The sequence below is a fragment of the Bufo bufo genome, chromosome 1, assembly GCF_905171765.1.
Source record: "Bufo bufo chromosome 1, aBufBuf1.1, whole genome shotgun sequence".
Lineage (NCBI taxonomy): Eukaryota > Metazoa > Chordata > Amphibia > Anura > Bufonidae > Bufo > Bufo bufo.
The window spans coordinates 395,350,720-395,422,808 of record NC_053389.1 but is presented as its reverse complement, the minus strand read 5'-3'; the positions used below and the strand labels follow the sequence as shown (position 1 = coordinate 395,422,808).

The window sequence follows — 72,089 nt, the reverse complement described above, 5'->3', positions numbered from 1 at the left end:
CCAGAGAGGACCGACCCCTGAACCTGTCAACTAAACCTGAATGTACGTAAGAAAGGCCGCGGTGGTTAGCCGGGCATTGCCTAGTTCGAGTACGGGAGAACATGCCGCTTGGACTAAATACTTACGCAGCTAAGCCTTCAAGGCCTGCACCGGACACCATCTGCTGTCCGTGGGAAAGTATCTGACCGCCACTGATTCCCCCGGCCGTGACGTCTTGGACGAGGCCAAGGTGAGGACATAGATGGACCCGCGCCGGATAAGCTGACCTTTCCGCAAGCACCCAGCCAGCGTATTGGTGCCCATGAGCTCGCCTGACCTGAGGAATCCATGGAAGGCCAGGTACAAGGCTGTTTCTACCAGAGCGCTAACCTGCGGCCCGAACGGTTTACCCTGCAGTTTGTCTGTCACGGCCTGAACAAGCTACCGGTAAATGGCTGACGCACATGTCGTTTCACAACAGACATCTTGCGCAAACCCTTCAACGCCGCTTTGATCGGGTGGGCGGAGAAGAGTGACGGTAGGTCCGGATGTAGCATGTACCAATGGTGCTGAATACCTGCCATGTATAGTTAACAATGCTATAGGACAGGTTTAATTGAGAGTGGCAAAACCCTGACGAGCCCAATAGGTGAGTGATAGGCCCCCGGAGAAGCCATGCGTGAGAGACTCAGATGGCGGAGTCATATGTGTAACCTAAAACGGAGAAGCCATGCGTGAGAGACTCTAATGGCGGAGTCATATGTGTAACCTAAAACGGAGAAGCCATGCGTGAGAGACTCTAATGGCGGAGTCATATGTGTAACCTAAAACGGAGAAGCCATGCGTGAGAGATTCTAATAGCGGAGTCATATGTGTAAACCTAAAACGGAGAAGCCATGCGTGAGAGACTCTAATGGCGGAGTCGTATGTGTAAAACTAACACGGAGAAGCCATGCGTGAGGGCCTCTAATGGCGGAGTCATATGTGTAACCTAAAACGGAGAAGCCATGCGTGAGAGATTCTAATGGCGGAGTCATATGTGCAAACCTAAAACGGAGAAGCCATGCGTGAGAGACTCTAATGGCGGAGTCGTATGTGTAAAACTAAAACGGAGAAGCCATGCGTGAGAGACTCTAATGGCGGAGTCATATGTGTAACCTAAAACGGAGAAGCCATGCGTGAGAGACTCTAATGGCGGAGTCATATGTGTAACCTAAAACGGAGAAGCCATGCGTGAGAGACTCAAAAATTATTATTATTTTTTATTTTTATTTTTTAAACTATAAACCACTTAAGCAGCTCCCGTATGGGCACAGCTCTGAGTACGAGCATGAAGAGCATGGTATAACGCAGATCACCTGCACCGACTAACTAACATCCTGTACCTAAATAACCCCCTTGGAACCTTATGTACGGCCGGCAGCAGGAAGCCAGCCACCGCCTATGATCTGCTCCCTCTGACCGAGCCTAGTACGCCTTCCCCTGATCCCTGCCTACCTAACGGCACGGCGGCCCGTGCCAGACTTTATTGAAGATGAGGAGCCTTTACCCCCCAGCCTGACTCACCTGGCGGCCATAACAGCCACAAACCCCACAGTATCGCAAAGTAGCCAACCACCTGTGGACCTGAATAAACAAGGACAGACATGTGAGTGAGCGAACCCCGGCTGAGTGACCCTTCACCCACGCAACCGCTCCCTAGCTAACCACCGGCTTGTCGCGGCTGTGCCCGAAACCGACCCACTGACTCCCGATGTACCGTATGGGCTATGGGCGGCCATCCCCCTTCCTTGAACCCACTTTTATTTAATACTTTAAAAATTTCTTTTTTTTTTTTTTTTTTTTTTTAACTGACGCCTGCCTTAGTGCCTAGCCACTGGTGCTGAGCAAGGAGCCCAGTACCTGGACTGCAGTACCAGCATGGCCTGTAGGTGTCGCCCTCTCTCAGACCAGGACCTGCTAGAGCGCCGAAGGGCAGTGAGCCGCACTATGGAGCCGATGGCCGGCATGACCGATGCGCTGCGCGCGATGGTATGAGAGCGGGAGTGTGACTCGCCGCAACGGAGCCACAGGTGAGGAGGCTGTTGTACAGTTTAGCCTGGGGGACGCTGCATGTGGGAGCGGGGTGCCTGGAGCGGATCGGAAGTGCGGGCAGTCACAGGTGCGGCTGGGGACCGGCGGGCACGCCCGGCAGCATGACATGACATAAATAACGAGACGGGTGTGTAGCCACCCGGCCTACCTATTCTCCGCAGCGATGAGACCGACGCCACCGACCGCACGAACTAACAACGAGACACGCGACCTCTCTGGAAGGACAGCCAACCCACGAGCCGATTCGAAAGCATTCAAACCGACAAGTGGGGGCAGGAGAGCCAGGTTTAAATAATTAAAGCCCCGCCTCCCCTCACACAAACACGGCACTCTTAATTGCCTACCACTTATACTGTGGCTAGGAGGTGGGGCTATTCGCCCATTGGATGATTATGTTATTGAATTTCTTTGCTGCTGTGTGGTTCAGTAAAGAAAGGGTTAAGCAATAGGAGCCTCTGTGTCTTGACATAAAATTACATTTGTGTGCATGAGCCCTTAATTGAGAAAATGACAAGAGTGTGCTAAGCTGTCATCAAAGCAAAAGGGGTCTAAGTTTGAACAATATAAAATACAGTATACAATATTCTGGTTTAACATGTTTTTGTATACCAAATGTATTTTTTTCGAGGGTCACTCCTTTTTATTTTTCTGGTACACTGTGTCCTGAAGAAGCTCCTGTCGTCATTATAGAAAGTGATTTACAGCTTCCAGAATCTATTCATGACTGTTAGGCTACATTCACACGTCCGTGGTGTGTTGCGGACCCGCAAATTGCGGGTCCGCAACACACCAGCCCGTCACCCCCATAGAAATGCCTATTCTTGTCCGCAAGCTGCGGACAAGAATAGGACATGCTCTATCTTTTTGCGGAGCTGCGGACCCAAAATCGGGGCCGCGCTCCGCAATTGCGGCTGCAGACAGCACACTGTGTGCTGTCCGCATCCATTCCGTCCCCATAGAGAATGAATGGGTCCGCACCCTTTCCGCAAAATTGCGGAACGGATGCGGACACATTTTGCGGACGTGTGAATGGAGCCTTATATGGAAGGACTTGCTTTATCTATCTTAGTTATCTGCTTATTTTTCTTAACCACTTCACCCCTGGAGGGTTTTTTTGTTTTTGCATTTTTGTCTTCTCACTCCCTGCAGTAAAACTGGCTTGTTTCATTCTCCAGGTCAGTACAATTATGGCAAGACCACATTTGTATATTTTTTCTTGCCCCAGACCCCTATAACTTTTTTTTGTAGTTATGTTTAAAGGTTCATTTTTTTTTTTTGCAGGGAGATCTGTACTTTTCATTAATACCATTTTGGGTGTTGTGACACAGTGAAGGGTATGGTCTGGGAGGACAGGTATTTTCCTCCCAGTGTGTGCTGCTGGGCTGATTTGCAGCCAGGTGGGGTCAAACACCGGACTGGATTTTAAGTGCCGTTTCGGGTTTTGACAACACCTAGCTATTTTTTTTTTTATAAATTTATTTTTCATTCTTTTCATAATACCAAACAATATAAAATTAAACAGTACAAAATCTGAGTTCATCAGTACACAGTCTCCAAAACATGCGTTATGGTATATTATATGACAAAATAAGCACAAACAAGGCAGAAAAATTACATTTTACTCAGAGCTCTCACTGTTCATCCACTGTTTTGCTCCCCCCACCACCACCACCCTATGATGTTTGTCCTGGTGAACTCCATCAACAAGCCCCCTGAGGGGTTCAAATTTTTTTTATCTCTCTCTCTCTCCTCCCCTACCCCCCGATCAGACAACAAAACTGCCCAAGAAAGCCTAATTGTAGTACTAGTTGCATACTCCTCAAACCTCTCTATCTTTACCACTAGATTTTTCCACTCAGTAATATTGGGTGCTCTTTTAGAGCCCCATTCTCTTGCGATGATGACTCTCGCCGCCATAAGTCCATTTTTACAAGTCCATGGGATATTGCCCAACACAGCCACTTCCGGTTTATATTGAAGGGACATATCAGACTCTGTACTTAAAACACGATAAATCTCTCTCCAATATGATTGTACATTTGGGCATTCCCATATCATGTGCATAAAATCTGCAGCCTTTTTTCTACATTTTCAACAGTTTGATTCTCGTTCTTTATAGATCTTACTTAGCAGTAATGGGGTCATGTATGTTCTATGGATAATATTAAAATGGATTATCCTAAAGTTACTGGAAATCCTTATTTTTTTGTGTTTTTATATATATTTCACCATTCTAATGTGTTCAGTCCTATATCCTTCGCCCATTTTTCCTCACTATTAAACTTTACTACCTTACTCAACCCCTTCCTTTTTATCCTATAAACTTAAGAGGTAGACACCCTAGTTGTCGTATAATGATAACAAAACTCTATAAATTCATGTTTTGTTGTGATAAAATATTCCCGATTTTGTGTCGCTTCAAATGCATGTTTTAGCTGGTGATACCTAAACCGACTCATTAAGTCTAAGTTTATTCCAGGGCATAATTCTTCTAGTGCTCTTATTTCCCCTTTCTTAACTAACTGTGATACATAAATAATACCATACTTTTCCCAATATTTATATCCTGTGATTAATTGAAAATCTCTAATTTTACTATTACACCACAGAGGTGAGTAATGTGAAGTGTTAACGATTCCCGGGTTTCCTTTTATGTTTCCCCAGGCCAAATCCATCATTCGGCATATTGGACATTTTTTCCCTTTACTTTTAATAAAACCCGTCTCCAATATACTGAATATATTATATTTTGGCCCATTAAAGACCCTTTCTAAATATTCTATTATTTTCCTCAGATTTTAACCACTGGATTTGTGAGGCTAAATAGTATCACTGAAAGAAGGGAACTGATAACCCTCCATCCTCTTCTGCTAACCAGAGATATTTTTGTTTTAATCTCACCCTTTTTTCCCCCCAGATTAGGTCATTCAGCAGCCGTTCCAGATGGCTGAAGAAACGATCCTCTATCCAAACTGGACAGGCCGCCAAAATATACAAAATCTGGGGGAGTAGCACCATTTTTATTAATGCTATTCTATCAGCCTGTCCTATTGATAACTTCTGCCAGACACTAATTTTATTTTTACATCTAGTCAGCAAAGGGAAAACATTCAGTCTTGTGAACTCTAGGATATTTGTGCTCAGCTTTACACCCAGATATTCCAAAGATTCCGTTGATTTTAGTATCCTAATTTCTAGGGGTGTCTGTGGGGTTAACTGATCTAACGGTAATAATACTGATTTGGCCCAATTGATTTTATATCCCGAAAATTCACTAAACTTATTTATTAATTCCATAAGATGGGACAGCTGGGATGTTGGGTTCTCCAAGGAGACCAAGATGTCATCCCCATACATGCTGATCTTATCCGAGATCCCTTTCATACCAAAACCTTTAATCCCTTCATCCGATCTAATTTTGGCTGCCAATGGTTCGATAAATAAGGCAAACAGTAAGGGGGAAAGAGGACATCCCTGTCTTGTTCCTCTGAACAACTTTATTTGTTCCGACCATACTCCATTAATATTGATTCTAGCTTTGGGATGGTTATATAGAATTTGCACCCACTTAATAAAGTATTGGCCCAGATTCATCCTATGCATAATTTTCCAGAGGTATTCCCACTCCACCCTGTCAAACGCCTTCTCAGCGTCTAATGACAGGATGGAGCGGGAGCCTCCACCCTTCTCAACCTGCATGTTCAAAAAGGCTCTACATATACTGGACTGTACTAATCTCTTGGGCATAAACCCAGTCTAATCTGGATGTATTAACCTGTCAATGACTCCCTTTAATCTATTAGCAAATCTTTTAGCACAAATTTTATAATCTGTATTTAAAAGAGAGATCGGGCGATAAGCACCCATCTCTCTTGGATCCTTACCCTTTTTTTGAATTAATGTAATTACAGCTTCGGATAAAGAGAGGGAGTTCACCGGTCTGATAAGTATTAAGGCTAAGTGTTGCCGTATTTGTGTGAGGGGAGGCTCCCTCTCACAGCATATAAGGCTCACCCCCATAGCCCACGTCGCGCGGCTCGTTTGCTTTTCCGGCGAGGTTACTTCCGGGTCGGCACTTCGGCACGCTCGCAGACGTCACGAGGCTATTTCGTGATCGGAGTCTCAGCGACAGCTCCGTTTTCTTCAGGACTTAAGGTGATAAGGTTGTGGGGTGGAGGGGGCGTTAGACGCCGGTACTTGCCAGAGCATGCCGCAGTCTGCATACATGTGCGCGGCGGTCACGGGCCGCATCACTTACCCGGCAGCCGGTCAGTCAGCCGGCGCGGCTACAATAGCATCCGTGCGCATGGTAGGGGGCGTGTCTCTTGTGTCTGGGGCATGCGCCGCCGCCACGGGTGCCTCGCTGGGCGGCTTTTGAGTGCGGTACTCGCTTACGGGCAGCTCATGGTCCCTCAGGGGGGGCCGCAGTTGTGGTGGTCCTTGGCAGGGCAGTCTGGCGGTACACGTCAGTGCCCTCAGTCCAGGTCTTCAGGGCACGTCGCCTGGTCCGGCTCTTGGACTTTGGGCATTGAGGCTACGAGGCGGGTGGTCATTGCAGACAGCAGCCCATACTGCACTGCATTGTGGTTTCTCATTGGCACACGTAGTGGTTTTGGGTGGCCTCGGCCAGTGCCAGTTAAGCACATAGTGGTGGCACATCTAAATACATGGCTCATAACAGTTTTTGCCTATCTGGGTTTGAGGTGGTAACCGCAGCATCTTTTTCAGGTCAGTAGGATCATCGTCCCACAGCGCATACTGCCACTACGTATCCCCTGGTACTTTATTTCCAGCAGGTAAAAGGAAAAAAATGAAAAAAAAAAAAAAATGGGGGGGGGAAGGGGTAGTAGTAGAGGTCATGCAATGTGTTGAGTTCCTTTCTCCCCTTTTTCCCTTTAACTAGCAGCGGTAGGGCATTTCCGCATTGGTTCAGGTAAGGTGACACGGAATCCGTCTTTGGGTAGGGGGTTTGGTGTCACCGTCTAGTAACACGGGGGTGTGGCACATCTTATGCAGGGTATTCTACTCCTGGAAAAAAAGAAAAAACAAGGGGGAAGATATATATTTCTTTTCACCCATTGCCTTGACCGGGGGTACTAAAGGTCTTGTCTCGGCAGCCCTTGTGTCGTGTGTTGCGGGTACTGACGTTCGTGGTCTGTCACCAGTGCAGATGCTCGTGGCTTGTCACCAATAGGCAGGTGCGGCCTCTCACTGGTGCAGGCACGAGGTCCGTTATGTCTAACAGACGATCAAGGCCTGTGGCAATTTCAGGCGCCTATAGTCACAGACGCTCAAACCCGTTACGACTGCAGTCGCCCAGAAGTCTGTCACGACTACAGACGCTCAATAGTCTGCCACGACTACAGACGCTCAATAGTCTGTCACGACTACAGACGCTCAATAGTCTGTCACGACTACAGACGCTCAATAGTCTGTCACGACTACAGACGCTCAATAGTCTGTCACGACTACAGACGCTCAATAGTCTGTCACGACTACAGACGCTCAATAGTCTGTCACGACTACAGACGCTCAATAGTCTGTCACGACTACAGACGCTCAATAGTCTGTCACGACTACAGACGCTCGACAGTCTGTCACGACTACAGACGCTCAATAGTCTGTCACGACTACAGACGCTCAATAGTCTGTCACGACTACAGACGCTCAATAGTCTGTCACGACTACAGACGCTCAATAGTCTGTCACGACTACAGACGCTCGATAGTCTGTCACGACTACAGACGCTCAATAGTCTGTTACGGCCACAGGTCACCAGGTAGTTATACACCTGGGGGTGGACCGTGGGCAGCTCAACAGGTTCAGGAGTACGATGCCCGTTCCACTGGGCAGCACTGCATCACGTTAGCAGGTTCAGACATCGCGGGTCCGGTGACACTGGTGGCGGGAGCACGAGAGTCGGTATCCATAGGTAACCACAGTTTCTTTTAGTCAGGATGTCTCAGCAGTCTCACGTGGAAGAGAGTGTCGCATCGCATAGCAATGAAGATACCCAATCCGAAAGAGAGGCGGTTCCAGCTCTCAGATCCTGGACTGTACCGAGGCTCACGGCAGAACTGTTAAGGAAAGGGATTCATTTTCCGGCAACTGCTAGGAAAGCGGAACTTTACAGGCTGCTGTTCTCAGAACCCCCTGCTTCAGGGGAGGACTCGGTGGCCACGGACACGATAAAAAATTCCTTGTCACAATTGCACGCTGTAGTCAGTACAATGGCGTCCTCTGTGTCCCGCTTTCAGACCAGACTGGAGGCAATGGAAAATACGGCCTCTACTTCAAACACGGTTGGCCCGAATACGGCCGTGCAGTTACTCACCCAGTCTTCTGTGGTTGGCTCCCAGGTCAACCCTCTTAACATAGCACCATGTCATTTCATTCCCGCCAATGTGCGTCAAGACATATTAGATGGTAAGGACGTTAACTTAGCCTCCTTGCTCGTAGCCACGCACGAAACGCCGGATAGCAAGACCATAGCGTGTGGGGAGGTTTCAGTGATCCTGAAGTCCAGAGATGTCAGGCTTAACAGGAAGCTCACCGTAGCAGAGTTTGTACTAGCATTTAGCTTGTTTAGGGATGTAGTTTGTTCAGTGAGTCCTAATAGGAGAGAGGAGCTGGATCTGTATTTATACAAGGTTGTGGATTTAGCCAACAAATACGGCGGTACGGCATTTTATGAATACCACAGATCGTTTTCAGCTAAAGCTGCAGCTGCGCACAGGCAGTTTCAGCATACCATTGACTGGTCTATAGTCGATACCGAGCTGTTTTGCCGGCATTTTGCAGGGCTCAAAGCCCCGGCATGTAGTAGCTGCGGCTCTTACGCACATGCCACAGATTGGTGTACTAGTGCCAGGCCAGAACGAGCACAAGCTAGCTACACTCCCCAACCTCCGTTTGCCAGGCTTACGACAGGCACAGATAAGTTAGGGCGGCCAATTAAATATCTTGGGAAAACACAGATATGTAACAACTTTAACACTACCGGTTGTTACTTTAATCATTGTAGGCTGCTGCACTTGTGTACCCTTTGTTTCAGGGCTCATTCTGTCACCGTGTGCCCCCAGAAAGGGCAACATTCAGCGTGACTAAGCGTGGTAGATACGGATTTGCTGGCCATATTTTTGCTAGATCATCCAGATCAGAGTTGGGTCCAGTTTCTGATCGATGGTCTGCGGCATGGCTTCCACACCGGCTTGGTGGCGCTGCCGCAGGTTACATATGAATGCAAAAACTTGTTGTCGGCCGTCCGGGACCCGGTCTCCATTTCACACTTACTATCTGTCGAGTTAGAGAAGGGATATTTGATAGGGCCAATGGCACAGTCCCCATATGATTGTTGGAGGGTCAACCCCATTGGTGTTGTCACAGGGAAATTTTCCAATAAAAAAGGGTAATTTATGATTTGTCAGCTCCTCATTCACTCTCCATTCCAAGTTTGAACTCACTGATACCCTCTGAGGAAGTTTCTATGAAGTATTCTTCCATAGATGAGGCCATACAGGTCATTCTGTCACTAGGCGAGGGAGCTTGGTTGTCAAAAGCCGACATCACGGATGCTTTTAAGTTGTTACCCCTTAAACCCCAGCTGTGGCAGTGGCATGGCATTAAGTGGCAAGGGCAGTATTATTTTGCGAACAAACTGACTTTTGGCGCTAAATCGAGTCCCTGGTTATTTGATCAGTTTGCCCAAGGCTTGCATTGGGTACTAGTGAATATTTTTCGAGCACATCACGTAATCCACTACCTGGACGATTTCCTGTTAATCGAGCCACCCACACAGGTGCCACGAGATCTCACGGTGTTGAGAGGAGTGTTTGAAGACCTTAAAGTCCCCGTAGCCCCCAATAAAGTGGAGGGTCCAGGTAATGTCATTACTTTTCTAGGCATTCGCTTGGACACAGTTAGCATGCAAGCTAGTCTGCCTCACGACAAGTTAACCAGGATCAGAGAAGTAGTACACAAACTTGCACGTGTTAGAGTCACCACTAAAACAGATCTCCAGAGTCTACTTGGTATGTTGAACTTTGCAATGAGAATAATACCACAAGGTAGATCTTTCATATCCAGGTTGCTGAAGCTTCTACCCTTAGCCCCGGGTCAGGATAGCGCAGTTAGGTTAGATCAGGATGCTTTAGCAGATCTCATGATGTGGGATGAATTTTTGGCACAGTGGAACGGAGTGTCGTTCTTTGTCCCCTCTGTGTCCAGTCATTCCCCGATCGTCCATACAGACGCAGCTTCTTCGACCGGCTTTGCGGCCATTTACAAGAAACATTGGATGGCCAGTCCTTGGCCGCCTGAAGTTTTAGCTATTCCAGGTTTTCTACAGTCATCCACCCTGTTTGAGATATATCCGGTAGTGGCAGCAGCTCACACGTGGGGCAGTCTGTGGGGTAACCAGACCGTGTTGTTTTTGACAGATAATGCAGCACTGGTGGACATTATGATGAAGGGCAGGTCTGGGTCCAGAGAAATCATGGCGTTTCTGAGGAAGTTTGTGTGGTTGTCGTTGCAGCATAGGTTCAATTTTGTTTGCATGCATATTCAAGGACAGAGGAATCTCGCTGCAGACGCGCTGTCCAGGCTTAATGTTCCTTTCTTTTTACAGGTTTCCCCAGGGGCAGATCCACTACCAACTACGATCCCGCAGCACAACCTACTAGTCATGCAGTAGCTCCACTACTACTCACCGCCAGATCCCTGGTGGAACAGTCCCTCTCCGTAAATACGTTGAAAGTGTACAAGACAGCATGGGCATTGTTTAGCAAATTCAGAGTCTCACATCCACCACTAGACATGGGACACATAACCTACCTAATGGCTTTTATTGGGTTTTGCCACTCAAATTTGAAGTTAGCTTACAACACAATCAAGCTATATCTAGCAGGTATCCAGCATCACTTTTATCTGGCTCACCCGGAGCAGCCTTCTTTGTTTTCTGCCTATCCCATTAAGGCTATGTTACGGGGTATACAGAAAACCACCTTTCAGAAAACCACTGGCCGTCAGCCATTCACAGGTCCCATGTTTAGGGCAGTCTCTGACATGCTACGTAACCGCCCCTTTGGTCTAGAGACTAGTAGTCTAGTGGAAACGGCGTTATACCTGTCATTTTTCGGTTTCCTGAGGCCCGGGGAATTTACGTGCACAGCCACTTCCACAAAGTTTCTCCGGAAGAAATATCTAATTCCAGATAGTTCAGGTTTCTTGCTTAATTTAGAGCAGTCTAAAGCCGCTCGCCCGGGGGAGATGGTACGTATCAGGTATTTTCCCACCGGTGACCAGTGGTGTCCAGTCGTAGTCCTAAACCAGTGGTTACTCCATATACATACATCGTTACCAGATTCGCCGTTGCTGCCTCACAACGGCGCTTCTCTCAGCATTCAGGTTTTCCTGAAGTACGTTAGGGCACTACTTGTCAATATCAATGTTAACCCAGCTAGCATCACGGGTCACTCGTTTCGTATCGGCGCCGCCTCAGCCGCTTCCAAGAACGGTGTCCCGGTCCATGTCATCAGGAAACTAGGGAGGTGGAAGTCCTCGTCATACCTTGCGTACATCCCAGACCCATGTCATGAAATGTCTGTTGCTTTTCGTAATTTGTTGGCATGATACGTTGTTTCATTAAAGCACTAACTACACTAACGTTTGTACTTTTTGGCCTCTTTAGGCTACTTTTACGACAGCAGTTATGGCATAATTCTACTGCTTATTATGGTTAGGGGGTCGTGGTAGGGCTTGCGTTCTGATAGCCTATCCGAACACAAGTATTAAGGCTAAGTGTTGCCGTATTTGTGTGAGGGGAGGCTCCCTCTCACAGCATATAAGGCTCACCCCCATAGCCCACGTCGCGCGGCTCGTTTGCTTTTCACCCACCCACCCATTCCCCCTTTTTCAATTATCAGACTACTAAGGTGGCCCTCTTTAGGCTACTTTTACGACAGCAGTTATGGCATAATTCTACTGCTTATTATGGTTAGGGGGTCGTGGTAGGGCTTGCGTTCTGATAGCCTATCCAAACACAAATCTTATTTAAAAAACGCTCACTCCCAGAGGACAATTGCTGTCCCTCTCCCGGGCGCAGCGTGCGGGACAAGGTGCAAAAATCCATATATCTGCACCACTCCTAGGTCCAAACACGGACGCCTATCCGTCCATTTCGCCATCCCCATCCACACTTTTCCCAGACATTACGACCTTCCGTCCAGCCACTCGACAAAGCAAGGCAGGGGCAGACCCCAAAATCTCTTCTCACCGATCCACCGCCACCATCCGCTGACTAAAGACACGAGACCGGATCATCAAACCGAGAGAGCAGGAGCCAGCAGGAGGCCAAGGGAGAACACCAGCACAGGACAGGATGTGGAGCAGCAGACAGGGAAGGAACGCCGACGCAGGGTCGAAGGCGAGGCAGCGAAATTGAGTCAGCGTTCACATCGCCAGGATCTGGGCAGGAGGAGGGTGGTGGGAGGGGTCGCAGCACGCCTACGCAGTTACATCATGCCGCATCGAACTCTGGACACGTAGCTGTCCTTAAAAGACGGCTGGGCTCAGCAGCAAAGTGTCTCTGTTTTGGGATCTGAGGCATGGTGCTGTGCTAGATTTGTCCTGTGTGTGAATAAACACAGAAGTTTTGTTTTACAAACTGGTTTTTAGCCTCTGTTCTGTGTCCACTTACCCTGCCTACTAGAGCGAATCCCCACAGTGTGTGACTTTTCGATCAGTTTTTTTTGGGGAAGTGAAGCGACCGAAAAGCAGCAAATCAGACATTTTGACTTTTTTTCTGTTTGCTATATGGGATAAATATTTTTTATATTTTAATAGTATGGGAAATTTGCACACGCAGTGATGCCCATGATGTTTATTTTTTTTTTGTGTATATTTTGAGGAAAGGGGGCAATTTCAATTTTATTTATTTTAATCTTTTTGAAAGTTCCCATAGGGAACTTGGACATGCAATCATTAAATTGCTTATCTCATAGACCCCAATGTATTAGCATTTGTATCTGAGAATAACGCTATGTTCCTGTGGAGCCTTGCGGCAGCTTTGGATCATTCAGGAGGACAGAGGCTGCCACACACACTATCCAGCTCCCCTGATCCACGCTAGAGGGAGCTGTTGCACGCGCAGGAGCATGTGCTCCCGGTTTTTGAGCTCCCAGATGCCGTGGTCACATCTGAGGGGATAAATGTGCGTGACTAACATTTAAAACAGCAGGGACCCGGCGGCTATGGCGCGCATGAGCAGGTGCTGTCTTCAAAGACCTGTCCTGAGCCATACATGTACGGCATTGGGCGGGAAGAGGTTAAATCTCCACTTTCTCCTATTCAGGGATGACATTTTGGCTTTGGAACCAATTATTAGTTTTCCATAGAGTTATATACTCAAGTCACAATGGTCATCCCAGAACCAATTAATATTGTAACTTGAGCGATCCATGTATAATATTTTACTGTAGACTATACAATGTCTTTTGGTGGTTTCAGGAAACTAGTTTTGAAAAAACACTGCATTTTAATGTAGATTTTAGGGGTGTTTTTAAATTGTTTTTTTGAGAAACCAGATGTTGGCAGGGGAAAAATGGTGTATGCCCTATTTTCCAATGGGTTTTTCTATGAGACTTGAAAAACAGAAAATGTAACAAATTTATAAAAAAAAAGTAGCTGCCTCAGCAAAAAGCCTGTTTAGTGCTTATGCACGAAGGATGCCAGATCATGTGACTAAAGTACTTAGTCTCTCCAGACAATGTTAGCAAAAACATTCCTCCATTTATTAACACTTGGGCCCCTTTCACATGAGCGAGTTTTACGTGCGGGTGCAATGCGTGACGTGAACGCATTGCACCCGCACTGAATCTTGACCCATTCATTTCAATGCGTCTGAGTACATGAGCATTGTTTTTCACGCATCAGTTCTGCGTTGTGTGAAAAACGCAGCATGTTCTATATTCTGCGTTTTTCACGCAGCCCTGGCCCCATAGAAGTGAATAGGCTGCATGAAAAACGCATTGCATCCGCAAGCAAGTGCGGGTGCGATGCGTTTTTCACTGATGGTTGCTAAGAGATGTTGTATATAAACCTTCAGTTTATTATCACGCGCGTGAAAAACGCATCAAAACGTATTGCGCCCACGCGAAAAAAAACTAACAACTGAACGCAATCGCAGACAAAACTGACTGAACTTGCTTGCAAAATGGTGCGAGTTTCACTGAATGCACCCAGGGCCAATCCGTCACGCTCGTGTGAAAGGGACCTTAGGCTACTTTCACACTAGCGTTTTTTTGCGGATCAGTCATGGCTCTGCAAAAACGCTTCTGTTACATTAATACAACCGCATGCGTCCGTCATGAACGGATCCGGTTGCATTAGGTCTTCTATAGCCGGGACAGAGCAGTCTGGAACACCATTGAAAGTCAATGGGGACGGATCAGTTTTCTATTGTGTCAGAGAAAACAGATCCGTCCCAATTAACTTGCATTGTGTACCAGGACGGATCCGTTTGGCTCCGCTTTGTCAGGCGGATAGCAAAACGCTGCAAGCAGCGTTTTGGTGTCCTCCTCCAGAGCGGAATGGTGACTGATCGGAGGCAAACTGATGCATTCTGAGCGGATCCTTTTCCATTCAGAATGCAAACTGATCCGTTTTGGACCGCTTGTGAGAGCCCATGACGGATCTCACAAACGGAAAGCTAAAACGCGAGTTTGAAAGTAGCCAGTAGAAGAAAAAAGTGCTGTGGAGCAAAAAGTTTTCACAGGTACACTTAATGAATGGACACATGCCAACATTTACCAGTTAAGCCTCATGCATTTAACTATTTTTTTTTTGTGGATCAGATGCGGACCCATTCATTTCCACTGGGCCGCCAAAAAATGTAGACTGCACATGTCTGGTATTAGTGTTTTGCGGACTTCAAAATGGATACAGATGTGTTCATATCACGTTTGAGATGTCAGCTTAGAGTGTGTGCCTGGAAAGCTCATATGACTTGGGCCCTAAATGTGCTCATAGTTCAGTAGCCAGTGTTCTTTTGGTCTTCATTACACCGCCCTGCATATACAGTTAGTGGAGGCTATGAATTTGATGTGAAAGGAGCTTTATGCTGAATTTACACAACCATTGTGGCTTCCTTTATAAAGGCAGCCACGGAGCTCTACTGGATTCCCCCCCCCCCCCCCCCCCCCCGTTGACTTATAATACAGGTTGTCAGGTTCTCTTGTGGTTTCCCTCATTTGGGCAGGAACAATAGCACTGCAAGCAGCATTAGGCTACCAATCATTTCAATAGGAAGCAGCACACGTGTAGAAAACAAACAAAGAAAACAGCATGCTTTGGGGCAGAATCGGCACTGAATCTCCCAATGAAATGATTAGGAAGCAGAAAAAACTGCAACGCGTTTCTTTGTGTAGATTTGCTTCAAAAACCTCAAGCCGAATTCAGCTTTGTATTGAACACTTTTTTGTGCTCAAAAAAGACAAGTATTGCACGCTAATTTTTTAGGTGTGTATTTCGAAATCAGTTGTGTGAACTAGCCCTAATACAGTACCAGCAAAGTGAATGGGATTAGACAAATTTCATGCACACTTTGCTTTTTGTTTCCTTGTGGAAAATGACCTGCCATGCGGATTTGAAATCCACAGCTTGTCATTTGTGCGTTTTCTTTTGTTTGTTTTTTGTGGATTTCACCCCTTGCAATGAAAGGATGAAATCAACGGCAAAACTGCTTTAAATTTAACAAAACAAAAAAACACAATTAACATATACGGTATCTTTAAATCTGGATTTTCTGTTTGTAAGGGAAACAGGTTGGCAGGGAACATGTTCCCTGCTCTCCCCACATACAATGATACAGAGACACAGCAAAAAAAAAAAAAAAACGAAGGTACTCCGTATGCCTTCCGTTTCCGTATTTCCGTTCAAAGATAGAACATGTCCTATTATTGTCTGCATAAGGACAAGGATAGTACTGTTCTATCAGGGGCCAGCTGTTCCGTTCAGCAAAAAACGGAATGCACACGGACGTCATCCATATTTTTTGCGGAACAGTGTTTTGCGGACCGCAAAATACTGAAAGCCATATGGTCGTGTGCAAAAGAACTTAAAGTCAGTCAGTGCAAAATGCGCCAAATTTATTAAGAGGCACAGGCCTCTTAATAAATTTGGCACAGCTTCTGGACAGTCCATGGGCCAGAGTTTGAAATTTATGGCAGCTGATGTATGTAGCTTTCATGTATAATTTGTTTCGCTACTGCCATAAAGGCTTTATTATCATTGCCTTCTCCGCGTGCCTGCAAGTCCCCTCTACACAAGCAATCTCTAATGGTTTCAGCAGGTATGCATACCATTACATTAAAATGCATGTCTTTACAGCAATCTTACATTATAGTACATCCACTACTGCCCTCTAATCCCAACCTTTTACATGCTTCAGTACCACAGTCAATAGTAACTGCTGCATCTAAGGAGTCTGACAGGCAATAATGATTTATAAAACTATGTATTATGCATTATGTAAGTGATCAAAAGATTGCAAGGGGAATAAAAAGTGTGTGGTGCACATCAAGGCATGCAAGCAACTGTAGTACTGTGTTTAAAGGGAACCTGTCACCTGTACTATAAAGCCCTTACTGAGGGCAGCATAGTGTAGTAAGAGCCCCGCTGGTTTCAACAGTCTGTCACTTCTGAGCCCCCAGGCAGTACTTTTATACTGACATGTGGAACCCTGCAGCTGGCACCAGCATAACTGAAAAGAAACCTGGCAGTCATCACCCAGAGGTGGGGGAGGGCAGGGACAGCGAGCCTCATTGGACTCCTCTCCCTCACAGTGCTGGCGCATGCTGCGGAGTTCAGCATGTCAGTACTATCAGAGTCAGCTCAGAAGTGACAGGCCCCTGAAATCAGCAGGTCTGCCGCTACACTATGCTGCCCTCAAGTGAGGGCAGCAAAGTACAGGTGACAGGTTCCCTTTAAGAGGCTGCCAACAACTCTGCAACATTTCCAGCAATGATGTTTGAAAACAAAACTACACAAGCAGTGGAATACAAAATTCATTTAATTTCTAATACAAAACATTTTTAATGTTTGAAAAATACATTTTGATCCTAAAAACTGCAATTTGGGGAAAGGCATGGTTTAAGGCTGTATTCACAGAGTCATATTAATCTGTTAGGTGGTTCAACACTAAAGTAATATACTGCATTTTTACAAATGTGTTATGTCACAAATCCTCACCCAACCTAGTCTAGTGACCCAAAAAAGGTCTGGTTATTAGACATGCGGTCGGCTGAAGTTTGGCAACATAATACGCACATCCAGCCTTAGGACTTTACATTTCAGAGGAAAACCTGGAAAAAAAAAGCTCAAAAGGTGTGAAATATACAATCCTTACATGGACTATCAACAGGACTGTGTGAGTGCAGCCTAAACAGTGAAAAGTATTCACAGAGTGCATATTACTGATGGTGTGACATCACACTGGCCCATCAAGCATTAAGGGGCTGTCCTCCTCGGGGCTGGTCAGGGAGCTAGCAGACCATGTTCTTCAAGCAACATAGTCATACAAGCTGACCCTTCATCAAGTCATCCAGAGGTCCTCTGCCCTGCTCAGTCACTGTATGGTTTCTTTGGGGTCTGTCCGACTGCAGTTCCTCTCGCCTTCATGCTGTACAGGGGATCGACCAGTTTATTGTGAACATGCATTAACCCTGTAAACAGAATGGCACTGGTATTAATCCATGGATATAGTTAATGGGGTTTTTAGGGAACAATATTGATGGCATATTCATACATATTCAGGAGCAGCACAATATAGAGTTCTAAGAAAGAAATTCTGCAGAATTATTTCATGAGGAATAAAAGTACAGGGTGGCCCACTAAAATGTAGCCCACCTCCAAATTCTTTTTCAGAGTCCTGTAGGAACTGAAAGCTGAGCTCTGATTGGTTGCTATGGGCAACTAGGCCATATTGACTATTAGGCAGTTTGATTTGGAGATATTGGAGGCGGGCTCGGGAATCAGTATGAAACCAGGCACAATGCCTGACAGGGCTGCCTGAGCAGATTACATTGATTCGTGTTTTAACCTGATTTTTTTGTGGCATTCTGGAGATACCGTACTTTTTCTTAATATCCAAATGAGATCTAAAGAGCACCAAGGGCCCAAGTCATTGTATGCACCCTAGCTCCTCCACTCTGCTTCACCAGAGACTTCAGCTAATTAAAAGGGCCAGGGGCCTTCTAACCGCCATCTTGCCGGGCCCTGTCATACTGGTGTTCCCGGTGACAGATTCCCTTTAACCCAAATCTGGCATTAGACCAATAGAGACAAAGAGGGAGATTTATCAAAACTGGTGCAGGAAAAAGCAGAGTAGTTGCCCATGGCAACCAATCAGGTTGCTGAGTTTATTTTCCAAAGAACCACTGAAAATGAAAGGTGGAATCTGATTGGTTGCTCTTCAAAAGTACTCTGCTGCCCCAAAGTCTTTAAAGAAAAGCAATACGTGTATAGTCAAGCATGTATGTGATCATGATCTCAAACACCGGCATTCAAAACATGACAGGAATCTTTAGGTTGTGGCTATTGTGCAACCTTCACTAGTCAAGTATTAACCATTTCAGCACAGTCAGTTTTTATTTTCTCTCTTCCAAGAGCCATGATTTTTTATTTTTTTTGCATTCACATAGCAGTATAAGGCCTCATGCACATGACCGTTGTGTGCATCCGTGGCCGTTGTTCCGTTTTCTGTGATTTTCTGCGGACCCTTTGACTTTCAATGGGTCAGTTGAAAACTCGGAAAATGCACCGTTGTTCATCCGCGTCCGTGATCCGTGTTTCCTGTCCGTCCAAAAAATATGACCTGTCCTATTTTTTTGACGGACAACGGTTCGCAGACCCATTCAAGTCAATGGGTCCGTGAAAAAACACGGATGCACACAAGATTGTCATCCGCGTCTGTGATCCGTGTCCGTCGGCTACTTTCACACAGACGTATTGCAGATCCGTCTGCATAAAAGCTTTTTCAGAGCTGAGTTTTCACTTTGTGAAAACTCAGATCCGACAGTATATTCTAACACAGAGGCGTTCCCATAGTTATGGGGATGCTTCAAGTTAGAATATACTAAGAACTGTGTACATGACTGCCCCCTGCTGCCTGGCAGCATCTGATCTCTTACAGGGGGCTGTGATCCGCACAATTAACCCGTCAGGTGCCGCACCTGAGGGGTTTAATTGTGCGTATCATAGCCCCCTGTAAGAGATCAGATGCTGCCAGGCAGGAGGGGGCAGACCCCCCCCTCCCTCCCCAGTTTTAAATTCATTGCTGGCCAGTGCGGCCCCCCTCCCTCCCCTGTATTACATTCATTTGTGGCCCCCCTCCTAATTAAAATCCCCCCCCCCCATATACTATGGCCCCAGTTGTGCCCCCATCTTTATATTATGGCCCCAGTTGTGCCCTCATACATATACTATGACCCCAGATGTGTCCCTATACATATATTATGGCCCCAGTTGTGCCCCCATACATATACTATGACCCCAGATGTGTCCCTATACATATATTATGGCCCCAGTTGTGCCCCCATACATATACGATGGCCCCAGTTGTGGCCCCATAGATATATTATGGCCCCAGTTGGTGGCAGCGGAGAGTTCCGATCGGAGTCCCAGTTTAATCGCTGGGGCTCCGATCGGTAACCATGGCAACCAGGACGCTACTGCACAACTGGGACCGTAATATATGTATGGGGGCACATCTGGGGCCATAGTATATGGGGGGGGGGGGGATTTTAATTAGGAGGGGGGAGAGGGGGGCCGCACTGGCCACCAAGGAATTTAAAACTGGGGAGGGGGGGGGGGGGGGTCTGCCCCCTCCTGCCTGGCAGCACCTGATCTCTTACAGGGGGCTATGATCCGCACAATTAACCCCTCAGGTGCGGCACCTGAGGGGTTAATTGTGCGGATCACAGCCCCCTGTAAGAGATCGGGTGCTGCCAGGCAGCAGGGGGCAGTCATGTACACAGTTCTTAGTATATTCTAACTTGAAGCGTCCCCATCACTATGGGAACGCCTCTGTGTTAGAATATACTGTCGGATCTGAGTTTTCAGATATAACTCAAATCCAATGGTATATTCTAACATAGAGGCGTTCCCATGGTGATGGGGACGCTTCAAGTTAAAATATACCATCGGATTGGAGAAAACTCTGATCCGATGATATAATAGGGACTCCTGACTTTACATTGAAAGTCAATGGGGGACGGATCCGTTTGCAATTGCACCATATTGTGTCAACGTCAAACGGATCCATCCCCATTGACTTGCATTGTAAGTCAGGACGGATCCGTTTGGCTCCGCACGGCCAGGAGGACACCAAAATGACTTTTTTCTTCATGTCCGTGGATCCTCCAAAAATCAAGGAAGAGCCACGGAAAAAAAAAACGGACACGGATCACGGAACTACGGAACCCGTTTTTGCGGACCGCAAAAAAAAAAACGGTCATGTGCATGAGGCCTAAGGGGCTTCTTTTTTGCAGGACAAGCTGTATTTATTTCATTGCACCATTTAATTTACCATATCTTGTACTGAATAATGGGGCAAAATAATTTGTGGGTAAAACTGTGGAAAATAAATAACAATTCAGCCATTGTTTGTTGAGTTTTGTTTTTCAGCATTCACTGTTAAAAATGAGATGACAACCTTATTCTGAGAGTCAGTAAAATTTGTAGATAGCAAATTTACATTGTAGTTCTGTTTTTATATGTATATTTTACTACTTGAAAAAAATAAAATTTTTGGAAAAAAACATTTTTTCTTTGCATCTCCATTTCCTGACATCCATATATTTCCATCTATAAAGTTGTGTGAGGCAAGCTTTAGTTTTTATTGGTACCATAGTGGGGTACACAGGCTCGGACTGGCCCACAGGGTGTGAGAGATAGGCTTTATCTCTTTCTCGCTCATATATACCGGTATATGTGAACATTATGTAGTACACATTTTTGTCCACTAGATGGCCGCAAACCAGATGTATGAGCCATGTGTGCATTCCTTTGTCTTAAGGTCAATAGGGGAGGCAGAAGGTGGGAGTTAGGTAGATTTGAAAACTGCAACCTATGAACTCAGAGTTGAAGTTGCTGAAACCACTCCTATCAAGTTAAGGAGCCAATTGTCTCTTCTTAAGGAACAACCCTTTTCGTGATGTCATGTCTGCTATTTACGTTAATGTAACTTGAATAAATTCTCTTGTTCTGGCTCATGAAACCAACTGTGTGTCTGGTCTCATTATGAAAGTAGTATGAGGCGCACATACTTATACTTCTAATTGATTTGGCACCACACAAAAGAAGATGAAAATCGCATGAATTGCGATGACAAGGGTTAGAGGTGAATCCCCCAGTGGACCCCTAGTCTCCCACCCCCTGCACAAGTGGCACATAACACAGTAAACTTACTCCATTACATATGGGTAAGCAGAGTACAGCACCTCAACCAGCCTACGTTCATATACAAAACTGGGTCGATTATTTAAGAAACTCCCCAGTTTATTATTATAGATGCATCAGGAGGCAGACATGACTTCTAGGTATAGAGGAAAGCTTTACTGGTGGGCCCTAGGCACCCCAGTCAAACACTGGGGTACATATGACTTTTTGATTGCTTATAAAAAAAAATTGCAGGAAACAAGTTGAACAAAAAAAAAATCGGCCATTTGTTTTCTTACGGCGATCGCCTGGCATGATAAATATTTTTATATTTTAATTGTTCAGACATTTTTAGATGCAGTTATACCAATTATGTTTATTTGGTTATTGCTTAAAATAGGAAAAAGGGGCGATTTGAATTTAATATTTTTTGCGTTTATTTTTATTTATTTTTTCTGCAATTTTTAGTGGACCTGAATATGCAGTCCTCTGATCACTTTTACCATAGGCTGGATTTTTTGTGATTCATTCATTTCTATGGGATCACCACTACAACTGCAATGCCCCTGGAATCCTGTCAGACAGCTGTCATGCTACCAGTGTAGCCATACCCTTAGGCCAGTCACAGATGAGTGAGTACAGTGTGAGTAACTCTATGCGCGTGGCAGCGAGAGGTCCAGTTCTGAACTCTGCTCCTCTGACAGGATTACACAGAGTTATAAGGCTGTGTGTCCCTGTTAGACCTGTATCTACTGGATAAGGGCTCATGCACACGAACGTAGTTTCTTTCCGCCTCCGTTCCGTTTTTTGCGCACCGTATGCGGAACCATTCACTTCAATGGGTCCGCAAAAACAACGGAGGGTACTCCGTGTGCATTCCGTTTCCGTATTTCCGTTCCGCAAAAAAATAGTGCATGTTCTATTATTGTCCGCATATCACGGTCCAAAGCTTCATTCAAGTCAATGGGTCCGCAAAAAATACGGAACGCACACGGAACACATCTGTATGTCATCTGTATTTTGCGGATCCATACTGTAGAAATGTTATGCCCAGCCCATATCGCTCATGTGTTTGGTGATAAATAAGCTACTGTTTCAGTTTCTGATCCGCAAAAAACGGATCGCATACGGAAACCATATGGATATGTTTTGTGGAATAACAGAATAAGAGAGGACTTAAATCAGAGAAAAAAAAAAAAAAAAAGACCTCAAATATGGAACGGACCACATAACAAAGGTCGTGTGCATGAGCCCTAACACTGACAGTGTTCAGAACAGGACCTCTCCCTACCACACGCAGGGAGTTTCTTGCTCTGAACTCACTCGTCTGTGTCTCGCCTTATACTACTGGAGTCTGAGATCTTTCCTGGCTGACTATTAAGCTCTGCTGCAGGCCGTTTGCTATAGCAGGCTTGGAAGCTTTCATAAGGCCCCAGGCTGCAATAGCAACTTATTGAAGGCCTGGGATTTCACTGCAGGGGCTCCGATTGAAAGGCCCCCTCTCATGCCTTCACTATGTAAGAGTTAGGGATCATGCACACGACCGTTGCCTGTTTTGCCGGCCGCGTGTATTCCTCAATTTGCGCAATGGAAGGTCTGGCTGCAAACAAGGTCTAAAATGCACCGAGGGCCGGCCAAAGTCACTGTGCATGCTAGCGCTTCCACTCTGCTTCACAAGCCATTTCTCCTCCTGTTGATTGGCCAGTGGAGCAAAGAGACAGTGTGTAAGCATTTCTATATCTTCGTTTTAGCAAATGACAAAAGTCTCAGCACTCAGACCCCCATCGATCAAAACCTTTGATATGTCACAGTGACCCCACCAACTATTACAGTTTTAATTGAACAGTCCCAGAAATTTCTGCAACAAATCTGCCATGTGAGAATACGGGCAAAATATGTGGATACAGCAAAAGCAAAAAAATCTCTTGCCACGTATAGTCTTCAAACAACTGCATATATTAATACCAAGGAGTTAGTAGAATATGAAATCTAACATTACATTGGTTCCATGGGATTTACATATTGATGACCTATGTATAGGATAAGTCATCAATGAGATAGATGGTGGGAGTACAACTCCCAGCATCCCCACTGTTCAGCTGTTTGAGGAGTCTGCAGTGCCCCTGTGATTATCGCGGCCTCCTCGCAGCTTACCAAGCACAGTGCTCTACACTATATAGTGGCTGTGGTTGGTACTGCAGCTTAGCCCCACTTGAATGCCGTGATGTCACATGGCCTAGAGGCCTAAACACACACAGAGCCCCTTTGTACAGCTGATCGCTTTAAATTTCAGAATATGTGCTAGAAATATACCTTTAAAATATTTGACAGTCTTTACACGCAGCTCTAGTGTCGCATCTTCATCACAAACAAACACTGTACTTGGGTGCTGCTGGAAGGCAGACACTGTCCACATGTGGTTTACTCCTTCTTCTATAGCCTTGTATAGAGCAAAGGCCTTATGTGCCCCAGTGATCAGTATCATTACCTACAGAAGTAAAGAGAAAGACAAACGGCAGTTAGGCAGCTGAGTCCCATACACTAAGTAATTTTTAAATCTTTGTTTTCATGACAGCTTTTTTATGATAGTTGTCATTTTTTCAAAACTATTTTTTCTTTAAATCACATAGAAGAACCTTAACCCCTCCCAGCACAATGTTGTAAATGTACGGTGCAGAAAATGAGTGGGCTCAGGAGGGTAGCTGATACAGCTCACTCTCTGTTAATTCCTCAGATGTTGTGGTCAGTATTACAGCAAGGTCCCCTCTGTAAGCCCAACAGCCCTATGGCAGCCAAGGACCTAACAAGACTCCCCGGTCGGTCTGCCATATACAAGGCCTGTACTTAATAGGCTGCCTGTCAATTAAGGGTACGGATACACTAGTCATGCAACATCTGTTTCGGCCAGGCTCACAGGGGCGTCACAGTGTAGCGGTGATCCTGTGGAAATGGATGGGGTCGCAGCATTAATCGCAAAAAATACAACTCTGCTGGATTTTCTTGTGGTCACAGTCGCAGCATATAAGCAAATCATGCTGCGACCCCATTCATTTCTATGGGACCACCGCTACACTGCAATGCCCCTGCGATCCTGGCTGAGACAGCCATCACGCTACCAGTGTAGCCATGCCCTTAGACCAGTCACAGTGTGGCAGTGACAGCTCCTATTCTGAACTTTGTTCCTCTGACAGGATTACACAGCGTTATACTCATTTATATTAAGTCATTTTTAGTGGACTTGACTAAGCAGTCCTTGAGCACTTGTACCATAGGCTGGATTTTTTGTGATTCATTGATTTCTATGCGATCACCCTCCCCGATCCTCTCAGACTGCTGTGTGCGACCAGTGTAGTCATACCCTTAGGCCAGTCATAGATGAGCGAATACAGTGTGAGAAACGTACTCCCTGCGGCAGTGAGAGCCCCTGTTTTAGACTTCTACAGGATTACACAACGTTATACTTATTTATAAAGCTGTGTGACCTTGTTAGACCTGTATCTACTAAATTACACTGACGGCATTATGTCACTGTAAATCAATAGATTCCAGGTCTTGCAGGTCACACAGTCATTCAAATCATTATAACGCTGTGCAATGCTGTCAGAGGAGCAGAGTTCAGAACAGGAGCTCACTGTCATGCGCAGCGAGTTTCTCACACTGTTAGGCTGGGTTCACACTTGAGCGTTTTACAGCGCGTTCAAACGCGCTGTAAAACGCTCAACACATGAAAACCAATGCTTCCCTATGGCCCTGGTTCTCACTTGAGCGTTTTACAGCGCTGAAAAACGCGCTGTAAAACGCCCTACGCTCAAACAAGTACTTGAGCTTCTTTGGGGCGTTTTGACGCGCGTTTGTGGCCATAGGACATAGCAGTCAATCACACAAACGCGCGTCAAACGCGCGTTTACTATTGCAAAAAACGCTCGTCAAAAACGCGCGTCAAAAACGCGCGTTAAACGCGCATATCAAAGACGCTCAGGTCTGAACCCAGCCTTAGGGCTGCAGCTAACGATTATTTGAATAATCGATTAGTTCTCGATAATTTAATCAATTAATCGGGAAAAAACACCAAAATTATGATATGATTTTACTTGAAAAATTATGTTCAAAGGCCATATTAAAACAAATTGTGGATGGCACCGTTATGGAGGGGGATCTGTGGGTGGCACCGTTATGGAGGGGGATCTGTGGGTGGCACCGTTATGGAGGGGGATCTGTGGGTGGCACCGTTATGGAGGGGGATCTGTGGGTGGCACCGTTATGGAGGGGGATCTGTGGATCTGTTATGGGGAGGGGGATCTGTGCATGACACTGTTATGGGTATAGGGATCTGTGCACGGTTATGGGGAGGGGGGATCTATAGATGACACTATATAGCATCTTATGCTATGTGTCATGCACAGATCCCCCTCCCCATAACAGTGCCATGCACAGATCCCCCTCCCCATAACAGTGCCATGCACAGATCCCCCTCCCCATAACAGTGCCATGCAAAGATCCCCCTCCCCATAACAGTGCCATGCAAAGATCCCCCTCCCATAACAGTGCCATGCAAAGATCCCCCTCCCCATAACAGTGCCATGCACAGATCCCCCTCCCCATAACAGTGCCATGCACAGATCCCCCTCCCCATAACAGTGCCATGCACAGATCCCCCTCCCCATAACAGCCCCTGCCCCGCTGCTCACAGCAGACTATTCTGGCAGTAATTTTCACGTGACGCATCTGCTCCGCCCACTTTATGAATGAAGGAGGCGGAGCAGGCGCGTCACGTGAGTAAGTGACGTTACGCTGCCGTCCGCTCTGCCTGTTACTGGAGCTTCATTGTAAGGTAAAATAAAGATGCGCCGATTTAAAGTAAACCGCCCGCCCGCATAGCAACGAATCAGCGATTATTCGATAACTGGATTCGTCGACAACGAATCCCGTTATTGAATATTATCGATAAAGTCGATTAATCGTTGCAGCCCTACACACTGTACTCGCTCATCTGTGCCTGGCCCTATACTGACAGGGATAATACACTGCAATATAGAAAAACTGCAATGCAATCAAAGGATCACATGCTCAAATCTTCTAATGGTCAATACAGTAAAAAACAAAAACAAAGACAGACCGCTGTTTATTCTGCCATTCTATAACTGGAATAAAAAGTATTCAAATGTCTTTTCCCCCCCCTCCCAGAGATGATAACAATGAAAACTAACAGTTGTCCCTCAAAAATCATGCCTTAATACAATTCCACTTATACAAGTGTTGTAAAACAAAAAACTATAAATAAAGCATATCACTTAAAAATATGGTACAGAGATATATATATATATATATATATATATATATATATATATATATATATATATATATATACACATACACACACACACACACACACACACATACATACACACACACACATATACAGGGAGTGCAGAATTATTAGGCAAATGAGTATTTTGACCACATCATCCTCTTTATGCATGTTGTCTTACTCCAAGCTGTATAGGCTCGAAAGCCTACTACCAATTAAGCATATTAGGTGATGTGCATCTCTGTAATGAGAAGGGGTGTGGTCTAATGACATCAACACCCTATATTAGGTGTGCATAATTATTAGGCAACTTCCTTTCCTTTGGCAAAATGGGTCAAAAGAAGGACTTGACAGGCTCAGAAAAGTCAAAAATAGTGAGATATCTTGCAGAGGGATGCAGCACTCTTAAAATTGCAAAGCTTCTGAAGCGTGATCATCGAACAATCAAGCGTTTCATTCAAAATAGTCAACAGGGTCGCAAGAAGCGTGTGGAAAAACCAAGGCGCAAAATAACTGCCCATGAACTGAGAAAAGTCAAGCGTGCAGCTGCCAAGATGCCACTTGCCACCAGTTTGGCCATATTTCAGAGCTGCAACATCACTGGAGTGCCCAAAAGCACAAGGTGTGCAATACTCAGAGACATGGCCAAGGTAAGAAAGGCTGAAAGACAACCACCACTGAACAAGACACACAAGCTGAAACGTCAAGACTGGGCCAAGAAATATCTCAAGACTGATTTTTCTAAGGTTTTATGGACTGATGAAATGAGAGTGAGTCTTGATGGGCCAGATGGATGGGCCCGTGGCTGGATTGGTAAAGGGCAGAGAGCTCCAGTCCGACTCAGACGCCAGCAAGGTGGAGGTGGAGTACTGGTTTGGGCTGGTATCATCAAAGATGAGCTTGTGGGGCCTTTTCGGGTTGAGGATGGAGTCAAGCTCAACTCCCAGTCCTACTGCCAGTTTCTGGAAGACACCTTCTTCAAGCAGTGGTACAGGAAGAAGTCTGCATCCTTCAAGAAAAACATGATTTTCATGCAGGACAATGCTCCATCACACGCGTCCAAGTACTCCACAGCATGGCTGGCAAGAAAGGGTATAAAAGAAGAAAATCTAATGACATGGCCTCCTTGTTCACCTGATCTGAACTCCATTGAGAACCTGTGGTCCATCATCAAATGTGAGATTTACAAGGAGGGAAAACAGTACACCTCTCTGAACAGTGTCTGGGAGGCTGTGGTTGCTGCTGCACGCAATGTTGATGGTGAACAGATCAAAACACTGACAGAATCCATGGATGGCAGGCTTTTGAGTGTCCTTGCAAAGAAAGGTGGCTATATTGGTCACTGATTTGTTTTTGTATGTCAGAAATGTATATTTGTGAATGTTGAGATGTTATATTGGTTTCACTGGTAAAAATAAATAATTGAAATGGGTATATATTTGTTTTTTGTTAAGTTGCCTAATAATTATGCACAGTAATAGTCACCTGCACACACAGATATCCCCCTAAAATAGCTAAAACTAAAAACAAACTAAAAACTACTTCCAAAAATATTCAGCTTTGATATTAATGAGTTTTTTGGGTTCATTGAGAACATGGTTGTTGTTCAATAATAAAATTAATCCTCAAAAATACAACTTGCCTAATAATTCTGCACTCCCTGTATATATGCCATTTTAACGACTCACAGAATAACATTAGTTGACATATTTGTACAGCATGGTAAATGCCATAAAAGCTAAACCCCAAAAAAATGGCTAATTATTTTTTATTATTATTCCAAACCAAATTGATAATACATTATATGGACCTCAATATGGTTCCCACATACGGCTACTGTAACAGTAAAATGTATGGCTTTTGCAATGCAAAGATTTATAAAAATAAAAATAAATTGTTATGTCTTAATTTATACTTGTACCCGCTAGAAACTAAATTTTATTTTCATAAAGAAAGAATTTTGGGGGACATCACTTATTTTTACACTATATATGTTGGGGCTGTCAGAGCAGTACTAGGTACAGTAAGATCTAGAAGCTCTGCCATTTATTGCTGCTGCCTCTATTGTATACACAGTGCATATTGGAGATTTACTAATCAAAATGTGCCAGAACTGGCATACTTTGCACCACATTTTATAATGGTTTTAGACACCAGAGGCTTTTTCCAACTCATATCAAGACATTGTGGCTTAGCAGGAAAGGTCTAACCTAAAAGCAGGGTTTACAACTGTCCAGAAATTTCTAGACAGTCCATAAAAATAGGTGACTTTTTCTGTGTCACTAATCACCCAACAAATAAATGCTTGTTTGTCAGTGATTACATTTTCTATGTGGGACATAACAATAAAATCATCATTTGCCGGCAGCAGATTGTCCTGTGTAAACTGAGATGAGGTGCTGGCAAACTAATCTGTATGTGGAGAAGCAATCGTAGCAACAATCGCTTGTTCCTCTACAGAGGGGATTATTGTGCATGTAAATGCAGCTATCATCTCCACTCAGCGATCAGGCAGTAATCGGGAGCAAACAGTTCATTCCCTATTATTGCCCATGCATCAGCAGGTACACCAAATGTATCATCTAGCATAAGCCACCGTGATAAATGTGGCACACTTTTAGAATGTCTAGTCTAAGTTTACACTAAGTATTAGACAGTATCAGTAAACCTGCATATTGAGTGTCATGTATACAGAGATCCAAGTTTCCACCTCCTCTCTTGTTTGACAGCTGAGCACCCAATCTGTGGCTGTATGATCCTCTGTGCAGTTATTGCACAACACCATGGGGAAATGTATTATTCTGCCAAAACTGTTTCCTGATGCAAAAAATAAATAAATCTGAAACCTCATGTGCCATTTCTACTTGCTGCTGCAAATTTTGAGTCTATGCGCACGGACTTCCAGAGGATGCAACTCATTTATGCAGAGGCGTGCGTCCTGCAATCGGCGATAATGCAGACATTTAACCCATCAGATGCTGTGGGTCAGTTGCACCCGGGGCCCAAACAGCTTCCCCGCATTGAGATTGGGGAAGCCGTTCGTTTGTGGTAATACCCCGAGTCTCTCTGAAGAAACCCAGCCTATTACTGACGATAGTTCATTGCAGTGTAAGGCCTTGGGGGGATGGGGGCTTAAAGTTTAAAAAAAGTAAAACAAGTTTTTAAAAGTATAAACAAAATATAAAAATTTAAATCACTCCCTTTCTCTATAATAAAAATAAATAATAAAAAAAAATAGGCATTGCTGTGTCCCAAAATGGGACGTTCACTGTACGGGATAAATGTACTATTAAAATATACATTTATCCCGTACAGTGAACGCCCCCCAAAAAAATATATCAAACTGGCCGATTTGCTGTTTTTTCATCGCTTCACTTCCCCACAAAAATTGAATAAAAGTGATCAAAAAGTCTGACACCCCCCCAAAATGGTGTCACTTAAAAACTACAGATCGCTCCACAAAAAATTAGCCCTTACACAGCTCCGTAGACATAACTACAAAATAGTTATGGGTATCAGAATATGGAAATAAAAAAAAATGTATTTTTCAAAGATTTATATATATTTTTTTTAAGTATTAAAACACAAGAAAGTGTGGTATCGTTATAATTGTCTTATATCAGAGAATGAAGGTAACAAGTCCGTTTTACCACACGTACGCTGTACAAACAAAACCCATAAAACTATGGCAGAATTGCATTTATTTTCCAATTTCCCACTACATCGTATGGAATATTAAATGGTGCCATTAGAAAGTACTACTTGTCCCCCAAAAAACAAGCCCTCATACGGCTACCAGAACAGAAAACTAAAGAAAGTTATGGCTGGAAGGCATGGATTAAAAAATGGAAACACAAAAATGGAAAATTGCCGTTCCTGAATGTGCTAATGTACACTACACTTTATAAACTTGGAAATAAATGAAACAATATAAAAGGCTGGCACTCAAATCAATCACCCATCATTTTTTCTGTGCAACTATTAAATGCTTAAATCAACCTTTCATAAAATCTATACAAAAGTAACAGAACAGAAACAGCTTATGTTTCCTCTTTCATGAAAATGACAAACTATTAAAGAGGACCTCTCACCACTCCTGACATGACTGTTTTAATAGCTTCATGCATTCCTCATAACAATTCTGGAGCATCTATTCTTATGACTCTTTGCTGTGCCATTCCTGTATTATTCCTGCTCGAAGTTTATTGCCAGAAGGGTACTGCTGGGTGTTACCAGTAGACTGTGTGTATGACTGTCCAACTATTGCTGCTGGTGTCAGACAGTGCAAGGACACACCCCCATCACCCATCTGTACCTTTACTACAAGCTGCTGACCATTCATTCATAAACTTCTAGTAGAAATACTAGAGAATGGCAGAACATAAAGTCATAGGACTAGATGCTCCAGAATTGCTATTACATGGGGAACGCAAGTAGTTACTAAGACAGACACGTCAGGAGAGGTGACAGGTCCTCTTTAAAGCCAAGCTTACCTCTTTTGCATCCATCACTGTTCCTACACCAACAGTCAGAGCCATGGTAGGTACTTTTGAGAGATTGTTATCAAAGAAACGTGCATTTGCCAATATGGTGTCCATGGCCAATGTCTTCACTCTCGTTCTGGATACCAGACTGGACCCTGGTTCATTAAAAGCTATGTGACCATCAGGCCCGATCCCTGTCACCAAATAAACACAAGCACAAGTCTGTATATGCAATGAACAGAGAAGAGAAGCACTTAGCCCTTTGGCTGATCATGTCAGTTTGCCTCCAACTTAAAAGGGGTTGTCCGGGTTCAGAGCTGAACCCGGACATATCCATAATTTCACCTAGGCAGCCCCCCGGATGTTAGCATCAGAGCATTTCATGCTCTGATGCTCTCCCTTGCCCTGCTTGTGTTATTTATCATAACACACTGCCGTGCAGAGGCTTCCGCCCAGCAGTGTGTTCGGTGACGTCACCAGCTCTGATGGGTCGGTTTTAGCACTGCCCTAGCTGTTTTACAGGCTAGGGCAGTGCTAAAGCCCGCCCATCAGTACCAGTGACGTCACTGGGCTCACAACTGGGTGGAAGCCTTCGCCTGGCAGCCTGCAGGAGAGCCCGGTACATCACCGGAAGTCCACAAAATGCCTTTTCCCTGCGCGATTCAAGGCAAAGGAGAGCATCGGAGAAAGAACTGCCTGGATGCTCTTGTAAGGGGGGATGCCTGGGTGAAATTCTGGGTTCAGCTGTGAACCTGGACATCCCCTTTAACCAATATTATTCAGGGATGCGAGTTATTAAAAGGGATTATAATGTTAGATACCCGAAATGACAAATTCGTTTTCATCTAGAAAACTGTTCCAGTTAATTCAATAATGTGCATTGCTGGACATCTAAAGATAAATAATGTACAGTGATTCCTCAAGATACAATATTTTTAACATACAATGGTCTTATCTGACCCATTGTAATTTGAAATTAGACTCAACATACAATGCTTCAGACTCAGAGCCAACCAATCAAGGTCACTTCTCTGGAAAACTAGCTGTATTAGTTACAAGTTAGCAGCTATTCCTGACTGTTATATGTAAGGACTTGTTTTATCTGTCTTAGTTATCTGCTTATTTTTCGTAAATCTTCAATTTATCTTATCTTGGATGACATTTTGTGGCTTTGGAACCGATTACTCAAGTAACAATGGTTTCAACATACAATATTAATTGTTTCCAGGAGGACCATTGTATCTTGAGGGACCACTGTATTCTCCAATTGCAGAGATTGGTCAGTAATAACTAAGAGAAACTGATATCTAGTCCATAATTATTACAACCATTGGTACACCTTAAAGGGGCATTCCCATCTCAGACTAGGATATGCCCCCATTGTCTGATAGATGTGGGTCCCAGCGGTGGGACCCGCACCTACAACAAGAACGAAGCGGGGAGCGCTGTGGCTGGAGAACCCCGGATTTCCCGGGGTCTGTCCACCACCAAGCGCTGCTCTCATAGAAGTGAATGGGAGCGCAACGCCCATGCGTAGCCCATGCTCCCATTCATTTCTATGGGGTAGACGGCAATAGCCGAGCTAGCGCTTGGCTATTTTCGGCAGCCCCATAGAAATAAATGGAGGGCGGCTGCGCATGCGCTCCGTTCTCATTGTATACCCTAGAGATATGCCCCCATTGTTTGAGATGGGAAGACCACTTTAAGGGTCCATTCCACAAAATTACAGATCCGCAAAACACGGACACCGGCCATGTGCGTTCTGGATTTTGAGGACCGCACATGTCCGGCAATATGATAGAAATGCCTATTCTTGTCCGTGGCTGCAGACAAGAATAGGACATGCTCTCTCTTTTTTGCGGGGCTGCGGAATGGAACTACGGATGCGGACAGCACACGGTGCGGTGTCTGCATCTTTTGCGGCCCCATTGAAATGAATTGAGGCTGCAGCCGGACACTTCCTCTGCCAGTCAGGGGAATGTCAGCTCCAGTAAGCAGGGAACCAGGAGAGCAGGGCAGGCCAGACAGGTGCTGGTAGTGGGAGACTCCATTATTAGGGGAACATATAGGGCAATCTGTCACAAAGACCGTGATCGCCGAACAGTGTGCTGTCTTACTGGTGCTAGAGTTCGACACATCGTGGATCGGGTTGACCGATTACTGGGAGGGGCTAGAGAAGATCCAGCGGTCATGGTCCATATCGGAACCAATGACAAAGTTAGAGGTAGGTGAAGAGTCCTTAAAAATGATTTCAGGGATTTAGGTCAAAAGCTTAGGGCAAGGACCTCAAAAGGTAGTATTTTACGAAATACTGCCTGTACCACGGGCCACACAAGAAAGGCAGCGGGAGATTAACAAGTGGCTCAAGAACTGGTGTAGGAAGGAGGGGCTTGGGTTCCTGAAGAACTGGGCCAAGTTCTCTATCGGCTACAGGCTCTATCGTAGGGACTGGCTGCACCTCAATGGGGAAGGGGTGTTGGGGTGAAAGATGGCTAGAAGGTTGGAGGAGTGTTTAAACTAGGGGCTGGGGGAGGGAAATTACATTATAGGAGGGGAAGATAGTGCAGATAGAGACCGGGGGCAAGGTAGTGGGACTGGGGGAGGAATGGAAGGAGGGACTAGAACTGTTCAGAAGGAAAGGTGTAGGGAAAAAAAATATACATAAAACTCTCAAAATGTATGTATACTAATGCCAGAAGCCTGACTAATAAAACTGGGGAACTGGAATTAGTGATGTGTGAGGAGGACTATGACATAGTGGGAATAAATGAGACATGGCTGGATGATAGCTATGACTGGGCAGTTAATGTACAAGGTTACAGTCTGTTTAGAAAGGATCGTCAAAACTGGAGAAGGGAGGGGGGGGGGGGGGGGTATGTCTTTATGTAAAGTCCTGTCTAAAGCCCACACTCAGGGAATATATAAGTGAGGGACATGAACATGTGGAGTCACTGTGGGTAGAGATACATGGAGCTAAAAACAACAATAAATTACTAATAGGAGTTTACTATAAACCACCTAATATACCAGAGTCCACAGAAAATCTACTACTAAACGAGATAGACAAGGTGGCAAGTCATAATGAGGTGGTTATTATGGGGGACTTCAACTACCAAGATATAGACTGGGAAACTGAAACTTGTATATCTCCTAAAGGAAACAGGTTCTTGGCAATAACCAAAGACAATTACCTTTCCCAACTGGTTCAGGACCCGACTAGAGGGACGGCCATACTGGACTTAGTATTAACCAATAGGCCTGACAGAACAACAGACGTGCAGGTTGGGGAACACCTGGTAAATAGTGACCATAAAGTAATAACCTTCCAATTATCATTCAAAAGAGCGTTTCTACAGGGAAGAACAAAAATACCAGACTTCAAAAAAGCTACATTTAGCCAACTAAGAGAGGCCATAGGCCTAACTAACTGGATAAGTCCTCAAAAATAAAAATACAGCCACAAAATGGGATATCTTTAAAAACATCCTAAAATCTCATTGTGAGAGGTACATACCGTATGGGAATAAAAGGTTAAGGAACAAAAATAAACCAATGTGGATAAATAGAACTGTAAAGAAAGCAATAAATGACAAAAAGAAAGCATATAAAATCACTAAAACAGGAGGGTAGCACGAAAGCACTGAAAAACTATAAGGAAAAAAATTGAAAACCTGTAAAAAAAACTAATAAAAGTGGCCAAACTAGAGACAGAGATTAATTGCCAAAGAGAGTAAAACTAACCCTAAAATGTTCTTCAATTATATAAATGTTAAAAAGAGAAATCTGAAGGTGTCGGCCCTTCAGGGGAAGAGTTGCAGAGAGCGATGAGGAGAAAGCAAAGCTATTAAATATTTTTTTCTCCAATGTATTCACTGAGGAAAATAAACTGTCAGATGAAATGCTGAATGTAAAAATAAATTCCCCATTAAGTGTCCTGTCTGACCCAGGAAGAAGTACAACAGTGACTTAAAAAGATTAAAATAGACAAATCGCCAGGATCGGATGGCATACACCCCCGTATCCTAAGGGAATTAATTAATTAATTAATTAATGTCATAGCCAGACCCTTATTTCTGATATTTGCAGACTCTATACAGTATTGGTGCATAGCAAATGTGGTGCCAATATTCAAAAAGGGTCCAAAAACAGAGCCTGGAAACTATAGGCCCGTAAGTTTAACATCGGCTGTGGGTAAACTATTTGTTATCTTAAAGCATCTCAATGGAAATAAGCAAATAACGCCATATCAGCATGGCTTCATGAGGAATCAGTCATGCCAAACAAATTTAATCAGTTTCTATGAGGAGGCAAGTTCTAGACTTGACAGCGGCGAATCAATGGATGTCGTATATCTGGACTTCTCCGAAGCATTTGACACTGTACCACATAAAAGTTTAGTATATAAAATGAGGATGCTCGGACTGGGAGAAAATGACTGTATGTGGGTAAGTAACTGGCTTTGTGATAGAAAACAGAGGGTGGTTATTAATGGTACACACTCAGATTGGGTCACTGTCACTAGTGGGGTACCTCAGGGGTCAGTATTGGGTCCTATTCTCTTCAATATATTTATTAATGTTCTTGTAGAAGGCTTGCATAGTAAAATATAAATTTTCGCAGATGACACTAAACTGTGTAATTAACACTGAAGAGGACAGTATACTACTACATAGGGATCTGGATAGATTGGAGGCTGGGCAGATAAGTGGCAGATGAGGTTTAACACTGACAAATGTAAAGTTATGCACATGGGAAGGAATAATGCAAGTCACCCGTACATACTAAATAGTAAAACACTCGGTAACACCGACATGGAAAAGGATCTAGGAATTTTAATAAACAGCAAACTAAGTTGCAAAAAACAGTGTCAGGCAGCTGCTGCCAAGGCCAATAAGATAAGTTGCATCAAAAAGGGGCATAGATGCCCGTGATGAGAACATAGTCCTACCACTTTACAAATCGCTAGTCAGACCACACATGGAGTACTGTGTACAGTTCTGGGCTCCTGTGAACAAGGCAGACATAGCAGAGCTGGAGAGGGTCCAGAGGAGGGCAACTAAAGTAATAACTGGAATGGGGCAACTACAGTACCCTGAAAGATTATCAAAATTAGGGTTATTCACTTTAGAAAAAAGACGACTTAGGGGAGATCTAATTAATATGTATAAATATATCAGGGGTCAGTACAGAGATCTATCCCATCATCTATTTATCCCCAGGACTGTGACTGTGACGAGGGGACATCCTCTGCGTCTGGAGGAAAGAAGGTTTGTACACAAACATAGAAGAGGAGTGAGACTCTGGAACTCTCTGCCTGAAGAGGTGGTGATGGCGAGTACAATAAAGGAATTCAATAAAAGAGGGGCCTGGATGTATTTCTGGAGTGTAATAATATTACAGGCTATAGCTACTAGAGAGGGATCGGTGATCCAGGGAGTTATTCTGATTGCCTGATTGGAGTCGGGAAGGAATTTTTTATTCCCCCTAAAGTGGGGAAAATTGGCTACTACCTCACAGGCTTTTTTTTTTGCCTTCCTCTGGATCAACTTGCAGGATAACAGGCCGAACTGGATGGACAAATGTCTTTTTTCGGCCTTATGTACTATGTTACTATCTCTGGTTTGGTACCAGGTAGAGATATGGGCTTTCGAGGAAAACAGTTAGGTGGTTAAAGCAATTTAAACATCTATATTCATCAAAGGGTTTCGTAAAATTTTCACTGGCGGCATATTCTTAGAAAAGACCATCAAAATACAATCGGTGGCAGTCAGACTCCAGTGACCACCCCCAACCTCCCCTGTCAAAAGTCAATGTGGTAGCACGGTGACATCCCTGCAAGTGTGGCTATGCCTGGTACTGGAGCTCTTGGCCTTGCTCATATGAATCCTTCATATTTCAGGTGCTGGGTGTCAGATCCCTATTATCATACATTGGGTAGGCAAATTAAAATGTTCAAACCCCCCATTTTGTCTAGTTTTGATATCATACGACTATTAAAAAAACAACAAAAAAATAACTTTTCTTACCTCCAACAAATAATTCTATTCCACCAGCAGCCTTAATTTTTTCCTCAAATAAGTCACATTCAGTCTGAAGATCTGGAGCATTTCCATCCAAGATGTGAGCATTTTCAGCACTGATATCGATGTGCTTAAAGAAGTTATTCCACATAAAAGAATGATAGCTCTCTGGGTGATCCCTGGGTAATCCTACAAGTCAAAGCAAACAACAAAAAGACTACTATATACAGAACTATTACCGTATATATTAGAACATATATATTTAACAGTATATTAATTCAATTAATATTAAGTAGCTAAAAATGCTGTTTCCAGTACATCTGTGAAAACAATGATTACAAAGCAAACTCCTTTGCTCAACTCCTGGTAGCCAATAAAGCACAAAAAGTATACAGCGAACACACAGGAGGAGATTTATCAAGACCAGCGTGTTGTACACCAGTCTTGATTACCCCTGCCCACTTAATTTATGGCACGGCGCAGCCTCATCATAAATTAAATGCATTCTCATCTGTGCACCCAGGGGCACACATAGAAATCACTCTGCCCCCAAAGCAAAAAAATCTAAATTTGGCCTCCACGCCCCATTCATAGCCACCCACTACCTGTTCTTGGCCAGTATATACAGCAGTGTACTGATATGTGAAGCCTCGCGAGAATTTGCGGAGCAATAACTTCGGCTCATCGGAGCCAATACATTTTATTAGAACGATGTTTTATGCGAATCGACTTTGGATCTTTCATCCCTAGTTGCTACGCATGCACTTATACATAGAAGCTTGTCAGTAACTGCGGAGAGTGGCAGAGTGAGCTTAGATGTATGGATGCAATGGGGCTGGGATTAAACAAATTACACTGCCAGAATATTGCTGGTGAGTTGCCACTATATGTCCAAAAACATTTTTGGGAAAGTACTTCTTTAACTCTATAGCTATACAGGGGATTTGGGAGCTCTGTAAGGCTACTTTCACACCTGCGTTTAGGTGCGGATCCGTCTGGTATCTGCACAGACGGATCCGCACCTATATGCAAACGCTTAGATCCGTTCAGAACGGATCCGTTTGCATTACCATGAACAAAAAAATTATAATAATTTTTTTAATTTTATTTTTTTGTTCATGATAATGCAAACGGATCCATTTTGACTTTACATTGAAAGTCAATGGGGGACGGATCCGTTTGAAAATTGAGCAATATTGTGTCAACTTCAAACGGATCCGTCCCCATTGACTTACATTGTAAGTCTGGACGGATCCGTTTGCCTCCGCACGGCCAGGCGGACACCTGAACGCTGCAAGCTGCGTTCAGGTGTCCGCCTGCTGAGCGGAGGACAAACGGTGCCAGACTGATGCATTCTGAGCGGATCCGCATCCACTCAGAATGCATTAGGGCTGGACGGATCCGTTCGGGGCCGCTTGTGAGCCCCTTCAAACAGAACTCACAAGCGGAGCCCCGAACGCTAGTGTGAAAGTAGCCTTAACAGACATTATGAGTACCAAATCATCTCTGATCTAAAGTTAACTTTGAAACTTACAGAAATCCTAAAACCAGGAAAGCATTACATGCAAGTCTATACCTTTAAGGCGCTGTTCACATCATATTTTTAATCCACATTTAACATTTGTACTCTACAATATTCTATCCTGCAGAGTCTTGCAAAAAATATACACGTATATTTTTTCAATGGAACCCTATGGTGACAAATGAGTATTACACTCACTGGTAATCCGGTTTCCTGGAAGTCTCCATGACACCACATCCTGAGACTGACTTCCTCTGATAGGACAGGAAAAACAGAGGTTTAAATCCCACCCCTCCCTTCCATCACCAGTGTATTTCCAACGAAACCAGGATAAAGGGATAAGTGACTTAGATTTTGGAAAACAAAAAATATAATCTATGTACTAAAATAAATGGGTGGAAAGTATGTGGTGTCATGGAGACTTCCAGGAAACCGGATTACCGGTGAGTGTAATACTCATTTCCCTAGTCGTCTCCATGACACCACATTAGGGATGTCCCGATACCATTTTTTTAAGACTGAGTACGAGTACCGATACTTTTATTTAAGTACTCACCGATACCAATTACCGATACTAATTTTAACAATAAAATACACACACATGTATTTTCTGACCACTGACCAACCAAAAACAGAACTATAACATTCCAAGGAGACGTTATACTGTATGGGGCAGCCACAAGGAGACGTTATACTGTATGGGGCAGCCACAAGGAGACGTTATACTGTATGGGGGCAGCCACAAAGGGACGTTATACTGTATGGGGGCAGCTACAAGGAGACGTTATACTGTATGGGGGCAGCTACAAGGAGACGTTATACTGTATGGGGGCAGCTACAAGGAGACGTTATACTGTATGGGGGCCACAAGGAGACGTTATACTGTATGGGGGCAGCCACAAGGAGACGTTATACTGTATGGGGGCAGCCACAAGGAGACGTTATACTGTATGGGGCAGCCACAAGGAGACGTTACACTGTATGGGGGCAGCCACAAGGAGACGTTATACTGTATGGGGCAGCTACAAGGAGACGTTATACTGTATGGGGCAGCCACAAGGAGACGTTATACTGTATGGGGGCAGCCACAAGGAGACGTTACACTGTATGGGGCGGCCACAAGGAGACGTTACACTGTATGGGGCGGCCACAAGGAGACGTTATATACTGTATGGGGGCAGCCACAAGGAGACGTTATACTGTATGGGGGCCACAAGGAGACGTTATACTGTATGGGGGCAGCCACAAGGAGACACTACTGTAAGGAGTCAGGACAACAATTTTTGAAGCCCCCCTCCTCAGTATAATAGTCTTGTGGCCATCATACAGTAATGTATATTTCTTCTTGCCCTAATGCCTGCTTTTAGAGATCAATGTGCAGCTTGCAGGCAGGAAGGGAAGGACCAGGGCCATAGAAGACAGACACTATCACCTTTGGAGGGACTCGCTCCTGGCAAACACAGCTCTGCTGCAGTGAATGCAGTGGAGCAGACTGATGTAATTACAGGGACTCAGAGAATCGTCTGAGAGTTTATTAGTTAAAACGAATCGAATGAGTCAGAGACTGTCACCCCAGACTTCCTGCTCTGCTACATGCACCCTGTACACACACAGCTCCACTACATGCTATGCTAATAATGCCCTTCCCCCGGACGGACTTACAGGGAGCCGCAGAGCAGGACGGTCAGGTGACGATTCTTTTAACTAATAAACTGTCAGACGATTCTCTGAGTCCCTGCACTGTGAGTCAGTGCTGGTTGCCTCTGATTGGTTGGAGGGCGGGGAGGGGCGGAGCTATCTTCCACTCTAGGCTCCAATTACACTGCCTGCTGCTGCCTGTGAAGCTGTTAGCTGTGCGAGGTGCAGGGGCTGCGGAGACACATAGAAGCGGCGCACAGGTATCGGCAGTGGTATCGGGGACATTTGCAAGAGTACATGTACTCGTGCAAATGCCCGGTATCGGTCCCGATACCGATACTGGTATCGGTATCGGGACATCCCTACACCACATCCTGAGAAATAACAAAGAATATATTAGGAGGGGCCAATAGCACAAAGGACTTTACGTCCAAAGGCCATGTCTTCGCTAGAAAAAAATGTCTAGCTTGTAATGCTTGGTAAAAGTATGTATTCTTTTCCAGGTTGCCGTCTTACAAATCTGTTGGAGAGGCTGAAGATCTCTCTCTGCCCAAGAAGCAGAAATGCCTCTTGTAGAATGTGCACTAAGTAAAGAAGGGGCTTCCTTCCCTTCCATTTTCTAGGCTCCTGAAATAGCTGTTCTTATCCATTGGGAAATATAACTTTTCGCCGCTCTTCTACCTTTATTTGGCCCGCAAAATTGGACAAAAGGGTTCTTGTCAATTCTCCAATCCTTTGTCATTTCAAGATACCTTAGTACTGCTCCTCTGACATCTAAGGTATGAAATATAGCCTCTTGTTCATTTTTGGGGTTGGCACAAAACGAGGGAATTACTACTGTATATCCTGCGTTCTATGGGAAGTAGAAACAACTTTTGGCAAAAAAATGTGATCTAAAAAATTAATTTGTCCTGAAAAATACTGAGGAAAGGATCTTGAATAGACAAGTCCTGGAGTTTACAGACGCGTCTCGCTGATGTTATAGCTACCAAAAAAATTGTTTTTAAAGTGAGCCATTTTATGGAAATAGATTCTAATGGTTCAAAGGTGCCGGAAGTTAACCCTGACAAGACTGTGTTAAGGAGAAAGCCCTAAGTCTAATCCGTCCTGAAGGAAATCTAAGATCTTCGATATGTTGGGTCTAAATTGATCAAACGAATCCCCACACCAAGAGGCAGATTTTCTCCAAACTTTTAAATACGCGTGGTTTGTATTTTGTTTCCTGCTAAGGAGTAGGGTGGAAACCACTTTATTAGATGACCCCAATTTTGAGAGGATAGATTCTTCAGAATCCAGGAAGAGATCTTTAGGATTTTTAAATTCGGGTGGAGAATGGGACCTTGATACAACAGATCCGATCTCCGAGGTAGTAGAAGGGGGGCTTCTATGCCGAGTGACTTTAGCAGTGCAAACCAGCTCCTCTTGGGCCAGAAGGTAGATACCAAAATCAATGTACATTTTTCTCTTTGAAATTTCTGAAGGACCTTGGGAATTAGGCTACTTTCACACTCTCGTTTGGTGCGGATCAGTCATGGAGCTGCACAGACCGGATCCGTTCAGATAATACAAACATCTGCATACGTTCAGAACGGATCTGTTTGTATAATCTTTAACATAGCCAAGACTGATCAGTCTTGAATACTATTGAAAGTCAATGGAGGACGGATCCTTTTTCTATTGTGCCAGATTAGAAAACGGATCCGTCCCCATTGACTTACATTGTGTGTCAGCAGGGTCGGGGCAAGGATTTTTGCCGCCCTAGGCAAGATAAAAATTGACGCCCCCCCCCCCCCCCTTTATCAGATGATCTGCCCATATCATGTTCTACCCCTTTCTCAGCTTTTAAATTAAAAGAACTGCTATGTTTCCCTTAGGGTTAATCCAGCTTCTTGTAGCGGTCTATTTTTGCGGAATGGAATTGCGGACCCATACAACGTGCGGCCCCGATCCGGAACTGTGGACCCGGATCCGCAATTCCGATCCTGAAAAAAATAGAACATGTCCTATTCTTGTCCGCAATAGTGTCGGCAATGTGCGGTCCGCAAAGTGCGGAACGCACATTGCCGCTGTCTGTGTTTTGTGGATCCGCAAAACACACACGGATGTGTGAATGGACCCTAAATGTGAGGTAAATTAGTTTCCAATGTAGTATTAATAACTAAACAATTACATAATAAATATATTGCATTGTCTACTGACCACCAGGACAATAAGATGATCTGGTCTCTGGCTGCAGTCTGGCTCTGGGGACTCCCTTGTCACTCTCATTATTCCCCCCCCCCCTCCCTTGTCACTCTCTCCCCCCCCCCCCCCTCCCTTGTTACTTTCATTATTCCCCCCCCCATCCCTTGTCACTCTCTTCCCCCCCCTCCCTTGTGACTCTCATTATTCCCCCCCCCTCCCTTGTCACTCTCATTATTCCCCCCCCTCCCTTGTCACTCTCATTATTCCCCCCCCTCCCTTGTCACTCTCATTATTCCCCCCCCTCCCTTGTCACTCTCTCCCCCCCCCCCTCCCTTGTCACTCTCTCCCCCCCCCCTCCCTTGTCACTCTCATTATTCCCCCCCCTCCCTTGTCACTCTCTCCCCCCCCCCTCCCTTGTCACTCTCTCCCCCCCCCTCCCTTGTCACTCTCATTATTCCCCCCCCTCCCTTGTCACTCTCTCCCCCCCCCCTCCCTTGTCACTCTCCCCCCCCCCCTCCCTTGTCACTCTCATTATTCCCCCCTCCCCCTTGTCACTCATTATTCCCCCCTCCCCCTTGTCACTCATTATTCCCCCCTCCCCCTTGTCACTCATTATTCCCCCCTCCCCCTTGTCACTCATTATTCCCCCCCCCCTTGTCACTCTCAATATTCCCCCCCCCCTTGTCACTCTCATTATTCCTCCCTCCCCCTTGTCACTCTCATTATTCCCCCCCCTCCCCCCTTGTCACTCATTATTCCCCCCCTCCCCCCTTGTCACTCATTATTCCCCCCCTCCCCCCTTGTCACTCATTATTCCCCCCCCCTCCCCCCTTGTCACTCATTATTCCCCCCCCTCCCCCCTTGTCACTCATTATTCCCCCCCCTCTCCCCTTGTCACTCATTATTCCCCCCTCCCCCCTTGTCACTCATTATTCCCCCCCCCTCCCCCCTTGTCACTCATTATTCCCCCCTCCCCCCTTGTCACTCATTATTCCCCCCTCCCCCCTTGTCACTCATTATTCCCCCCTCGGCACTCATTATTTTCCCCCCTCGGCACTCATTATTTCCCCCCCTCGGCACTCATTATTTCCCCCCCCTCCCCCGTTGGCACTCATTATTTCCCCCCCTCCCCCCTTGGCACTCACACCCACCTCTAGTGTAGCATGGCCGAGCTCTGTTCGGTCCGCGGTACAGGAGCTTTTGTTTCCTGTACCCGACTGGACTGACAGGAAGTGCACACTAAGTGAGCCGGGTACAGGAAACAAAAGCTCCTGTACCGCGGACCGAACAGAGCTCGGCCACGCTACATTAACATCAACAGCTGAGCACAGAGCAGACACAGCACAGAGCAGGCGCAGGCAGGATTCTTTAGAGCGGCAAGCGCTCAGGCGGCGCCGCATGAGGGGCGCCGCCGGCCGCCCGAACTCATATAAGCAATTATTTTTATTTTTTTTACCGCAACGGGCGCCCCCTGCTGCATGGCGCCCTAGGCGACTGCCTAAGTCGCCTTACTGGTGGCGCCGGCCCTGTGTGTCAGAACGGATCCGTTGGCTCAGTTTCGTCAGACGAACACCAAAACGCTGCAAGCAGCGTTTTGGTGTCCGCCTCCAAAGCAGAATGGAGACAGAATGGAGGCAAACTGATGCATTCTGATTAAACCCTTTTTATTCAGAATGCATTAGGGCAAAACTGATCCGGTCTGGACCGCTTGTGAGAGCCCTGAACGGTTCTCACAAACGGAAAGCCAAAACACTAGTGTGAAAGTAGCCTTAGAGGAATGGGCAGGAATTCGTAAACTAGGCGAGATATCCAGTCCTGATTGAAGGAATCCACTGCAGTTGGGAGATCTCTTGGGTTGAGGGAGAAAAAAATATCTATTTGACAAATTTTTCCCGGGAAGCAAAAAGATCTATTGATGGTCTGCCCCACTTTCTTATTATCAGCTGAAATGCTACTGGCATAATGTCCACACCCCCAGGTCCAGAACATGACAGCCCAGGTAATCTGTTTTTATATTTAAAGATCCCTTTAGGTGAACTGCCGAGATTGAGATTATATTTCGTTCTGCCCAAGAAAATATTTTGCTTGCTAGACTTTGAAGTGGATGGTGTCTCGTCCCTCCCTGATGCTGAATGAAGGATACTGCTATTGAATTGTCGGAATAAATTAGAACATGACGGTCTTTTGATAAATGTGATGTCTTGTTCAGAGCTTCCCAAATTGCTCGTAGTTCTCTGAAGATTGAGTATTGTTGTCTTATGAGGAGTGGCCATTTGCCCTGGTAGGTTTCCTGCTCAACTACAGCCCCCCAACCCTGAAGACTGGCGTCTGGGACGTTCCTGGTTCCAGTACATTCCCTTCTTTAGATTGCTGTCTATGAGCCACCACTTTAGGAAGTTTTTTACATTTCCATCTAGAAAAATCTGTTTGTCTAGGGTTACTTGTGACCTGTTCCACCTGGATAGAATGAGTTTCTGAAGGGGTCTTAAATGGAATTGAGCCCAAGCAACTGCTGGGATACCTGATAAGAGACTTCCTAGAATCTTTATTGCAGTTTTGATAGAGCAGAATCTTTTCTTTTTGAATCCTCTTATCTGGTTTTTCAATTTCTCTATCTTGAGAGAAGGCAGGAATGATCACTGAGAAACAGAATCCAAAGATATTCCTAGAGTGTCCAGGTGTGTCAAACTACAAGAGAATAGCTATAAAGTGCTTTCCCAGTGGTATTATACCCCACAAAGAATTAACCGTATGTTTCCGGAAAGTAGCCCGTTCTGTTGGAGGTGTGAGTCGGAAGTAGGCACTCACTGCCATATATGGTGGAGCTGCTCTAAAATTGCTTCTTACTGGCAAAAGATATGTAAAGTCATTTCAGATGTGTGCAAAGTTAGTTTTCCGATCTCTGCAAAAATGTGCCTTTTCGGGGTGTTCGGGGGTCTCAGATGCTCTAGAGACACACAAAAACTGGGTCAAATTTTATTGGCAGCAGCCAGATTACTCATTGCTGTATACTGGAAAAAAGTGGAGACACCCCCACTAAAACATTGGATTCAAAGATGTGACCAATTGTTTCGCCTTGAACAGATGGCACACTGGGAGGCCCGAACACCACACAGATTTGAGGCAATTTGGAGACCTTGGAAAGATTTTAGGGGATTTACGAAGTGATAACTTTAAATATATTGTTCGTGAACACGTTTGTTAGTGTCCAACTAATTATCCGTATCCTAGAAAGAGCATTTTGCATCAGAAATGGTGCCATTACCCCCTCCTTCTCTCCCTCCGACCTTCCTTCCTCCCTCCCCCTTTTCCTTTATTACTTTAAATCTTATAATTTTTTATAATTTGACTGTTACCAGCCTGATTATACGGTATTTACTGTATTTTCCTCATTGGCGCCCTCTTAGGGCATATCAATAATTGTATGATCTTTATGTTGTAAAAACAATAAAAACAATTTTAAAACAAAGATATTCCTAGAAACTTTTTCCGGCTGCTTGGGGAAAGGTTTGATTTCTCCTAATTGATAATCCACCCTAATGATTGGAGGTGGTTTAGAACTTTCTGTAAGTGGTTTTGTAATAGATCCTTGTTGTCCGCTATCACTAGAATATCGTCCAGATACGGGATGACACTGATTGCTTCTTGTCTTAGAGCTGCTATCGCCTCCGCCATGATCTTGGTGAAGACTCTTGGCGCTGAGGGAATTCTGAAAGGGAGACATACAAATTGATAATGTTGGATGTGACCCCTCGTCTGTATTGCAAATCTTAGGAATTATCTCGATGTTTTGTATATCGGGATACGGTAATAAGCATCCCTCAAATCGATTGAGGCCATTACCGCTCTCCTTTTTATTAATTTTACTGCTGATCTTAAAGTTTCCTTCTTGAACTTTTGATATGTAACATGTTTGTTCAAGGGTTTTAGATTTATTATAATTCTGGATTTCCCGTTTGTTTTTGTTTTTTTACTAAGAATAGGCGAGAGTAGTGGCCCTATCCTAGCTGATCTTTCGGGACAGGTTCTATTGCTCCTAATTTTAGTAAATTTTCTAGGCCTATCATTAAGGTACCTTGTTGAGAGGGAAGAAGAGTGGTAATACATTTTTCTGGAGGGGAAGACCTCCAGAATTCCACACGATAACCCTCTCTCTAATGAGGTTTAGGATCCATGAATTTGATGTTATTTGCTCCCAAGTTCTTAAAAAGGAGCTGAGTCTTCTTGTATGGCGTCATTGTTTCGGATTAGAGGAGGAGGTTTCCCCTCTGTTAGGGTTGAAAAGGAAATTTCTTCCCCTACCCCTTTTTACATAACTCAACCTCCCCGTTTTTCCCTTATCTTTCCTTTGTTCCGATTGGTACTGACGGCCACAAAAATTCTGTCTTTTTTATTTAAATCTTTCCTCTGGAAAACCTTTTTTTCTTATCAGTGGCGTTTTCTAAGATCTTGTCTAGATCTGGTTCAAAAATGTATTGGCCGTGAAAGGGAAGGGAAATGAGCTTGTTTTTGGATGTAATATCCCCTGCCCATGCTTTGAGCCATAGAACCTGTCTGGTTGTGTTAGATAAAACTGCCATGCATGCTGAAAGTTTTACAGATTCAGTTGCAGCATCCGCCAAGAAACTAGTTGCCAATTTTAGTAATGGAATGCTCTCCAGAATATGATCTCTCAGCGTTTTAGTGATTAGATGAATCTCCAATTGCTCTAACCACAAATTAAGGGTTCTAGCTACACAAGTAGAAGCCACCCTGGCTTATAAAGAGATGCCGTAGCCTCCCAAGTTTTCCTAAGTAGGCTCTCTGCTTTCCTATCCATGGGGTCTTTAAGTTGCGCTGAATCTTCAAATGGCAGGGCACTATGTTTTGCTACTTTAGCCACAAGAGCGTCTACTCTGTGAATGGATTCCCAATCAGCACAATCCTCATTGTTAAAATGATAGCACCTCTTGATACCCCTAGGAATGAAAGATCCTTTATCTGGCTTCTCCCATTCTGACCTGATTAATTTTTGAATATTATCTTGAACTGGGAATACAGACTTCCTCTTTTTCCCCAGCCCCCCAAATATCTCATCCTGCACCGACTTAGGCTTTTTAGGCACCTCCATCTGTATTGTGGCTCTAATCGCTTTTATGAGCTCCTCAACGTCATCCGGATTAAATAAGAAAAGTTTATATTCATTATCTTCGTCAGAAGATGCATATGTTTTTTCCATACATTTCAGCGTCCGAGCCTCCCAAAACATCAGAATCCGAGTCATACACTGGATTGCGATTATCACGGATGATTTGAGGAGGGTTAGGGGGAGCTGGATCCCGGGAAGCTAGTGCGGACTGAACTTCTTCTTTAACTAATGTCCTGATATCTTCTAGGAAACTAGTGGATTCAGCTTTAACCACATTTGAAGTACATTCTTGCATAAGGGTTTAGCTCCTGTGCTGGGCAAACGCTTATAACATATACCACATTTCCTTGTCTTTTTAGGAGCTGAAGCAGAATCCTTTTCTCCCTGAAAAGTGTAAGGGAGAGAAGGATCAGCTAACCAGGGTATAGGGGTGGTACACCATGTGCCTGATATCAGGCTACTCACAACTGGATTTGCTGCAGGCTCGGCTCCAGAGCCCGACGTGATGGGGCACTCATCTGGAAAACGCTCCCGTCCACCAGCAGACACTGCACTGTTCTCCTGTAGAAAGGATTGCACTGTCTAGACGCCATTGAGCAGGTCCTGCGGCCTTTTATCCTTCCTGTGAACTGCAAGGATCTGTGGCGCCCGGAGAGGACATCATGACGTCTGGCCCTGCCCCCAGTGTCTGATGTCACGCGCCGGTGGACGGAGGGAATGCATCAGTGTCGCTCCGGCCACCATTTTCCTTCTCCTCTGCATGAAGTCCGCCTGGACCGCCGCAGGGGGATCTTCGCATTGGACAGCAATGGACTGCACCCTTGCAAAGGCCCCAGAAGAGGAGCGAGAGACGCACTCCGGATCCGACCTCGGCGTGCATATATGCTTTACAGGTGGGCCCCAAAGAGCCTCCATGCACCTCTCGTGCTTCCTATCCTGGTAAGACAGGAAAAACAAAACAATGGTGATGGAAGGGAGGGATGGGATTTAAACCGCTCTGTTTTTCCTGTCCTAACAAAGGAAGTCAGTCTCAGGATGTGGTTTCAGAGACGACTAGGAAAACTGGCATATGGCGTCCATCTGAAGAATCCATTTAATGTATATATGTTGTGTATATGTTAAACATAGGACAAAAACTTGAAGTGATCACAGCCTTAGAATGCGCAGCATGGTGAACAATGTGCCCAGAAACATAACAATGTATCACCCATTTCTGGCAAAGCCTGGGTTATACATTGTACTTTAGTACCAATTAATGAGGTCTTATTGCTGCGGACTATGGCTGCTAGGTGATGCAATATTTGTTCAAGGTTAATAAGAGTCGTATAACTGGCAGCACGCTCTGCTTATTACTAAGACGGTATCCAGAAATAAATGGAGAACATAGTCCTCTACATCCTGTTCCATCCTTGTCCAGTTTCTTAAAGGGATTGTGCAGTTTATGATACTGATGACTTCATATCAGGATAAGTCATCAATATCAGATCGGCGGGGGTCCGACTACCAGAAGCACTGTCAATAGCTGCTTGAAGAGGACACAGCACTTGTACACCTGCACACAGTCGAGATTGTAGTAGCAGTGGTGCAGTGTGTAAATACAGCTTCCTCTCCCATTCACTTGAATTGGACAGACATTAAAATTCCTGCCCATTCTAAGCTGTGGAGTAAAGGAGACAGTGCCATTATTGTCCGAAAGCCTTCTCTGCATAACTGTTAATGCAGAGATAGTCGTCAATCACTACTAAAACCTCAATTTCAAAGCCCAGAATGAGCGGGGCTTAGGGGGTGCTGGTCGGAGCTGACCGATTCACGCGCATAACAAAACACAAGGTGCATATTAAAATATATAACACTATATAACAATGGGGTTAATGGCATCAGGTACATGCTGGAGTAAGTTGCTGTTAATATGAGGCACATTGTTTTATCAATTTGGACCTGCATGTGCCTCACATTAATAGTAAGTAACCTCATCATGTGTACCTCACATTAATGGTTAACCCAATGTTGCCCATTATTTGATGAGGTGCTTGGGGGCCACTTACTTTTAATGTGAGGTACATGGGGGTACTAATGTAATAGCATCATCTACCTCAGATTAATAATTGGTGACCCCATCTTCTCAAATTATGGCTGCTGGCAACATTGCGGTTAATGAGTCACATTAACCCCAAATCTTGCCGGCTGCCTGATACATGTTTTTTGCCTGCCTTTATTTTGAGGCAGGCTAATAATTTTGCAGTGTGTGGGACAGTGTGTGGGTACCTGCGCTTTTCAGAACACTAATGGCTGGGTAATGGGGAACACAAGAATCAGGAGGAGGCTGCCGCGGTTCACCGAGCACAAGCTGAGACGGCGTAGCAGTAAACCCTCCCCCGTCCCTCCTCCTACTTTTCTATTAGACACACATTCATTGGTGGAAGTGGTGCGGCGCCTCAGAGCGCTCCTCTCTCCTCTGCGGCCCTGCAAACTATCTTCCAGAGCCCGGTCCTGGGCTGCGGGCTGGCGGTTGGGGACCACTGCTCTATGGGACTGCCGTGAGGTGAACGCATTGCACCCGCACTGAATCCTGACCCATTCATTTCAATGGGGCTGTGTACATGAGCGATGTTTTTCACGAATAACTTGTGCGTTGCGTGAAAATCTCAGCATGTTCTATATTCTGCGTTATTCATGCAACGCAGGCCCCATAGAAATTAATGGGGCTGTGTGAAAATCGCATCCACAAGCAAGTGTGGATGCTGTGCGATTTTCACGAATGGTTTCTAAGGAGACGAGGGATGTATGACCCGGGACCCCATTTACTTTATTATTTTCCATTATAACATGGTTATAATGGAAAATAATAGCATTCTTTAATACAGAATGCTAAGTATAATGTCAAATGAGGGTTAAAAAAATAATAAAAACATTACCTCACCTCATCCACTTGATCGTGCAGCCGGCATAGTCTTCTTTCTTCTTCTTTCAGGACCTGCAAAAGGACCTTTGATGACGTGATCGCGCTCAGATGACATCAGCAAAGGTCCTTTTGCAGGTCCTTCAAGAAGAACAAAGAAGAGGATCCCGGCTGCGCGATCAAGTGGATGAGGTGAGTTATGTTTTTATTACTTTTTAACCCTCAATTGACATACTTAGCATTCTATATTAACCACCTCCGGACCGCCTAACGCAGATTCGCGTTCCGGAGGTGGCAGCGCTGCGCACAGTCACGCATATACGCGTCATCTCGCGAGACGCGAGATTTCGCTCCAAGCCGGCCCGCGCATGCGCATCGCGGGCCGGCAAAAGTTAAAGAACAAGTTAGTCACCAGCCTGCCAGCTACGATCATTGGCTGGCAGGCTGGCGATTTTTAAAAAATCCAATCACAAGCCATATAACAGATCATATTAGTAAATATGATCTGTTATATGGCTTCTCTGCTCCTGTGCTGGTCCTTTTCGTCGGTTGGATCCAGCACAGGAGCAGACTGAACTGTGAGTAGCACCAACACTTCACTGTAGCCCCTGATCACCCCCCTGCACCCCAATTAACCCTTTGATCACCCCTTTGATCGCCCCTGTCAATCACCAGTGAAAGGAAAAAAAGTGATCAGTGTAAACTGTCACTTTTTTTTTTTCACTAGTATTGGCTGTTAGGTTTTAGGGATAGTTTAGGCCCCTTGGTTAGGTAGTTAGCGTCAGTTAGCGCCCACCCCACCGCACCGCAGTCACTTTTATTCGCTGAATAGCGTATCGCTAATCAGCATTTGTACTTTTATAGTATCTGTAAGTGATCAAAACTGATCACGGTCAGATCTATAATAGTATTAGTGTCACTTTAGTTCGCCCTCCACCCAAAACGCAGTGTTTGCCCGATCAGGCCTGATCGGTCGCCCACACGTGCGTTCACCCACGCCCGCCCCACCGCAGTGACAAAAAATATATATTTTTTGATCACTGCACATTCATTTTACACGCACTGCGGCGATAAAAAAATCAGTTTTGATATTTTTTATCAACCGCAGCGGCCTCCGGTACTTCGCTAGCCTCCCCTTTGTAAGACAGGTTTGCTTTTTTTCTTGGGTAGTCTCAGGGAATACCCCTAAATTTAGTAGTCCAAAATGTCAAACAGGGGGTATTCTTCTGAAGAGGCCTACAGGATTCTGACCCAGTCGGATGAGGAGTGGGAACCCTCATCTGATGAATCTAGCGGGTCAGAATATGAACCTGTGGAAAGCAGTGGCTCTCTGACCCAAAGTTCGGACGAGGAGGTGGAGGTCCCTGGCAGCACCAGGCGTACCCGGCCCCATGTCGCTAGACCACAGGTTATGCAGGATCCGCTTCAAGAGCAGCAGAGTGGGGCTGTCGCTGCCGGATCACGTGGTGAGGCATACACCAGCAGCGCAGCCCTCCCTGGACCTAGTACCAGCACTGCCGTACAACATGGTGACGTGGCGAGCACCAGAAGGGCAGTTGAAGCTGGTACGGTGGCACGTGCACTAGTTACCCCGTCGCAGCCACCGCAAAGACAGGCCCGTAGAGCCCCTAGAATCCCTGAGGTGCTGGCAAACCCTGATTGGCAGTCACCAACTTCAGCCGCACCTGTAGTTCCCCCTTTCACCGCCCAGTCTGGAGTTCGGGTTGAGACGGCTCAAATCGGTTCGGCCCTGGGATTTTTTGAGCTGTTCTTGACTGCGGAGCTCTTGGACTTAGTCGTGGCAGAGACCAACCAGTATGCCACACAATTTATATCCGCCAACCCGGGAAGCTTTTATGCCCAGCCTTTCCGGTGGAAACCAGTCCAAGTTTCCGAAATTAAAATTTTTTTGGGCCTTCTCCTCAACATGGGCCTGACAAAAAAGCATGAATTGCGGTCATATTGGTCAACGCACCCGATTCATCACATGCCCATGTTCTCTGCTGCTATGTCCAGGGCACGATTTGAGGCCATCCTCCGTTTCCTGCATTTTAGCGACAACACCACCTCCCGTCCCAGAGGCCACCCAGCTTTTGACCGGCTCCACAAAATTCGGCCCCTCATAGACCATTTCAACCAGAAATTTGCAGATTTGTATACCCCCGAGCAAAACATCTGCGTAGACGAGTCCCTAATACATTTTACCGGGCGCCTTGGCTTCAAACAGTACATCCCAAGCAAGCGTGCCCGGTATGGGGTCAAATTGTATAAGCTCTGTGAAAGGGCCACAGGCTATACCCACAAATTTCGTGTCTATGAGGGAAAAGATCAGACCCTGGAGCCGGTCGGTTGCCCTGACTACCTGGGGAGCAGTGGGAAGACAGTCTGGGACTTGGTGTCACCCTTATTCGGCAAGGGGTACCATCTTTATGTGGACAATTTTTACACAAGTGTGGCCCTCTTTAGGCATTTGTTTCTAGAACGGATTTGCGCCTGTGGCACCGCGCGAACTAGTCGCGTTGGCTTCCCCCAACGGCTTGTAACCACCCGTCTTGCAAGGGGGCAGAGGGCTGCCTTGTGTAACGAAGAACTGCTCGCGGTGAAATGGAGAGACAAGCGTGACGTTTACATGCTCTCCTCCATTCACGCAGACACGACAATCCAAATTGAGCGAGCAACCCGTGTCATTGAAAAGCCCCTCTGTGTCCACGACTATAATGCGCTCATGGGAGGGGTGGACTTCAATGACCAGATGTTGTCTCCGTATTTAGTTTCCCGCAGAACCAGACGCTGGTATAAGAAGGTGTCTGTATATTTAATTCAATTGGCGCTGTACAATAGTTTTGTTCTCTACAGTAAGGCTGGGAGAACACGATCTTTCCTCAAATTCCAGGAAGAGATCATCGAGAACCTCCTTTACCCAGGAGGTTCCGTGGCCCCATCCCCCAGTGTAGTTAGCCGTCTACACGAGCGACATTTCCCCAGTGTCGTTCCTGGTACCTCAACCCAACCGTCACCCCGAAAAAGATGTCGTGTCTGTAGCAGGAGTGGAATAAGGCGTGACACCCGCTATTTCTGTCCTGACTGTGCTGACCACCCTGCCCTATGCTATGGAGAGTGTTTCCGGAAGTACCACACACAGGTACACCTAGCATAGGGATTGCATCTCACAGGACAGGCACACAGGGCTATTAGGGCCCTTTTACTCTCAGCTGCTGCAAACCTCTCCTTTCACCTGGGATAAAGTGCATAACGTACTTCGCCACATCTTTGGGCGATTTGCGCTTTGCACATTGTCCCATGGGGAAGGAGAGGTTTGTTCTATAAAGGTAAAAAAAACTAAACAAAAAAAAAATTACCGGTAAGTAAAAAAGTTAAAAAAGTTTAAAAAAGTTAATATGTTCTGTTCTAAAGTTAATAAAGTTATTGCTTTGCGGCCTGGTTTTTTCTTTTTTGTTTTGTTTTTTTTACCTTCCAGGTGGACCAACCGATCGACCAGCTGCAGCACTGATGTGCATTCGGACAGAAGCATTGTGCTGCTGTCAGATTACACGCAAGTCGGTGTATGCGGCGCTGCAAGACGAGATTTCTCCTCTGCAGTAAAAGATATGTTTGCCGAGGCATATGAGCTGAGGAGGTGGCGGTGTTCATATACTTTGGCAAACACTTTGTATATATAAAAAAAAAAATCCCGGCAATGATTTATTCATCCACATCGATTGATGTGAATGGAGAAATCTGGTTTGCCAGGGCATACGAGCTGAAGTGGGTATGGATGTTGGGCGGAGCTCCTATGTCCTGGCAGACGCCTTTCCCCTCCTTTTTCTTTTTTTGGCAGAGATTTTTTCATCCACATTGATCGATGCGAATGAAGAAATCTGTGCCGTTCATTTTTTTCTTTCAGCCCAGAGGCTGAACGGAAAAAAAAAATCTCATTACCCGTATGCTCAATATAAGGAGAATAGCAGAAACTCCTAATGCTGGGCATACATGTAATGATTGCGGAGACCCTCAAATGCCAGGGCAGTACAAACACCCCACAAATAACACCATTTTGGAAAGAAGACACCCCAAGGTATTTGCTGAGGGGCATATTGAGTCCATGAAAGATTGAAATTTTTGTCCCAAGTTAGCGGAAAGGGAGACTTTGTGAGAACAAAATCCAAAAAATCAATTTCCGCTAACTTGTGCCAAAATTTTTTTTTTTCAATGAACTCGCCATGCCCCTCATTGAATACCTTGGGGTGTCTTCTTCCCAAAATGGGGTCACATGTGGGGTATTTATACTGCCCTGGCATTTTAGGGGCCCCAAAGCGTGAGAAGAAGTCTGGTATCCAAATGTCTAAAAATGCCCTCCTAAAAGGAATTTGGGCCCCTTTGCCCACCTAGGCTGCAAAAAAGTGTCACACATGTGGTATCTCCGTATTCAGCAGAAGTTGGGGAATATGTTTTGGGGTGTCATTTTACATATACCCATGCTGGGTGAGATAAATATCTTGGTCAAATGCCAACTTTGTATAAAAAAAATGGGAAAAGTTGTCTTTTGCCAAGATATTTCTCTCACCCAGCATGGGTATATGTAAAATGACACCCCAAAACACATTCCTTACCTTCTCCTGAGTACGGAGATACCAGATGTGTGACACTTTTTTGCAGCCTAGCTGGGCAAAGGGGCCCACATTCCAAAGAGCACCTTTCAGATTTCACAGGTCATTTACCTACTTACCAGACATTAGGGCCCCTGGAAAATGCCAGGGCAGTATAACTGCCCCACAAGTGACCCCATTTTGGAAAGAAGACACCCCAAGGTATTCCGTGAGGGGCATGGCAAGTTCCTAGAATTTTTTATTTTTTGTCACAAGTTAGTGGAAAATGATGATTTTTTTTTATTTATTTTTTTTCATACAAAGTCTCCTATTCCACTAACTTGTGACAAAAAAAAAAAATTTCCATGAACTCACTATGCCCATCAGCGAATACCTTGGGGTCTCTTCTTTCCAAAATGGGGTCACTTGTGGGGTAGTTATACTGCCCTGGCATTCTAGGGGCCCAAATGTGTGGTAAGGAGTTTGAAATCAAATTCAGTAAAAAATGACCTGTGAAATCCAAAAGGTGCTCTTTGGAATATGGGCCCCTTTGCCCACCTAGGCTGCAAAAAAGTGTCACACATCTGGTATCTCCGTACTCAGGAGAAGGTGGGGAATGTGTTTTGGGGTGTCATTTTATATATACCCATGCTGGGTGAGAGAAATATCTTGGCAAAAGACAACTTTTCCCATTTTTTTATACAAAGTTGTCATTTGACCAAGATATTTATCTCACCCAGCATGGGTATATGTAAAAAGACACCCCAAAACACATTCCTCAACTTCTCCTGAGTACGGCAATACCACATGTGTGACACTTTTTTGCAGCCTAGGTGGGCAAAGGGGCCCATATTCCAAAGAGCACCTTTCGGATTTCACTCGTCATTTTTTACTGAATTTGATTTCAAACTCCTTACCACACATTTGGGCCCCTAGAATGCCAGGGCAGTATAACTACCCCACAAGTGACCCCATTTTGGAAAGAAGAGACCCCAAGGTATTCGCTGATGGGCATAGTGAGTTCATGGAAGTTTTTATTTTTTGTCACAAGTTAGTGGAATATGAGACTTTGTATTAAAAAAAAAAAATCATCATTTTCCACTAACTTGTGACAAAAAATAAAAAATTCTAGGAACTCGCCATGCCCCTCACGGAATAGCTTGGGGTGTCTTCTTTCCAAAATGGGGTCACTTGTGGGGTAGTTATACTGCCCTGGCATTCTAGGGGCCCAAATGTGTGGTAAGGAGTTTGAAATCAAATTCTGTTAAAAATGACGAGTGAAATCCGAAAGGTGCTCTTTGGAATATGGGCCCCTTTGCCCACCTAGGCTGCAAAAAAGTGTCACACATCTGGTATCTCCGTACTCAGGAGAAGGTGGGGAATGTGTTTTGGGGTGTCATTTTACATATACCCATGCTGGGTGAGAGAAATATCTTGGCAAAAGACAACTTTTCCCATTTTTTTATACAAAGTTGTCATTTGACCAAGATATTTATCTCACCCAGCATGGGTATATGTAAAAAGACACCCCAAAACACATTCCTCAACTTCTCCTGAGTACGGGGATACCAGATGTGTGACACTTTTTTGCAGCCTAGGTGGGCAAAGGGGCCCATATTCCAAAGAGCACCTTTCGGATTTCACTCGTCATTTTTTACAGAATTTGATTTCAAACTCCTTACCACACATTTGGGCCCCTAGAATGCCAGGGCAGTATAACTACCCCACAAGTGACCCCATTTTGGAAAGAAGAGACCCCAAGGTATTCGCTGATGGGCATAGTGAGTTCATAGAACTTTTTATTTTTTGTCACAAGTTAGTGGAATATGAGACTTTGTAAGAAAAAAAAAAAAAAAATCATCATTTTCCGCTAACTTGTGACAAAAAATAAAAAGTTCTATGAACTCACTATGCCCATCAGCGAATACCTTAGGGTGTGTACTTTCAGAAATGGGGTCATTTGTGGGGTGTTTGTACTGTCTGGGCATTGTAGAACCTCAGGAAACATGACAGGTGCTCAGAAAGTCAGAGCTGCTTCAAAAAGCGGAAATTCACATTTTTGTACCATAGTTTGTAAACGCTATAACTTTTACCCAAACCATTTTTTTTTTACCCAAACATTTTTTTTTTATCAAAGACATGTAGAACTATAAATTTAGAGCAAAATTTCTATATGGATGTCGTTTTTTTTGCAAAATTTTACAACTGAAAGTGAAAAATGTCATTTTTTTGCAAAAAAATCGTTAAATTTCGATTAATAACAAAAAAAGTAAAAATGTCAGCAGCAATGAAATACCACCAAATGAAAGCTCTATCAGTGAGAAGAAAAGGAGGTAAAATTCATTTGGGTGGTAAGTTGCATGACCGAGCAATAAATGGTGAAAGTAGTGTAGGTCAGAAGTGTAAAAAGTGGCCTGGTCTTTCAGGGTGTTTAAGCACTGGGGGCTGAGGTGGTTAAAGAATGCTATCATTTTCCATTATAACCATGTTATAATGGAAAATAATAAAATCTACAGAACACCTAACCTGAACTTCAGTGAAGAAGTCCAGGTTCGGGTATGGGTACCACCTTCAGTTTTTTTCTAACGCACGTGCAAAATGCATTGCACTCGCACGGAAAAAAACTGAACAGAACGCAATAGCAGTCAAAACTCGCACGATTTTCCCTGAGCGCACCTGCATCGCATCCGGCCCTCACCCGAGACACCCATGTGAAAGAGGCCTAAATCATGCCAAACTGTGGCCATCCTCTCTATTAAAAGACATCAGAGGAAATGTGAATCGCAAACGTTATAAAAATGTAAAAGAACCACAAAGATAAAATGAGAGTTCACTATAAGTGCAGTGGCTTTTGTATAATACTCACCCACATACTCATCCATGTTGAAGGTTTTCACATACTTGAAGGAGAGATCTCCATTTTGATGGTATTCAATAAGCTTCTTGTAGCATCCCAGTGGCGTGCTTCCTGAAATATTTAAAGGGATCTGTCACCGCAAATTCACAAACTAAACTGTTCCTGCGTGCGTGTTCATGTTGCTGGCCGGAACTGACATGCGAGTCTCCCCGAGGCCCGCCCGAGATCCGATGGTATATTCTAACCCCCAGGCGTTCCCATGGTGACGGGGACGCTTGCCTGGGGGTTAGAATATACAGGGCCCCGTCGCTCACAGGAGTACATTTATAAACTGTAATCCGTAACTTTACCTTTAAAGGGATTCTGTCATGACATTTGAGGCCTATAACCTAAACATATGGCCAGGTCCCTACTAATAATCTGAATCCGAAACTGTCCTTATTAAATGTGCCTGCGGCTCTATTAGCACATAAAACAGGTTTTTATAACCTGTCATTCACCTACCTAAGGTGCCCAAGGGGACTTCATACAGTGTGCCCGGCTGCAGCCATCTCCGTCTGGTGCCCATAGAGCCGCCCATTTCTATAGAGCCGCCTTCCTCACCTCAGCGCCGCCTCCCTCAGCCAGATCCCGCGTGTGCGCACCAGGTATAACCTGCAGGCACCTTGGCTAAATACGCAGGGGGGGCAATACGCAGTGTTGGCAATCGCGGTTTGCGGCTTTTACCTGGTGCGGCAGCGGTGCCATCGGGTCCCCATGGGGCTGTAGGGGGGACCCGATGGCATGGAAGGCATCGCGCTGCCTTCCGGTGAAGAGCCTGTGAGATCCATCCAGCCCCCTGGATCTCACAGGCCGGAAGCTGTATTAGTAATACACACAGTATTACTCATACAACCAATGCATTCCAACACAGAAGTGGAACAAAAAAATAAAGTAAAAAAAAGTTTAAAAAATAAAGTTTTCCCCCCAAAAAATTAAAAGTTTCAAGTAAAAATAAACAAAAACGTCATTTTCCCCAAATAAAGTTAAAAAAAATTGGTAAAAAATAGGGGGGGGGGGGGAAGAGATCAACATATTAGGTATCGCCGCGTCCGGCTCTATAAAAATATCACATGACCTAACCCCTCAGATGAACACCATAAAAATTTTTCAATAAAAAACTGTGCTAAATAAACCATTTTTTGTCACCTTACATCACAAAAAGTGTAATATAGAGAAACCAAAAATCATATGTACCCTAAACTAGTACCAACAATACTGCCACCCTATCCCGTAGTTTCTAAAATGGGGCCACTTTTTTGGAGTTTCTACTCTAGGGGTGCGTCAGGGGGGCTTCAAATGGGACATAGTGTCAAAAAAACCAGTCCAGCAAAATCTGCCTTCCAAAAACCGTATGGCATAACTTTCCTTCTGCGCCCTGCCGTGTGCCCATTCAGCTGTTTACGACCACATATGGGGTGTTTCTGTAAACTACAGAATCAGGGCCATAAATATTGAGTTTGGTTTGGCTGTTAACCCTTGCTTTGCAACTGGAAAAAAATTAAAATGGAAAATCTTCCAAAAAAGTGAAATTTTGAAATTGTATCTCTATATTCCATTAATTCTTGTGGAACACCTAAAGAGTTAACAAAGTTTGTAAAATCAGTTTTGAATACCTTGAGGGGTGTAGTTTATAGAATGGGGTCATTTTTGGGTGGTTTCTATTATGTAAGGCTACTTTCACACTTGCGGCAGGACGGATCCGACAGGCTGTTCACCCTGTCGGATCCATCCTTCCGCTATTTCGCCGTGCCGTCGGACCGCCGCTCCGTCCCCATTGACTATAATGGGGACGAGGGCGGAGCTCCGGGGGAGCACGGCAGTGCACGGCGAAAGCTGCCGGACTAAAAAGTCGGACATGCAGGACTTTTTAGTCCGGCGGCTTTCGCCCTGCACTGCCGTGCTGCGCCGGAGCTCCGCCCCGTCCCCATTATAGTCAATGGAGATGGAGCGGTGGTCCGGGGGCACGGCGAAATAGCGGAAGGACGGATCCGACATGGTGAACAGCCTGTTGGATCCGTCCTGCCGCAAGTGTGAAAGTACCTTTCACACGGGCGAGTATTCCGCGCGGATGCGATGCGTGAGGTGAACGCATTGCACCTGCACTGAATACCGACCCATTCATTTCTATGGGACTGTTCACATGAGCGGTGGTTTTCACGCATCACTTGTGCGTTGCGTTAAAATCGCAGCATGCTCTATATTCTGCGTTTTTCACGCAACGCAGGCCCCATAGAAGTGAATGGGGTTGCGTGAAAATCGCAAGCATCCGCAAGCAAGTGTGGATGCGGTGCGATTTTCACGCATGGTTGCTAGGTGACAGTCTATTCACTGTATTATTTTCCCTTATAACATGGTTATAAGGGAAAATAATAGCATTCTGAATACAGAATGCTTAGTAGGTGATCAATTGAGGGTTAAAAAAAAATGAAAAAATAATTAACTCACCTTCTCCTCTTGTTCGCGTAGTTCCCGGTCTCTTCTTTACTTCTTAAAAGATGAACTATCGGCTAGGACCTGTGGTGACGTCAGATCACATGCTCCAATCACATGGTCCATCACCACGGTGATGGACCATGTGATTGGAGCATGTGATCGGACGTCACCAAAGGTCCTTTAGCCCACAGCTCATCTTTAAAGAAGTAAAGAAGAGACCGGGAACTACGTGAACAAGAGGAGAAGGTGAGTTAATTTATTTTTTTTATTTTTTTTAACCCTCAATTGATCACCTACTAAGCATTCTGTATTCAGAATGCTATTATTTTCCCTTATAACCATGTTATAAGGGAAAATAATACAATCTACACAACACCTAACCCAAGCCCGAACTTCTGTGAAGAAGTTCGGGTTTGGGTACCAAACATGCGTGATTTTTCTCACGCGAGTGCAAAACGCATTACAATGTTTTGCACTCGCGCGGAAAAATCGCGGGTGTTCCCGCAACGCACCCGCACATTTTCTCGCAACGCCCGTGTGAAAGAGGCCTTAGCCTTGCAAAGTGACTTCAGACCTGAACTGGTCCCTAAAAATTGGGTTTTTGAAAATTTCTGAAAAATTTCAAGATTTGCTTTAAAGTCTTGTAACATCCCCAAAAAATAAAATATCATTCCCAAAATGATCAAACATGAAGTAGACATATGGGGAATGTAAACTACTAACTATTTTTGGAGGTATTACTATGTATTATAGAAGTAGAGAAATTGAAACTTGGAAATTTGCTATTTTCTTTTACAAATTTTTGGTAAATTTTGTATTTTTTTATAAATAAAAATGATATTTTTTTACTTCATTTTACCAGTGTCATGAAGTACAATATGTGCCGAAAAAACAATCTCAGAATGGCCTGGATAAGTCAAAGCTTTTTAAAGTTATCAGCACTTAAAGTGACACTGGTCAGATTTGCAAAAAATGGCCAAGTCCTTAAGGTGAAATAGGGCCGAGTCCTTAAGGGGTTAATTGGTGAATTTACAGTGACACCATGTACTGTATGATACAGTTTTACTACAAGGTATGCAGGAGAAAAAAACATTATACAACATCCAATAAAATCAACAAATTGTCTGTGTGACGCATGAATGGCTCTCCATTCTGATTGGTAAAGTGGGGCCCCAACTGGGGAACTGACCTCTATTACATCAGTCATATACCTTTCTGGGCATGTGGGCTGCCTACACCAGATCACAGCTTTTTAAGCCAACCAACACTGTAAACCATTCCAAGGCCTTCAAGTCTCAGATTTTCCTCAGGACAATCTGTACCATTAAAATTAAATGGAAAAATTGTTAAACCCTTAAAGGGATTCTCTGGCTTCGTAATTATTTTCTATCTGCCCAGCGTACCCTAAACACTGCACGCTTTGCTCCATATACCCGTTTTATATCTGTACGTTCCTTCTCCTGTTCTCAGCATCACTGTGTCCTGGAAGGATGTTTATATGGCATACTTCCTGTTTTCTTCAGCTTTCTGCTGGGTTTTCCAACTAAACCTAGCATGCTTTGCTCTGTATGGTTTCACACTGGCCTGCCACACAGAAGTCACCCCCCACACCACCCCTTACTGATCCTGGGAGTGAGAGCTGTATAATAGTGATGGCGCACAACTAGCTCCTGAGCCCATGCCATCACTGTGACAGGCTATTACAGCACAGAGTGTCACCTACCGGCGCTCTGTGACATAATAGTACGTCACAAAGCCAAAAGAGCAGAGGAACTAAACTGCACCTTACCTGTAGGAAGGCCCAACGTAAAATATTTCTCAGCACTTGGGTTAAACTGGATGATGCGATTTCTAATGTACTTGGCAGCCCACTCACTAGCTTGGTCATAGTCATCCAAAATGATGAGTTTCATCTTTTGCTAATAATGAAAAATGACAAGGTGTAAATGTAAGCAACATATTTCTCAGGCACAAATTTCCATGTTGCCCGTCCACAAACCGATGCTATTAAAACAATAGTGATGCTTCAAGCAGCAAATCTCTGATCTAGAGGTTCTACTTTCAACAAGATAACATAAGTTTACAGGAAAGATTGCCAAACCTTAAAGGGAACCTGTCACCGGGATTTTATGTATAGAGCTGAGGACATGGGTTGCTAGATGGCCACTAGCACATCCGCAATACCCAGTCCCCATAGCTCTGTGTGCTTTTATTGTGTAAAAAAAACTATTTGATACATATGCAAATTAACCTGAGATGAGTCCTGTACGTGAGAGGAGTCAGGGACAGGACTCATCTCAGGGTAATTTGCATATGTATCAAATAGTTTTACACAATAAAAACACACAGAGCTATGGGGACGGGGTATTGCAGATGTGCTAGTGTCCATCTAGCAACCCATGTCCTCAGCTCTATACACAAAATCCCGGTGACAGGTTCCCTTTAAAAAACAAACAAAAAAAAACAAAAAAAAAAAACTTTGTTTTAATTTTTACCTTAGCTTTTTTTTTTTTTTTTATAAATATCATGATGGTTGCCCTTGTAACCATTAATGCGTAAAGATCCACAGCACTCTTCCATTTGTGCAAAATACAAATTGGTTTGTTTCAAATCAGCAGCATAGTGACAGCGACGTTTCGACCATCTCTGGTCTTTATCAAGCCTGGCTTGATAAAGACCAGAGATGGTCGAAACGTCGCTGTCACTATGCTGCTGATTTGAAACAAACCAATTTGTATTTTGCACAAATGGAAGAGTGCTGCGGATCTTTACGCATTAATGGTACATGCCGGGACCCTCAGCCAGGATCTCTACCCGCAAGCACCACCTCTGCTATCAATGGTAAATATCATTTTTTCCAATTGCTGGACTCTGTAGTGCTGCTTAACTCTTGTTATTTTTCATGTGCCCTTGTAACCAGAAAGCAGTTTAATACTATAGTATAGTAACATATACATACTTGCCAACAATCCAGGGATGGCAGTTTTTTTTTTTTTTTTAAATGCTTGGATTAGGGTACTTTCACACTAGCGTTATTCTTTTCTGGTATTGAAATCCAGTAAAGGGTCTCAATACCGTAAAAAAGAATCAGTTTTGTCCTAATGCATTCTGAATGGAAAGCAATCCGTTCAGTATACATCAGGATGTCTTCTGTTCCGTCCTTTGTACGGTATTTGACCAGACAAAATCCCGGAACAATAACGCACTTGCGTTTCCGGCATTAATTTCCATAGAGATGTATTAATGCCAGATCCGGTACCAAGTCTTCTGGAAATTGCCACGTCGCCGGATCCAGTTTTCTGGTCTGTGCATGCTCCGGGATATAGGAGGAGCTAGTTTCGCTTTTGATCTTTGAAAAAAATTTAAATACCGGATCAGTCTAATGGATCCATAAAAAAAGGATATCAGTTTGCATATTGTTTGCTGGATCCGGCAGGCAGTTCCGGCAACGCTAACAACGCTAGTGTGAAAGTAGCCTTACTTCAAGAGGTAAGGCCAATATTCAAGGAAATTTGTCAGATGTTCATAAGACAGCATGAGGTACCATAATAAGTAACAGGCTCCCTCCTTTCAATGATTTTATTCTGAAACACTGTGTCCTACACAAAACCCCATGTTGACAGAATAAAAAGGTCTTTCGCAATAATATTATGCAAAAATTTTAAAAAATAGTATCCTTAAAAGGTTAAGTGTTTACAGTGTTTGGTTTGTACAAGTTGTTCCTTTCATTTATATAGGAATGTGCCGCATTACCCAGTAATGTAGATCAGTACTGAAAACAGTGGCATGTATGGGGCACATTCTCTATACATAGCTGGCTTCCTGTAAGTAAAGCTGCAGGCCGATCACACAACAAGCAGTTAAAAAGCTGACCTATTAACTTTCCTGCAGCTTTCCGGTGGAATGATAAACCCACAGAATATTTGGTTTTTTAACATGCTTTCAGTTGGAGATTTTTGCTGACTCCATAACTACAGACGTTTTCTTTTTTCCTGTAGAAAAGTTGCTGAGCTCCGCAAAACAGGTACGATTTAGTGCTGAATTTGTATGTAACCACAAGGCAGCAAACTAAATTCCCCCCTAAAAGGGGTTGTCCGAGATGAATAACAATCTTCGACAAGCCCTACAATAGTCTAAAAATTAAAAAAATAATAATCATCATGTACTCCTTTCTCTGCAGCACTGGTTTGGTCCTCCTACCCCTACTTCTTTACAAACAGTGGGAACGTGCTGGTATACAACATGTCCCTGCTGCAGCGGTCATGTGCCATATACCTGCCTCCATTAACCCCTAGCCTTTGTACGGCACAGCAATGTAGACCCCTGACCTCTGTTCCATTCAGACAGGGGACACAGAACCCTATTCTGGGGGCTGTGCAGTCAAACCTCCAGCAATCAAGCACCTATGCAGTGAACAGTTAATAACTGCTTATAAACAGGATACCCTATGTCAATGGTGGCGAACCTATGGCACGGGTGCCAGAGGCAGCACTCAGAGACCTCTCTGTGGGCACTCACTCCCTGGAAAAAGCCTATGGTGTACCAGTATGCCTTGGACTTTTCCTGCCATTCATCGGCACAGGGAGCACTATGAACAGCACAGGCAGCGCACTGAATGTAGGCTGGACATTATAGCTAAATGATAAAGTACATGGAAGATATACTACATTGGACTGTAGTATTCAGGTTAAAGTTCTGTGTTGGCACTTTGTGACAAATATGTGGGTTTTGGGTTGCAGTTTGGGCACTCGATCTCTCTGAAAGCTTCGCCATCACTGCGGCCTACGTCATGGTGCAGTGCAAGTCTATGGAGTGAGCTCACTCGCTGAGGCTACTTTCACACTCGCGTTTTGTGCGGATCCGTCATGGACGGATCTGGTCAGATAACACAACCGTCTGCATCCGTTCAGAACGGATCCGTTTGTATTATCTGTAACACCACTGAAAGTCAATGGAGGACGGATCCGTTTTCTATTGTGCCAGAATGTGTCAGTGAAAACGGATCCGTCCCCATTGACTTACATTGTGTGTGAGAACGGATCCGTTTGGCTCTGTTTCATCAGACGGACACCAAAACGCTGCAAGCAGCACTTTGGTGTCCGTCTCCAGAGCTGAATGGAGACTGAACTGATGCATTCTGAGCGGATCCTTTTCCATTCAGAATGCATTAGGGCAAAACTGATCCGTTTTGGACCGCTTGTGAGAGCCCTGAACGGATCTCACAAACGGAAAGCCAAAACGCCAGTGTGAAAGTAGCCTTAGTCCGCTCCATATGCAGTGAGTGCCAGCTGTTTAGTACAGCTGGCACCCAGCCACAGTGACCATAATTGGAGATAAATTCGATCATAGTTATTTTACCACAAAGAGCTCCCTCTGTCCTCCAATCAGAACCCCTGTGGCAAAATTGCGGGGCTCCCATCAATTGCTATAACAGCCTAGGACAGTGAAGGCTAACCTCCGGCACTCCAACTGTGGTGATACTACGACTCCCAACATTCTCCATTCATTTCTATGAAGTTCTGCATACAGCCAAGCAAGTGTACATCTTGGGAGTTGTACTTTTACCACGGCTGGTGTGTCGGAGGTTAGCCACCACAGACCTACCGTAGGCCCTTGTGAAGGCTCCCAACGCAGTCACAGTGAACTGCCTGCAGAGCTGAAGCACTGCCTGACAGGCAGCCTGTGAAAATTCCATAGGCTGCAACAGTATACTATTGCAGTCTATGGTACAAGTGATCAGGAGATCGCACATTCAAGGGGACTAAAAATTACTATAAAAAAAGTTTATTTTTTTTAAAAAAGCTTAAAAAAAAAAAATAATTTAAGACACCCCCTTTTTCAAAAAAACACAACTTTCCCCTGCAAAAAAATAAGTCCCCATACAGATAGGTGAACAGAAAACTAAAATAATTATGGCTGTAGGAAGGCAGGGAAGAACAAACTAAAATGAAAAAAAAAAAGGGTTGTGTCCTAAAAAGGGTTAAGGGTCAGCAATTTTGACCATGCTAAACTGTTCACAGCACTAGGTAAGGGCTGAGGAGAACAGTATAAACAAACACCTTGTGGAGCTTTTATTATCAGGAGCAGTGCGAATATGAGCTTTTATTTAGCCAGGCTTTGCTCCTGGAGATGGAGTTTCACTATGATGTGCTCTCTGCACCTGGTTTGCTTTTTGTATAACTTTTTGTGTTGATTTTATTGAGCTGAAAAAAAGTACATTTTTAGCTGATTATAGTTTGCTTTAACTGGATTATTCAATAATTTATCTGCCCCATGACCTGCACAGTTGTTCCAAAATTATTTAGAGATGTGTGCCTCTTAGTAATTGTGGCGTTATAACGAAGATGGCGTGCAAGTAAACATTGAAGACAATGTAGCTCTCACACGAGCGCCTTCTGATATGGATTATCTATCCTGAGGAAAAGTAATCAATATCCCTGACAACCTCTATAAAGGGTTGTCCAGCACAGTTTTCTTTTTTAACCAGGGACAGCGGCATGTTGTACCTAATAAAAAATAATAAAAAAAATCATACTCCCCTGCTCCCCGCCACTCTGTTTCAGCTCCCTGGAATCATTCAGTGGTCTTCCGGTCCCTGTCCAGTTAACTTCCAGACGTACATAGTCTAGTGCACTGCTGCAGCCAACAATTGGCCTCAGCGGTGATATGTTCATAACTGGCAGGCCAGGCATTTAAAGTGTCACTGAGCCTTCAAAATATATATTTTTTTATGTCATAGCAACATATCAAAGGTTTTGGTTGGTAGGGGTCTTAGTGCTGAGACCCCCACTGATCACTAGAATGAGGAAAGAGATGTGCTTACATAGCGAGCGCTCTTCTCACTGCAGGAGGGAGAATCAAGATGGGCCCATGGACTTCTATTGAGCCCATCTCCTGCAGCCAGGGCCGGGCAGACACAGAGGCTGGGGAGGCTCTAGCCTCAGGGCGCAGGCCAGCTCCCCAGCCTCTGGGCGGCAGGCAGGCCACTGACCACGTCGCTGCTGCTGCCGCGCCTGCTGACCGCGCTGGAGGACGGAGGGAGTAGTGAGCACTTGGCACTGACTTACGTGCTCCCTCCCCGCTCCGCCTCCTGGCTCGGCCGCTCCGGTCTCTGCTCAGTCGCTTGCCTGACTGGCTGCGTACAGCGCGCACTTTGACCTGACGCGCTGCACGCAGTCAGGTCACATGTGTGCCCTCTGGAGACCAGGAGCAGCAGCACAGCACTGTGTCACGACCCAGCCCAGGCCCCAGCAGGGATAGAGCGTGAGAGTCTGCCCTGAAGTGAAGTAAGATAGTTCTTAAATAAAGATAATATTCTTTTCCAACTGATCTGAGGTCTGATGAAGTTCTGGATGGTGGTGGACCTTGTCCCTGCCCTGCCTGCAGCTATGCAAGCGCTTCTCTCGCCTCATTCTATCGATGGGGTTTTCAGTAGGGTTGAGAGAAATTTGCATTTCAAGTTTGGTGTGCAAGGTTCACGTGATCTAAGAATTCCTTTATGGATTCCGCTACCACAGACCATAACTTATAGAGGAATTCTTAGATAACCCGAACCTTGTATGCCGAACTTGAAACACAAAGTTCGCTCAACACTAGTTTTAAGCACTCAGACCCCTACCGATCAAAATTATATATTTTTTTAAATTTCAGTGACCCTTTAAATGGCGCAGTCAACAGCAACCTTGAACCCTTGATACGTGAATTAATAAAGGTAGTGGCTTCCTCTGTAAGCCCATAGGCACTCCTGCAACAATACACCCTTCACTTGCATTATGGCAGATTTGGTCGGAAACTTCTGGGACTTTCTCTTTCTTCTTAGGGTGAGGATACACGGCAAAAGCAAGCCACAGAAAAATCGTATGACAAAATATTAATATGTGCAACCTGTCTGTAACTTTCGATTTCATATGTGAAAACACAGTCAAGGAGCTTGTCGCTGACAACTTACATCAGGGATGCTTAACCTGCGTCCCTCCAGCTGTTGTAAAACTACAACTCCCATCATGTCCTGCTGTAGGCTGTCCGGGGATGCTGAGAGTTGTAGTTTTGCAACAGCTGGAGGGCCACAGGTTGAGCATTCCTGGCTTACATTAAAGCCTAAGGAGTAAAAGTTGAGTGTGACATAAAATCCGACATGTCTGCTGCTTCGAAGCATGTCACATTGCAGCGCCACTGACAATCATTACTTGAATTGGACTAGGAACTTAAAATAACCCTGGGAAAAAAATGTAAGTGCCCGTATGTTGAAGGCGGGTTTAAATTGACTTGAAGAAGGAGGGGCAACACAAGTAGGCAGGGAAGTAATACCATAGTGTAGCACAAGGTACCGCCCCTGCAGAACCAAATATCACAGTGCTGCACATAATACTAACTGCCGCCTTCTCCACAGTATTCAGCGGAGGACGGCGATACAGCTGAAATTCCCGCCAGGGTCTATGACCAGTCCGCCTCTGGAAATGACGCGTAGCCAAACCCTAAACTGCAATGTTGCGTAAACAACATGATTTAGGTACTGAATATGGAAAGGAAGCTGCAGAAATACATGGAAATATCTGCCGCGTGTGAACATACCCCTAATGTGAAATACAACATCACAAACATAGGTGGTAGTCACTGACCAGCTGTGTTTAGTTACCAAGCAGCAGCTCAAGTACAACGATACATAAAATGGAAAACTCTGCAGTGCATTATAACAATAATGAATTGTTCTCAGGACGTGATATCACATTGAAGACCTCTATCATATGTAACACACTGAACTTACCGAACACAGCAGGAGACCGCAGGTAAGTCGGCGTCCCCTCTGCTTGCTGCTTTCTCTATGGCGTCCGGTCCTACAGTGCACATCCCGACACTTTCTGTTATGTCCTCGGCACGTCAGGGCGCCCCCTGCTGGCAGCCACGTGCATTGCTTCGCTCGGCGGTTTCAGACCTCGTGATGTACGTGCAGTGACCTCAGCTCCAGGAAGAAGCTGGTAGTTTATGTAATGGCTGCGCTGTGTGCAGGATGTGAACGGGTTTCTGTGCGGCATTGCACAGGCGATGTATCCTGTCTGACTGAGGTGGAAAGGAATGAGAACCCCCCACCGATAATATTATCTAGATGTTTACTAGGGAACTTGCTGTAAAAACAGTCATTTTTATTAATACAAAAACAAATGTACCAAAAATTTGGAAAAATTAGCAAATTTCAATTTCTGTATTTTTATCCACCTCAGCTCCCCTAGCTTAAACACCCTTAATGACCAGACCACTTTTTACAATTCTGCACTACACTACTTTCACGGTTTATTGCTCGGTCATACAACTTACCACCCAAATGAATTTTACCTCCTTTTCTTCTCACTAATAGAGCTTTCATTTGGTGGTATTTCATTGCTGCTGACATTTTTACTTTTTTTGTTATTAATCTAAATTGACCGAAATTTTTGCAAAAAAACCTACATTTCTATATAAATTTTTCTCTAAATTTATTGTTCTACATGTCTTTGATAAAAAAAAATGCAATAAACGTATATTTATTGGTTTGCGCAAAAGTTATAGCATTTACAAACTATGGTACAAAAATGTGAATTTCCGCATTTTGAAGCAGCTCTGACTTTCTGAGCACCTGTCATGTTTCCTGAGGTTCTACAATGCCCAGACAGTAGAAACACCCCACAAATGACCCCATTTCGGAAAGTAGACACCCTAAGGTATTCGCTGATGGGCATAGTGAGTTCATAGAACTTTTTATTTTTTGTCACAAGTTAGCGGAAAATGATGATTTTTTTTTTCCTTACAAAGTCTCATAATCCACTAACTTGGGACAAAAAATAAAAACTTCCATGAACTCACTCTGCCCATCACGAAATACCTTGGGGTGTCTTCTTTCCAAAATGGGGTCACTTGTGGGGTATTTATACTGCCCTGGCATTTTAGGGGACCTAAAGCGTGAGAAGAAGTCTGGAATCCAAATGCCTAAAAAATGCCCTGTGAAATCCTAAAGGTGCTCTTTAGAATTTGGGTTCCTTTGGGCACCTAGGCTGCAAAAAAGTGTCACACATGTGGTATCGCCGTACTCAGAAGAAGTAGGGCAATGTGTTTTGGGGTGTATTTTTACATATACCCATGCTGGGTTATAGAAATATCTCTCTAAAAGTCAACTTTTCCCATTTTCTTATACAAAGTTGTCATTTTGGAGAGATATTTCTCTCACCCAGCATGGGTATATGTAAAAATACACCCCAAAACACATTGCCCAACTTCTCCTGAGTACGGCGATACCACATGTGTGACACATTTGCAGCATAGGTGAGCAAAGGGGCCCAAATTCTAAAGAGCACCTTTAGGATTTCACAGGGCATTTTTTACGCATTTGGATTCCAAATTACTTCTCACGCTTTAGGTCCCCTAAAATGCCAGGGCAGTATAAATACCCCACAAGTGACCCAATTTTGGAAAGAAGACACCCCAAGGTATTCCGTGAGGGGCATAGCGAGTTCCTAGAAAAAAAAATTTTGGGCACAAGTTAGCGGAAAATGATGATTTATTTATATTTTTCTTACAAAGTCTCGTATTCCACTAACTTGTGACAAAAAATAAAATTTTACATGAACTCACCATACCCCTCACGGAATACCTTGGGGTGTCTTCTTTCCAAAATGGGGTCACTTGTGGGGTTTTTATACTGCCCTGGCATTTTAGGGGCCCTAAAGCGTGAGAAGAAGTCTGGAATCCAAATGCGTAAAAAATGCCCTGTGAAATCGTAAAGATACTCTTTGGAATTTGGGCCCCTTTGCGCACCTAGGCTGCAAAAAAGTGTCACACATGTGGTATCGCCGTACTCAGGAGAAGTAGGGCAATGTGTTTTGGGGTGTATTTTTACTTATACCCATGCTGGGGGAGAGAAATATCTCTCTAAAAGTCAACTTTTTTATACAAAGTTGTCATTTTAGAGAGATATTTCTCTCACCCAGCATGGGTATATGTAAAAATACACCCCAAAACACATTGCCCTACTTCTCCTGAGTACGGCGATACCACATGTGTGACACTTTTTTGCAGCCTAGGTGCGCAAAGGGGCCCAAATTCTAATGAGTACCTTTTAGGAGGGCATTTTGAGGCATTTGGATTTCAGACTTCTTCTCACGCTTTAGGGCCCCTAAAATGCCAGGGCAGTATAAATACCCCACATGTGACCCCATTTTGGAAAAAAGACACCCCAAGGTATTCCGTGAGGGGCATGGCGAGTTCATAGAAGTTTGTTTTTTTTGGCACAAGTTAGCGGAAATTGATTTCTTTTTGTTTTTTCTCACAAAGTCTCCCTTTCTGCTAACTTGTGACAAAAAGTTCAATCTTTCATGGACTCAATATGCCCCTCAGCGAATACCTTGGGGTGTCTACTTTCCGAAATGGGGTCAATTGTGGGCTGTGTTAACTGTTCTGGCATTTTGGGGGGGGGGCTAAATTGTGAGCAACCCTGTAAAGCCTAAAGGTACT

The 72,089-nt window shown here is 44.6% G+C and overlaps 1 protein-coding gene across 1 annotated transcript; it reads right to left on the bottom strand.

The window, feature by feature from the left end:
* Window positions 1-17,143: 17,143 nt before the first annotated feature.
* Window positions 17,144-69,506, bottom strand: GNPDA1 (glucosamine-6-phosphate deaminase 1). The gene is made up of 7 exons (XM_040405937.1): window positions 69,373-69,506; window positions 62,398-62,527; window positions 58,143-58,244; window positions 37,326-37,508; window positions 31,309-31,493; window positions 23,821-23,995; window positions 17,144-17,792 (listed from the first exon to the last, which is right to left on the bottom strand). Exons 2-7 carry the CDS (start codon window positions 62,519-62,521, stop codon window positions 17,692-17,694), a joined length of 870 nt encoding a protein of 289 aa, XP_040261871.1. The 5' UTR covers window positions 62,522-62,527; window positions 69,373-69,506; the 3' UTR covers window positions 17,144-17,691.
* Window positions 69,507-72,089: the final 2,583 nt, after the last annotated feature.

What these genes read in the sequence shown, in the direction of transcription:
- GNPDA1 (XM_040405937.1), bottom strand. Translation starts at nt 62,521, where the DNA reads ATGAAACTCATCATTTTGGATGACTATGACCAAGCTAGTGAGTGGGCT. An exon ending in TACGTTGGGCCTTCCTACAG is followed by an intron (nt 58,245 to 62,397) that starts GTAAGGTGCAGT and finishes TAAATATTTCAG; the next exon opens with GAAGCACGCCACTGGGATGC. An exon ending in CAACATGGATGAGTATGTGG is followed by an intron (nt 37,509 to 58,142) that starts GTGAGTATTATA and finishes TTTGACTTGTAG; the next exon opens with GATTACCCAGGGATCACCCA.